Below are 72,089 nucleotides of genomic sequence, written 5' to 3' on the forward strand. Positions count from 1 at the left end.
TCAGCAGGCGAGGATCAATCTCTAACCCTGAGACCGTTATCGATAACTGTGTGCTGTGCTCCGACCAAGGAAGACGACATCAGCTGCTGATCCATTATGGATCAATCTCAAGTTGTATGATGGAACACAATTCTGAACTATTTCCTATATAACTATTGTAAAGTGTATGTGTAATATTCTGGTTTTGAATCATTCTTCAGAATTATTGTCATCAATAAAGTGTATTGTGCAAACTGTCTGTTTCTCTTCAGATTCTATCAGTATAATATTCTGGTTATGGATTGGTTTTTTTTTACTTTGTTCAGATTCTATCAGTATGAATGAAAGTGGTATAGAAATGTTGGGAATATGATTTATGCTAGAATATTGAAAGGGTAATAAAGAAATAGGTTGTAAATAAAGAAAGCTACTGATGGAATTAACATTAAATATGCAAGTCATGCTGAATCTGATAATGTGGATCAAGGTGTGTACCATCTGCACATTGTGTCTTTAAAGAAGATAAATTAACATCAGCAGCAATGGCCTGATGTATTTGTTGCAGCAACAGAGATTGCTGGTTTGACAAAGCAAGCCATCATGAACGAGCGGGATAAAGCATCGGCTGCTATATTGTCTCTGCCGGGTTTATATTCAATCACAAAATCAAAGCCAGAGAACTTGTGAAGCCACCTTTGTTGCTCACATGTTTGAATAGTTTTGTCCGTAAGTGACGTCAGACTCTTCTCATAAGTCCAGATGATGAATTTGTGGCCCAATAGGTAATGTCGGAATATTGACAAACCTACCTTACATAGGACAAAAAAATACAAGTTCTTGCATTTCAACTATGTGAGTGGTGACCGCTCCTCTATTCCTGCTAGGTCTTTGATGTTTGTTGAATACATATGTATTTAAGAGGATCACCAATATTAAAAGGATCGTCGGCTTCTGCGACATAGCCCCAATGTTGTCTCCAGCTTATAGGGCGTTAATATCCCCTGCGATCGCTGCTTCTGGCTGCCACTGCATTTGTAACCCTGTCGTTGCTGCATCCTCTTCCTCGTACGATGCCATCTCTCTATTTGTGCTAGTTACTTAAGTTGAAGACTTGGACCATACCTTTTGGAGACAGATTCTAATAATAATACTAAGAGAAGAGAATTGAATTGAATTGAATTGAATTGAATTGAGAATGAAAAAGAACATACCTCTTGGAGCAAAAAATGAGAGAAAGAAAGTTCCACCCACCTTATAGCACTCATGAGTCCCACATCGATAAAAACATAAACATTACTCACCAATTTACCTATAAAATAATATTCGTCTACATTACAATTCAACGTTATTGTTTGGACCCGATGACTTTGTGTTGTCCACTTGGTATATTTCTCTTTTTAACACTCTTTCTATAATTCATTTTTTATTGGGTGAAATCAATGTAGGTTCTACCACTTTATGTGGATACCATTGATTTCATTCAATAAGAAAATGAGTGTTAAGAAGAGTGTTGAAAGGGGATTGTTGTTAGCGCAGACCATTGTTGTTAGCGCTCCTCTTATTGATGTTTGTTATAAGAGGAGCGCTAACAACATAATCCATTAAAAATTTCAATATTCTAAAACAGAATTAGTTCCTCGTTCACCATATTTTTAATGGATCATGATATAATTTAAAAGGAGTCGGGTTGCTCCGATGAAAAGTGAAGAGCTTCATCAACTGCTCCGATGAAAAATTAGTGTTATTTTATGACTATGATGAAGCTCTCATGTTCTTTCTCAAGCAATTGTTAAGCAAGTTGAGCCTAATGTTAGTAATTCATCATGAAAAGTGAAAGTTCGTGCTGAGCAGGATGGTTTGCTACTGTGACTTAAACCTCGTGAGAAAGCCTCCAAACTTTCCTACACAGAAGTAATAAAGCATAACCCCATACAGAACCTGAAGAATATTGCAGATTTAGACTTGACAACCAACATCAATCAAAGATAATAAATATATTGGAGTAATAGCCATTCATTACTAGCATTACACATTGTTGATCAAGGTTTAATCAACAAACTTGAGTTGTAAAATTCGAATAGTTGCATAATCATCAATTTTATGTCTGCATTGATGGTGAAAGAGTTGGAGTTGATCGAGCAGTTCCGAGATCTAAGTTTGGTAAGTGAGTTGACGCCTATAGTGGTGTGAAGTTGGGAATGCTGAAGTTGACGTGTAATACTTTGGAGGAAATCAAAGAAGGGCTTAAATTGGATTTGGAACTAGTAGATCGTTTGGTGTTGATTATTCAAGGTAAACAGAAGAACTTTAGAGTGGATGAGAATGGGGTTATCAGGTTTCGTGATCGAGTTTGCGTACCGGATATATTACCATACGTGACTCGGGACTTCTTGAGCATTTCTCCACCACTGAGAAATTGCCGAGAAAAAATGAAAAGACTGTTGAATAATAAGAATTTAAACAAAAGGTAATGTAGCTCCAAGTAGCATCCCAAAACAGAAAGGAACCAGAATATGAACCTTCAAGAAATAGACATCATGGTGAAATTGATTGATGAACATCGTCTTTCTACCGTAGGAGAATGTATAGTGACTACGTCAAAAATTGACATTCATGTTAACTTCCAAGAATTGATTAAGCATCTTGCAGCTCATAATATCACAGACATCATCTTAAAGTTAAGAGGTACTGATGCTTGCATCACAATCATTTCAATGTAGAGGTACTTTCTAATATAGAGTAAGATAAGTAATAGGTAACAATACAATTCCTTTTTGAACATTCTGATATAGATTAAGGCAAAAATTATTTTGAGAAAGAACTTGCCAAAAAAAACTTGATATCTTACATGATATGGATCATCAGGAGGAAGAGGAAGATGTTTTCCTTAACTATGAGAAATATTGCTTTCAAAACCAACATATAGAGTAGAATCTGACGTTACATCTTATACTTAATCACTAAAGATTCAATATTCACTAATAAATAAATTGTCTCCAAAGATAAAATAATTCTTCATTCACTTTTGAATTTTAAGAAGCTAGATCTGCTACTAAACAAATAGTTAACAAGTTTCTTCAGCTTCTTCAACTCACATGTAACATTTATGCTGGGCTACTTTGAAAACAAAATAATGATGATTTAAGCTCTTTTCTCCCTGTACTCGGTGAACATGCATGGCCGAAGGCACCGATTATGGTGTTTGGAAAAGCATAAAATATTCGCCAGATTCTCTAATGGACAAGGGCCATGGCACTTGAGATTATAGTGGAACAAAGCAGCGACTTAGGAAGAAATTGTATCCATCAGAAAGTTAAGTTGAAAATTTTATATGATTTGCATCATTAGGAGATAGAGGTAGCAATCGATGCCACATTGACACAGGTTTTAATACATTATCAACACCAGAAATAACAAAAAAGAAAAAGGATGACTAAATTTAGGTGATTATAGTATGAGAAAAATGCTCAATAACATTTGATATTGAAGCCTTATTTTCTACTGAAATTGGCATGTTCTACACATTTCATTTACATATTGGTATGTGTTAAACTATGGAAGTAGTCATATGATACTGTATAACCCATGTAATATTTTGAGTTAGAGGAAACAAATTTTGAGTTACATGATAACCTGAAATCGCATGATAGCTAGAACAAACAACTATAACCAGAAAGCAACCAAGACCCCTAATATGTATTTATAATAGTCATATTTGTAATCATAAAATGAAAAGAGAAGTCAGTGAGCTTAGATTGAAGGAGAAGTCAGTGAGCTTAAACAAGTGTGTCAGTAAAAATCAAAGAAAATGGAAAAGAAGCAAAACTAATAGTATTAACATTGTCAAAAGCCCCACATCGAAAGTTGGTACACAACATATAAGAAGATATACTTATAAAACAAAGGTGTACACCACTTAACAAGATATCTGACCAACCAAATATCTTTGGTGGGTATTTACCAAAATAATTTGGTGATATATATCCCTGGTCATTGTGAGGTTGTTATTGTTGGAGATCACAGTGGATGCATTCTTTTAATGCCCTTGATAATCTACTCACTTGTGATCCTTTGGAATAACAACAACATAATGATAGGATATCAAAATTTAGTTAAAATTATTGAATAAGAAACAAAAACGTTACATGTATGATGTTTTCAACCTCTAAGTGTCCTTCTGAAAATTAGTAGAGTTGTGGATTAATGATATGTAGAGTCGTTTAATGCTCAGGATAAGTACACTTTTTTTAGAGGAATTTTGCAACAGTTAGAAAATGGTTTACTCTACTTCTATAAAATATAATTCTTAAAAATGGATTTAATGTAATATAAATAAAACCAATATTTTTATATTTAATTAATAAATTAAAATATTAATAATTAATTTTAAAAAATATGAATACTTTTTTTTGAAGAAAAAAAAATATGAATACTTGTCACAACTCATAGGGTGATTTTATAATGCATATATTATAGAATTAAAACTTTTTATTTTTTGAAAATGCCAAAATGAAAATATATTACCAAATAAAATAAGTCCTTTCAGCACAAGGTATACCAGAAAACGTCTATTTTTTTTATTAAAAAAAAAGAATATTTAAAAATTTAACATAAAAAATATTTTCGATTAGCAGTCATTACGAGAGGTATTCAACAGCCAGGAACTTATAGAACCCGATGAACTTAGTTGCGACACAAACTTACTTAAATATTTTTGTCTAATTAAAAAAGTAAATATATTAATGATTAATTTTAAAAAATATGAATACTTGTCACAACTCACAAGGGTGATTTTATAATGTATATATTATAAAATTAAAACCTTATTTTTTTAAAAAAAGGCCAAAATGAAAATATATTATCAATTAGAATATGTCTTTCCAGGACAAGGTGTACCAGAAACGACTCTTTTCGATTAAAAGTAGGATATTTAGAAATTTAACATCAAGAAATATTTTCGATTACTAGTCATTATGAAAGGTGTTCAACGATCAGAAACTTAGAGAAGCCGATGAACTTAGATACGGCTATGTGCAAGTGTGAGGAGGCTTTTTGGCCTATTGTTATGATAGCATTAGCGAATAAGCCAAGTCATCAAAGTTGAGTCAACACTTTAGTTAGTGGAAAGGGACACATATCACTTGATCCAATAATTAAGGATAAATTTCTAACAGAAATAGATATAAAAAGAGAAAGGATGAATTATGTGAGGGGCAAGAAAAGAATGGATTGAAGTCTCTATTTCTCTCATGATTATTCTTCTGTTTCTTATCCCCTTCTTGGTACTTCTCTGCAACTTCATTGTTTTACTCCAAGTGGACATAGTTCCGTACGTAAGTTTCCTTTTGATAGTTGTATCAAGTTATCTTGTAATGCTTCATCGCAATCAATTAATGATACAAATTATCCAATTTTTATTCAATTAGCTGAGAAATCGTTACTGCTAAGGGTCAAACCCTTACACTTACCCCTTATGATCCACTGAGTTTAGAGAGGCGTTAGGTTTACTATATTGGATTCATGATTTGCAACTTGTAAAAGTGGATTTTGGGATATATGCAAATAAAGTTTTTTTTTTTTTTTTTATTTACCTGACGAGAATCGAAAGATGCAAATAAAGTTTTAGAAGAGTTATAGGGAAGCAACAACGATATTACCGAACATTTCCTCAAAAAAAAAAAAACGATATCACCGAACATTGTATTGAACTAGTGATATTTTAATTTGAGAGCTGGTAAATGGTGAGAAGCGGTCTCTAACGAAAATTTCACGAAGTGCAAATGACCACCATCCAAGTACGCAGCTTTCCTACTGCCTCTTTGATTTTACTTTCTCTTCCCGAATGAATTTCTTTTCTTCATCGAGGCAACCCATATCAAGCTCAATTTCACAGTCTGCATTGGAACAACGACCCAACCGCTAACATCTTCGACAAATGATTTGGGGCTAAATCACCGCCAACAACCCTCAAATTGATTTAAGGGTTAATGGATTTAATATTTTTTTTCTCCAGATAGCAACAATCTTATGGATTAAACTAAGCTAACCGATTTCAGGCGATTAACTTTTACAACCTAGATAAATAAGATTTAAATGTAACTAAGTGGTGGTTCCATTACTTTATATCCCTAAATTTTGATAAAAATTTGAATAAAAAAATTAGGTGAGAATCTATTCTCCAGGCTTCATCCATATCATTTAGTCATTGCATAAAAACAAATAGGTGAGAATCCATGGCTGGCTGTGGTGGTTGTTGGAGAAATCAAAGGGATGAAGGGTAAAAAGAATGAAGGAAACTGCAATGGGGCATTAGTCGTGAGAGATTGATCCCGTGAGTGTTGCTAGAGAGGAAGACAACATGAGCCTGCAGATGATGATACAGAATCTAAATAAATGTAAATATTCTAAGAAATACATTAAGTGTGATTCAAACTTTCAAAATTTGATAAAGATGGACTCAAATTGTAATCATAAATGAAAAGCCACATATCTAATAAATCAAAGCCTAGAATATGGAGAATATGCATACCATTCTGGAGTTCAGCAGTCCCACATCAACACTCTCTAACTAATAGACACAAAAAGTTAACTATAAAACAATACGAGTGTGACACCAACTTATCTTATAAAGCGTATTGGGGACCCAAGTTTTACATGGTGGTTGTTCACTATATACGTTGTTAGTATATCACTAGTTATTGTCTGGTGGTGATACCATTGGAGGTTTTAAGTAATTGCATTTTTTAATGCACTTAATTTCTTGTCACTTGAAACTTCTGTTGGCTTCACCGACTGCATAATGACGGGATAATATATATATATATATATATATATATATATATATATATATATATATATATATATATATACTCTTCTTGTTCTATTTATAAGATATATTTGGGTTAATAAGAGTTGATGTATTTGATTTTAAATATGGATTAGATACAACAATTATCGACTTAATTATAAATATAATATTTTTGGGAGCTTACATAGTCTATTAAAAAATGATTTTTCTATGATGTGTAAATTTGTACATGTTAAAAGTTTCAAAATAGTAATTTTGCAATAGAACTTGTACATTTTATATTAAGTACATAATACAAAGTTCGAAACACCCCTGCTAAAAATTACCTAGGATATATAGCATGTGTGTCAAACTTGGCGTCGGATACATTAAAATTACAATAAATAAAAACTCTCTGAACAAATCATAGAATTTCTCACTTGTTGACTCAGAAATAGTACCACTGACGTGTAGTTATATGGTCCAGCTACTTCTGCTTCTTCGTCAAGAACCATCCTGTCGTATAATAACTCGTATTCTGAAATAATAAAAGGGATTGGGGTGAGACAAGATGTCTCTGTGAGTTCCACCTATCATAGGTTGTAGGCAACCTCGGGGAACCTAGGATCGCCATCTGTTTCTAAACTTAACCCATTTTGGGTTTATACGATTTCATTATGCATAACTGAGCGATAAGGGAATAACTAGAATCGCTGTCTGAAATACTACTTTGATTATATAATAAATATAGTCATAGTCATAACTTTAATCATAAGCATAATCACCATAATCCTAATAATAATCATAAACATATATCCAAAATATCGTATTCTGATATAGCTTATACTTTGATATACTTATCTGAGTATGTCTCTGATTCTTTTATGATAGCAACTAGTTTCGGCTAACTAAGCCGTAGATCCATAACTAAAATTCCTAATTTCCAACGATTGGTAAAATGCCCATGAAATATTGCTTCGTAGCTAATTCATTCTAAACATAACTTTCATGTTAATATGCCTATGCTATGTTAGTATTCATGTTGGAGGGCCCTTAGAATTTTTCCTTGGTTCCATAATTAAAAAATATAAGTTTTTTTTTGAAATATTAACCTAATAATTCTTGACTTAAAATTCCATATCATTAATTATACATTTCAATACGTGCGTATATACCACATTATCTCTTCGTTGTGGCGAACGGTAATTATTTCATTTTGTTACTATGAGCTGTACCTCATAGGCTAAATTATCTCTTCGTTGTAGAAAACAGAGTTTTCACATTCGTTACTATGAGCCGTACCTCATAGGCTACATTATCTCTTCGTTGTAGCAAACGGAATTTTCACATTCGTTACTATGAGCCGTACCTCATAGGCTACATTATCTCTTCGTTGTAGCAAACAGAATTTTCACAATTTTATTATTATTTATTTTTTCTTTCTTTTTTTTCTCTGAGCATGTTACTCATTTCAATTTTTCTGCGATTTTCTATAATTCACTGTGAGCATGTTACTCAACGTACTTATATAATTCACTATAAGTATATATACATCAATTGCGTTGCTAATTTCCCTCCAACATTTATACTAACATCAACATACTTATTAACATAAAAGAGATTTTAGAATAAACAAGTAAGGGTGCCTAATCAAGAAATAATCAGTCTAACTATCTTATATTTATTCTACTTCAAATGTACCATTCATATGGCATAATAGACATGTTTGCACAAAAGGCAAGTAATCATAAAACGGTCTAATTATCCATGTTATCTTAATAATCTAGCATAATCATAATCGATCTCCAAAGGTGGGTTCTAAGCTAAAGGAACTCACCTTGGCATTAGTCCCGAAATTGCAAGCAGCTTATCCACTATTTGCAGCTTTTGCTAGCTCCAAAGCTCCATAATCCATATTCCAAATTAGCTTATGTCTTGGCTTATAGGTCTTGCTCTTTCCGAAACAACTTAACTCATTTGTGACGTACTCTTACTTTATCAACCAGCATACACGAAAATTTCCATTTCACTCCTTGCACCAGAAGTACGCCGTTTGGCTATTTAAGCACGTCCAACCAGCTTAATTAGCAGCTTATGGCTTCTATCAAATTAATTTCGACCCATCCTTTAACAAAGATGTTCCAACATATATACTCAGCCCCATGAACCACTTATACAGCAGGTTAATCCACAACTTAGTCATTTAAGGCAAAATTCCCAAAACAGCTTAACTGACAGCTTATGACCTCTAGACAATTAAATTTCAACTCAAATTTTCCAGAATCAAAGAAAATATGTATACACAGCTGCTACACCAGTCTTACAGAAATTCTAACATATTTAACTCAATAATCAAATATGGAAGCTTTTGGAACAACTTATGACTTTTAGCTTCTAGCTTTTTATTTCAAATAGTAACAACAACAATACTAATGCTACTAACAGCCCTTACCTCAATCTTAGACACTTCTCCTTGCTTCCCACTTGAGTTTCTACTTCAAAACTTGAAACTTGAACCACTACTATCACCATCCAAACATGTATAAATTCTTGAAGCTTGAACTTGGCTTAAAACCTCAATAATTATGAGATTGGTGGTGAGTCTAGATTAGGAAAAGAGATGGAAAAAGATTAAATTCAAGCTTGCATAACAAAATTGAGGGTATAAGGACCATGATTATTGAATGTCCTTTTTGCTCCTGGTTTTAATTTTACTTCTATTTTTCATGGAGGGGATATTACAAAGTTGCTACTTTTAATTCCTTTAACATGCATATGTTAGACAAACCTATTGAAAAATTGATTGAAGGGTTTTAATACATACTTATTTTTACGAAAAGTTCTAAATTGAGAATTAAAATATGTGTACATCTAGTAGATCAATTCGATTTCACTACAAAAATGTTTTTATACAAAATACAACTATTATTCACCTTATTCATCCGTATACTATGGAAAGTTAGCAATAATCTGATCAAATTTAATGTCTGGTCTAGTGTTGCACATATATCTGAGTGAGCCCATGATTTTCTTGTATAGTTTAGCCTTCACAGGTTCAACATTTGTGTCTTTGCTTAGTTTAACACAAAGGTTCATAGGAGTTATTGTAGGATTGCAATTGCTCATTCTGAATTTCCTTAGAAAGTCTTCTACATATTTCTTGTGATGCAAGAAAAGTCCAGCTAGTGTATTCACAAATTCCATTCCTAAGAAGTATGACAAGTTAAACTCTAGCGTTTATCTTGTGTTCATCTTCTAGTCTTCTCTTGCTGCAAAGCCTGCAACATTTTGCGACACTAACAACAGTACGATCTACTTTAAAATTATGTAAGATAAAGTGGACCACCTAGGAGAACCTTATCTCCCTTAAAACTTCAACTAATCTAAAATTTCAAGATAACCAAACCTTGCATGTCATTGTCAATATGATTGAAAATCTAACTTCGGTGCGCTATGACTTTGGCGTAACAATGAGAACCTTCTAGGAAAAACAAGATCTAAACATGAAATTGTTGTTAACTATGACTCCGAAATGAAATGTGCTTTGAAATTTGATGAACCTATGACAAGTAAATTGGAAGAGCGCATAGGTTCATCAATGAAATGTACTTCTTTTTAATGTCGGACAATGGAATTGAAAATATATTCTTAGCAACTTTATTGATAATGTCGGACAATGAAATGTGCTTTGTGATGCGCCGTACAGCCATGGCAAGCAAGTTGGAACTCTGAAGTTTAAGTAGAAGAGTCCAATATATTAGACTCTAAATCACGAACCGATAACGTTCTAATCTACGTCTTTATAGGAAAAATATTATAATAATATGATGTTGCTTAATTTGAATACACTTGATATGGTATAATGGAGTATTTGGTATAAGTGTATTCAAGTTAAGCAACATCGTTTTATTACAACATTTTTCCTATAAAGACGTAGATTAGAACATTATTAGTTCGTGATTTAGAGTCTAAAACATTGGACTCTTCTACTTAAACTTCAGAGTTCCAACTTGCTTGTCATGGCTGTACGGCGCTCAGTACCACCATTGATAGATCACAAATTAAAGCACACGAAAGTTAACAAGAAAGTTAACTAAGAATAGGTTTTCAATTTTAATGTCCGACGTTAACATGAAGCACATTTCATTGATGAACCTATGTGCTCTTCCAACTTGCTTGTCATAGGTTCATCAAATTTCAAAGCACGTTTCATTCGGAGTCAAAGTTAACATCAATTTAATGTTTAGATCTTGTTTCTCCTAGGAAGGTTCCCATTGTTACGCTACAGTCATAGCGCACCTATGTGCTCTTTTTTTGGTAAATGTTCTACGAGATGGTCCACAATATATCTTACATATAACTTTAAAGTAGATCGTACTATTGTTTGTATCACCAATCACAAGGGATGAAGGTATGTATTAAGTATATATAAATTAAGAGGAAATTGGAAAAGAGAGTGTGATTATTATTATATGGAAATTGAAAAAATAATTTTGCAGGCTCGCAGCAAGAGAAGACTAGAAGATGAACACAAGGTTAAAGCAATTCTGCATACTTCCTGGGAATGGAGTTTGTGAATACAATTGCTGGAGTTTTCTTACATCAAAAGTGGATGAAAAAGTATTTTAGCTTTCCCTCAAAAAAAAAAAAAAAGTATTTTAGCTTTCGAGACAATTGATTTACGAGTGAATTTAGAACGTTTAGTGATTATGTATAAGATGTAACGTCAGATTCTCATTTTTATGTTGGTTTTGAAAGCATTCTTTGTCGTTGTTAAGGAAAACATGTCGCATTTGCAGACCAATATGTATTCGAATTTTGCTTATGTCTAACTAATAGCCAATCCAAGTAATATTTAGTTGCTACAAGTTCAACATCTTCCCCTTCCTTCAGATGATCCAAATCGTGTAAGAGCTTCGACTTCGCCCTCCTTATCATGAAGGAATTGTATTGTTTCCTATTGCTTATCGTAGTCTATATCAAAATGTACCTCTACCATGTTTGTCTCTTCAATCAATTGATGTGTCCTCAAAAGAAACTTAATTTAATTTCAATACCAGTGCTCCAAATAATTTGATTCTCTAATGTTCATAGAAATCTTTAAGGATGTATAAGATATTTTATAAGACTTAGTTTACAGAATGTTTAAGAAATGTTAAATATAATAGTAAGAACATATACCTTATATCATCTCTTCAGGAAATGACTTGCATACCTTGCATTCAATAAAGATCAAAGACCAAGCAGGCCCTCATTTGATGACTTAGTTTTCTCTATTGGGATCCTTACACACAACCTCGGTGCAAATGACATTTTTTAACTGCTATCTGCAGTAGATTTTCAAAGCAAACTGTTCTGAACACATTTCTATGAACAAATGTTGCCTATCCACAATTTTTTCCCATTTTACCGCCACAAACATTTTTGTTTTCTTTTTCCTGAGTCCTGACTGCTGCATATTCCATGATTCACTGTTATTCAACCGACGTTTGACCGGTGAAGTCAGGTTCAACTTTGATGAAGAAGCAACTTTGATGATTACAATGACTACTATATTGTGGAAGAATTTATTAGAAGATCATTGAAGTAACTTTGTCATTTTACAATGAATGGATATGTCAAGTAACTTTCTTAAAACTATCATGATGTATATTGTATGTTAATGAATGTTGCATGTTCAAATTTTCAAATTTGTTTTCTGTCATAATGTAAGGGATATGGAGATATGGTTGATTGCAAAAGAGACGTTATTTACTGCAGCAATCAACTTCTATATCGACGAAGTCATTGTCTAGGCTTTGTAGTTTAGATTAAATACATGCATGAAATAAGTTTTCAAAGAAAAATTGTGTCTTGTCTTACTGAATGATTTCTAATGCCATTGTCCTAAACCATTATAAGATCAAGTTCCTAGTTTTGTTTGCAATTGAGGTTCTAACTTCTGAGACTTTGCCAAGGTGATGTGAAGGGAAGTGATAATAGCCTACAATCATTTCAAATATATCAATTGTTGTAACAGCAATCTCAATGCTTTGATACAAAGTTCTGAAAATAATAAAATTCTATTATCCATAATCTAACATTATACATGAGAGGAGGTGATGTGTAGTGCATCTTGGAAGTTGATATTTTCCCATCCTTTATTAGTTTATCTCCATCTCTCTTTTACTTCTCTTTTCTGTTTTTCTGTTGGTAAGAACAATTTCTCTGTAATTTTTCGTTTTCAATCAAATATATGAGGTATTCCAGTTACAAAGCCTTGTTCTGCAAGTCCCATACCGAAAGTTGTAAGAATTAGAGACACATTTTTCTTTATAAATTAGGAATGTATGCTGCATTCCTACCATATTCCAGAAGACCCATGGTTTAAACGGAGTGGTCTACTAAATTTAATTGATATATAACTAGTCCTTTTTCCAGTGGCTGAGTATGAGATCATAAGTGGAAGCAATTTTTTTAATGCCTTGATTTCCTATTCACATAGAATCTCAGACTCCATCATTGGAAAAATAACGTGTATATTTGTTTTAATCAGTATCTTTGCGGTACTAGTTAACGAAACATATATATATATATATATATATATATATATATATATATATATATATATATATATATATATATCTGAGTTCGACATAAACTACGAATCCAGGAAAGCACTAAAGGCGCAGGTGTTCACAGATTTTCTTGCCGAAATGACCTTCCCAACGGAAGACAACACAGAGCACTGGACCGTTTTCGTCGACGGATCCTCCAACGCCAAAGGAAGCGGAGCTGGAATAATCATAGAAGACAACAAAGGTATCGTTGTCGAGATTTCTCTTGCTTTATCTTTTCCCGTAACCAACAATACTGCAGAGTATGAAATCTTCTTGGCTGGCTTGCGGCCCGCCCAAGATATGGGAGCCAAAAAGGTAAAAAAAATTACCGACTCGCAACTTATGGCTTCCCAAGTCACCAGAGAGTTCCAGGTCAAAGAGGAACACCTCCAACAGTACGTCCAGTTAGTACTAGAGAAGATGAAAGAATTTGAAACTGTCGAGGTAACTCACGTTTCCCGCGAACAAAATACCCGAGCAGACATTCTTTCAAAACTCGCAAGTACACGGACTGCAAACGGGAACAAAACCGTGATACAGGAGGTTCTCAACGAACCAAACATCCAGGAAAAAGGAGCTCAACCTCAAGAAATCAACTAAATCATCGGGATGGAAGATTGGAGGGGACCTATTTCTCGATACATAGAAAATGGGGAGCTCCCTTCTGATCCGCACGAAAAAACAAGGCTGAAACGAAGGACCTGCTCATTCACTTTAGTGGAAGGAACCTTGTACAAAAGGGGCTTCATCACACCACTTATCAAGTGTTTGGGACCTAGCGAGACCCAAGAAGTCCTCGCCGACGTCCACGATGGCATCTGCGGACAGCACCTTGGCGCCAAAGCTCTCGCGAAAAAGGTTCTACGAGCAGGATACTATTGGCCTACCATGTCGAAGGACGCTCAAGATTACGTGAACCTTTGTGACAAATGCCAGCGACACGGGGATATGCACTTAGCACCCCCCGCTGAGCTGACCTCGCTGGTTTCCCCTTGGCCCTTCGCATGGTGGGGCATCGACCTTCTGGGACCATTCCCTAAAGCCACCGGACAACTCAAATATCTGGTAGTCGCCATCGACTACTCAACAAAGTGGATCGAGGCTGAACCATTAGCGAAGATCAGAGCCAAAAACGTACTACATATCTTCAAAAGAAACATCCTAGCAAGATTCGGAGTACCGGCTCTAGTGATATCCGACAATGGTACCCGGTTCACAGATCAAAAATTCCAAGACTACCTAAGGAATATTGGCATCAAACAAAGCTTCACCTCCGTCGAACACCTGATAAGTGTCATAAAAGTGTTAAATTCATGTTATATTTTAAGCACATTTTGTTGCTTGCTTTGCAAGTAATTGAAGGAAAAGCCGAGAAATAAGCGTTAAATGCCTTATTACGCTTTACTTATCATTACTCTATCCTTTTGTGCAATAATTAGCCTCAAGACACTGATCAAAGTCCAATTCATCATGAAAAAGTGCAAAATGGTAAAAGCTGTCCAGCAAGCTTGAAGAAATGGCGCTAATAGCGTGTTCTACGCTATTAGCGTGTTCAAAGAAGTGTCAAAGTCCAGAGAGATACGCTATTGGCGTATCTGGAGCTTAAAGAAATTTCGCTATTAGCGATTTTGGCGCTATTAGCGTAAGTTAGGCGGTTTGCTCAATTCAAGTGGCCCACTTGCTATTCTTGGAAGATATTATGTTAGATATTATTTAGATATTATGTTAGATATTATGTTAGATATTATTTAGATATTTTGGGCTTGATATATTATATATTATTAGAATTTCATTAGAGAGATATATAGTTCATATTAGTCTTAGTAACTTAGGAGTTTTTCATAGTTTTCTCTTAGTTTTCTCTAAGCTTTTCACTTGTAATATCTAAGAGAGAAATAAGGTAGTTAATATAGAGTGAGAGTGATTTTGGAAGTTGGATCCTTATTCCTTTGTTGAGACATCACAAGTGTAATGGTTCCTTCCTTTTCAATCCATCCTTGCAAGGCTTCCATGATGATGTGTAGCTAAATACTCTTTGTTGGGATGAGAGGTACTTGATCTTTGCTAAACATGTAATCCTTTTGATCTTGCAAAATATGATTCTAGCAATTTATATTCAATATTGTTGTTATTCTTGTGTTAATGCTTTCAATGAGATTCAAGATGATTTGGACACAAACTCTTGAATCTAGAGCTAGAGTAGCAATATATCTTAGGTTATATCATTCTTGACAAGTTTGTTAATCTTGTGATAATCACCATAATCAAGAGTTAAATGCTTTCGGATACTTAATCAGGCTGAACACGGTCGATTAGGTTATTCGATCGACTTTGTTATCGTTTAAGGGATTTGGACACGAATGTTTAAACGATACCTTAGAATTAATTATATCGCTTTGGACACGAAGGATAGTTTAGAATTGATTGTGATAATGTTGTTTATAAAGCTAGAATTCGTATGGATCATTAGTTTACGTGTGACGCTTGGTTAAGGAACGCTACTCCTAACAAGTTTCAATCCTTATTAATCTCATCTTTTACTTTTTGCATTTAGTTAACATAGTTGTAAATTCAAACAAACAATCACCCTTTTTACTTAGAATGATATTTGATGTTGAAATATCCGTGATGTCGCACTAATCCCTGTGGAGACGATACAAATACTTATCTTGTTTTTGATGCAAAACTACTTCATCAACACCCTCAAGCCAACGGCCTCGCTGAGGCAGCAAACAGGGTCATTCTGCGAGGAATACGAAGAAGACTAGATGCGGCCAAAACCCAGTGGGCTGAACAGTTACATACGGTCCTCTGGGCCTAAAGAACTACTCCCCACTCCACCACTGGCGAGTCACCTTTTCGGCTCACGAACGGGACGGAAGCGGTCACACCCATTGGGTTAACAGAACTCACATGGCGAACTGATGCCAACACCGACTTCCCGGCCAACACGGCAAATCTACGTGAAGAGCTCGAATTTGTCGATGAAATTAGAACTGACGCTGCCCTGCAAGAAACAGTGCTAAAACAAAAGATAGCCGCTCGTCACGGCAAAAAAGTCAGAAAAAGGGAATTCGAAGTAGGCGACCTCGTTCTCTGGAGAAACCAAAAGGATTCTGAAAAGGGGAAACTCGCCGCCAACAGGGACGTGCCCTATAGAATCCAGATGAAGACCGAAACAGGAGCGTACGGACTCGAAGACCTCCACGGAAACCACATTCCAAGAACCTGGAATGCAGAGAAACTCAAAAAGTATTACACTTAGACGGCAGACAAACGCCGAACTACTCTAAGGTACATACTAAGTTCAACACAAACGAACTTCTCGCTCATCCGACGGGCAAAAGTAAACGGAAGAGGAAAGTCGTGCCACTCCGAATCCAAAAAAATAAAGGATAAGAGAAATCTACATAACAGATCCTCTTACTCCTCAGTATGTACGCTTACTGTTGCGACATCACTGCTCGGCATGTTATGTAGAACCCCAGCTCGCGATGGGTGATTCACGCCTCAGTGCGTTGAACTTAGAATGGTTTCTTCGTTCATCCACTGTTCCACATCCGAAACACAACTTTGGACACACATCCAGATAAACAATCTCTTGGATATGAAATGCTTCTAACAAATGCTCCGCGTAACAATTAGGATTCTCACACCCGGATTCATTCCTTGCAAGACAACGCAAAAGGGAAAACGTTCCAACAGAGCAACAAATACTTGGAAAAAGAAAGGCAAAACCTTGATACAAAACAAACAACTAGTCAGGAGGGTATGCAAAACTCTCCAGTCATTAAATCACTTCGTCGAAATAATGACTGGGGGGGGGGTGGGGGGTAGTCCATCCCACCACAGCAAAACAGACTTCGCCTCAAAACCTTGCATTTCAAAAGCGAGCAACAAAACAAGTTGAACAATAAGAGCATACGAATTGTCGCAGTCTGTGAAACACACAAGATAGACAGTTCGCTCTCAATGAATACTTCAAACAGTATACAAAAAGCCTCACATAACGAGCAAAGTGATCCAAAACATTATACTTGAAAATAAACATTTACACGCGAGTATAATTGAGGATGAAACAAATATATTGCAAAAAGTGTTAAAACCACGAAGGGCGCACAATGTCATTACAAGCATGGTTGGTAAAAAAAGATAATAAATTACGAGGCCTCATCAGACCTGGGCTTCATCAACATGCCCAATATCTTCCTCGGGATCAGGGGGCGGAGTAATCACCCCATCTTTCATTTTACTGAGGAGATGAATTCCTTCGACGTTCAACTCGACATCTAGGTTCGCCACCTTCAGCTGAGTCACCGCCCGATCAAAGCCAAGCTTGACGGCGTCCACCAAGCTTCCTTCCAGCTCATCAATCCTGTCCACAAGACCAGCGCGCCTCAGGATGGTAGTGTCTTCCATCTCATCCTCTCCAGGGAGGTCCGCCTTCTTCAGAGCCTCTTCCAAAGACGCCTTCTCCTCAGCCAGCCACTCAGAAGAACCAACAGCTTGCTCGAGAGCAGTCCGGGCTTCCGCCAATTGGCCTTCCATAGCAGCAAATTGGCGGTCACGCTCCTCGGCAATGGACCTTTTGCTCGTTTGGTCCTCCTCAAGAGCAGCAACCTTAGCCGTCAGGGCATCCCTTTCCTGTGCCAATGCCTTAGCTCGGATTTCATTCTCCAGCGAAATATTGTTCAGGGTCGCGGCCACCACCAAAGCTTTCATTGTAGCAATAACACCCTCTGCTATTGCCTTGCTTCGGCCTGCTGGACCAAGGTCCTGATCCTCAGGTCAGAATCATCCAAGAAAAGAGTAGAGTGGGGACCACACTGATCCGGCTCGGACCAAACCCTTGGAAGCGAAAGGAAGTCTCCCCTCTCAGAATGAACAGGAACTGCTCTAATTGGCGTGACGGGCAGTTTGGTAGGCGTCCCCACCTTTTGCTTCTTTGCAGGTTCCTGCACCGGATCTTCGGGACGTTCCTCAACATCCAAGTCCACCACCGGACTCGAGGACGAGCCAACACCGGAACCAGCTATGAGATGCTCCAGAGATTGGACATTCTTCCACCGCTTCTTGGCAGATATCTTCTTGTTCGCCGCATTCACGAGGGCTCCCAAATCTTTCATCTTATCTGCAAAACAGAGAAAGAAAGAAATCATCAGATCTATGAAATAACCGACACAAAGCAAAATGGTTTAACAAAGCTAAGAAGGGATATGTATGACTTATATTTCAATTTAATTTCTAAGTTGATCATTGAAAGAAACAACAACCGCAACTTCCTACCACTGACAAATTTGATTCCATGCAAAAACTGGATTGTTAATTATCAACAAATGTTCAATGCAGCTAAAGCTGAAGGGAAAATGTTTCATTTGAGCTGTTATGAGATCTTCTTCAACCATCCAATTGATGCAAAGATACAAGCAGATAGAAAATATAAACTGAACTAGCTAGGAGAAGGAGGAGGTGTGTGTAGATTAGAAGTCCCACATCGTAAGTTTGGAAACAACACAAGAATATCTACTTATATAACTGTAGCGTAGACCATATGAATTTTGACAACCAACATTTTATAGAAGTAAATCATTAGCTATTGTTAGCTTTTGTTAAATTGGAAATTTTAAGTTGATTAAATTGATGCATTTTTTAATGCCTCTAATTTTATAATCATTTAAATTTTCCTGATTTTTTAAAAGTGTAATAATAACATGGATGATTGATATTCTTGTCATTTGACCAAATTTAATATAATTCTATTCTTTGTGGTAGGTCTCTATGTCGTAAATGGTGTTCGTCGTTTGTGTTTTTCATTTGTTACAACTATAACATGGATGATTGATATTCTTTATGTCTTAGGGCACTACACACACGAACCGTTGTCCATGCCTTAAAATTAACATTTATTCATGTATTCATCCAATCATTTATTCATCCATACATTCTTATCACAAAATTAACATTGAAAATTTGCCAAATTTCTAAGTCATTCATTTATTCCAAATTTAAGAATAATTGTTTAGGTAAACTTACATAACACCATGCTAAAATTGTCTTATAATTTCATAAATTGTAGTACAAAATGAGTCACTGCCTAACATTTTAAGTGTTTGGAATATCAAGTTAATTTATGAATAATATATATCGTGCTCAAATACGAAATTCCACCTTATGTCTTATGTGCTTAATGTTAAAGATCATGTGTACATCCTTTTCAATTTTGTCATCTACAGTTACATTGTACCATGATTCACAAAAGGCATGCAACAATTGAACCCATAGAATACAATCTATATTAAGAAGGTTAACCTTTTAATTTTGATGTAATAAATATTGATATTGCAAAAGAAATTCAATTTTAGGTTGGAAGTCATCGAAGAAAACAATAAGCAATGCGTTAAGAAGCATAAAAGAAAAAAAAAATGAAAAAGTATTTAGAAAATGGATCAATTTTAACATGTCAAGTAATGGAAATGTATTTAGAAAGTAGATCAATTTCAGCAACGTGTTCTAATAATTTTTAGGATTGTCTTAATTCTTGATATTGAATATTACTATGACCTTTCCACGATTGAATGTTTGGATTGATAAACTATGATGGAATAAAGTGGTATGTGATTGAATGTAATATGATTCTATTGTTTGGATTATTTAAAAATGGATCAAGCGAAAACTAATGGTATCTATATCCACTTTAACTTATGGATGAAGGACAACAAATCAAACTATATCCACTTTACATGAATCCAAAATAAAGGTTTTACTTTACACTAAAACATTAAATTTACAACTAAAAATTTAATTGAAAGGCATTGCAATAGGTGCTATTACTTGTTAAATTGTGCAACAATCAAGTGAGCAATTTCATCCAAATCACATGTTAAATTATCAAGGACGCACCTTTGTGATAATAATTCTAAGAAAAGAGAATTGATGATGAAAAAGTATAAACTTCTTGAAATAATAACACAAAAGCGAAGCCAATGAATGATCAATGATTTCATTCCAAAAAATTAGCAAAGAAACGAGAGTAGAGAATGTATAGTTGGGAAGGTCGTAATAGGTTGTAAGTTAGTTACATGGAGAAATGCAAAAACTGAGTAGTAGAAGGAAGAAGTAACTTATAGCAATCCAGAGTTAAAACAATCCCACATAGAAAGTGTTGCAACAATCTAGAGAAAGATTTACATATAACAAAGACCCTTGTATACTTACATTCAATAAAACAAACTGTTCGGATTTGCTAATTTTTGGTGATTGATTTTTACAATTGATAGGGATTTGGATTTTAAGTGTTAACATTTAATATCCATGTCCTTTAAACCATGCAAAAATCAAATCACTTAAACAACCCCAATTTATTGTTTTATTTTTTAAATCACTTATGTAGCCTCGGTATTTGTAAGAGAATACTTGTCAATTTCTTTATTTCCATGAGATAAAAAAAGAGAAAGATAAATTAAATATTTGAAAAAATATAAAATAATAGAAAATTAAGGGCATAATCGTATTACTAAATGACTTACAATTTGAAACAATTTTCGACTTGTACAAAACGAGTCATTGTCTAATATTGTTAATGTCTGGAATAACATGTTAGTTTACTACTCAAATATAAATTCCAACTTTTATGTCTTATGTGCTTAATATATGTTCTTGTACATATTTCTTAAAAAAAATGTTCTTCTACTTATATATATATATATATATATATATATATATATATATATATATATATATATATATATATATATATATATATAATGCACACCCATTCAAAAAATAGAAGGTGTGCATTAGCAATGTACACCTTTTGTATTTGGACCAAAAACACATACTTTTCTTTTTAAAAGCTACTAAAGTTATTGGGTTTTATGGTAAATTTAATTTTTTTTTTCTCTTTCCCAGCAATTAATGAATAATCTCGTTTCTCTCTCTGCAAATTTTTTTTTTTTTTGTTCACCATGGCTGCCTCAAAATACCATTTCTTTATCCATCAGCCTTCTTATTTACATCCAAAACATTACCAAATTGTTAACTTTGATTGTATGGCAATGGAAAATTTTAGAGACCAGAATAAATTTATTAGCCAAAATGCCTTTGTTGAATCGGGAACAAAAGCCAAGTAAAATAATGCTTTAAAAAAACATCTTTGTTCATCCTTTTCGTTTTATTCCAGTTGAAGGAAAAAAAGGGATTTACATCATAATCATTTGAAATTGATGTTATCTTACGGTAGTAATTAGACTGAAAGTTTGATTTTCCTTGCAATGGTAGGGAATTAGATCATAACCATTTAATTTTTTTTGTTTTACTACTCCTGTACCATTTGAGCATTGCCGATAAAAAGAAAATTGAGCAAAGACATTACTTGCAGCCATGAGAGAGCCCAGAAGGTTAGATGAAAGGAATGATTCATTAATTGTAAGGAGAGAGAAAAAAATAAAATTACCATGACACCCATTCCCTTTAGTGGCTTTTAAAAAGAAAAGAGTGGGTTTTTGGTCCAAATACAAAAGGTGTACATTGCTAATGCACACCTTCTATTTTTTGAATGGGTGTGCATTAGCATTCCCAATATATATATATATATATATATATATATATATATATATATATATATATATATACCCATTAGATTTTTTTTTTTGAAAGAAATTAGATCATATTCACAGCATTTTCAGTTTGGTAATTTACAATTACCTTGTACCATAATTCACGGCAAGTATGCAACAATTGAACCCATAGAATACAAAATATAATTACCTTTCACCTCCATCTATATTAGACAAATCAACTTTGTGTTTTTCTTTTATTTGGATAAGGTTGGGGGAAGATAAGCTTCAAAGATTAGTTTTCTTGTTAATTAGCTGGCAGCTTTCTACTAGTTTTCTATCCTAATAAGAAGGGTCAATTAGATGGTTAGACTACATGATAAAATACATCTAAGACAATTGTATTCAACAAGCTAAATTAAGGTTAAATATGTTTTTAGTCCTTCTAAATATATCAAATTTTACATAATTAAGAGTATGAATGACTTGAGAATCTCACATGTATTCAAAAGTTTATTCTTTATGGTAGGTCTCTATGTCTTGAATGGTGTTCGTCATTTGTGTTTTTCATTTGTTTCAACTATAACAATAAACGATATTCCTCTCTTTGAGACATAAAACAAAGAGATAGCTTTTATATACATTATATTATTCCTATAAATAGTTAGCACTTTTTTTTTGAAAGAAAATAGTTAGCATTTTGGAATGTCATGAAAATATAGGATACCGCAAAACTCCTGCAGTGTGATTTTCAGTGTTTTTGGATGGATTCGTGATTTTAATTTGGATCAAATTTAAGTGTTGAGTTATAAAAAGAATAATATTTTACATTTATTTTAAAAGTAAAGAAATATCGTTCTTTTGCTTGACACCGTACTAGTTTTAAAGTAAGAAGGAAGATGAATATAATTCGTGTTTAAGATGAATGTATTTTTGCCTTTTTTAAATAATTTAACTAGATCTTAATATCATATCATTATTTGATCCGGTGTTGCAGGAAATTACAAGCGACTAGAAATGCAAAGGCATTTAAAATGAAATAAGTTACAATCTCCTACAACAACAACCAAACAATGACCAGATATATCCACCAAAGATATTTGGGAGGTTAGATATTTGTGAAAAGGTATACACCTTTATTTTATAGGTATATCTTCCTATATGCTGTATACAAACATTCGATGTGGGGCATGATATTGGCCACCCTTTTTTCAGCAACATCCCCTCATGGAAACATAATTGACTTTCTGTAGGAATAAAACGTGTTGATCATCAATCAAATAATTTTGAGATAAAGGATTGACCGAAATGGATATTTTAGAGTTGTTCATGAACAATCTTCATTATAGTGTTAGATGTAAATTTGATTTTTAATCTAAGTGAGACAACTCATTCAGTGTATATTAACTCTTCTCCAGTTTCTAAAACATCAGCAAAACCATAAATCTATTCAAAGGAATCAGTGAGGCATTAGTAACTCTAATTTCTTCCGTAAGCGTAGTGATGTGAAGAATGCTTAGAAATCATTTGGTGTCTTGCGTGATCACATATGGTGGAGTAGATCCATAAATTTTGACTTGCGAGGACAAGATTTTATATGATAAATATTTATACAAATTTTTTAGCAATGCAAAAGTAATAATATAATAACATTATTATCATTGAGCAAAATACTGTTATATATTGGAAAAATTAAAGACTAATTAACATCTACAAATTAAAATTATTATTTTCATGCCTTTATATTTAAAAAGTATGGTAAAAATCATTTAAAATTTCATCTCAAATGCATTTACACATTTGATTTTATAAAATTCATGAAAAAAGAAAACTTTATAGTATAAATTTACATTTAATGGGGGCAATCTATTTTTTTAAAAGGGGGCAATAGCTAAAACACCAAAAATTTAACAAATAGAATAGAAAAACTAGTGGGGGCAATTGCCCCACTGTACTGTAGGTACTTACATCCGTGCCTGTAGGAGAAAATCTTCCTTGCACACAAACACAACACGTCACTCTTGGACACAACAAATAAAAATTTGACACATGTCAAAATCTTTTAAAACCGGTTCTCACAAAAACTGACTTAAAAAGTCCAAAATAAAATAAATGAGGAAACATTGGTATATTCAGAATCCAAAAGGGAAAATTGTTCGTGTTCCTTTCATCTTAAATCCAAATTACCAAGAAATTTATTTGGTAAAAGCACAGATTAAATGGTGCGATGAAACAGCCACCTATTATCTAAAAGAAAAGTTTGATTATCATCTCTTTTCAAGATATGTAATTAAAGCTGAAAAGCTCAGAAATAATCTTAAAAGATTAGCAAGATAATGGAAGGTCTTATAAATCCATTTGGAAAAATAATACCACAACCATTCATATTAAAACCTAATTATAATGAAATAATTAGAGTTAAAAATCAAATTAAATGGCTTAGAGAAACAGCATTCTGGTTTCTAATTATAGAAGATAATTATTTTCTATATTGGGAATATGAAAACTTAGCAAATCTTCTAAGTCTCGAAATACAGCAATTATCACATGGCTAATAGAAGTTTAGAACAAAACACTCTTACAAATAGAGTTGAAGCTCTACTTGAAGAAACTAAAAGATTAAATGAGAAGTTTGAAAAACAAATTTCTTATCTAGAAACTTTACCTCAAATCTTTAAACAAAATAATTTGTTTACAAAGGATTTTGAACAAGGGTTAGAAAGACCGCATGAAACTTGGATAAATATGGAAAAGGAATTCCCATGTTATGACAAAAATGAGAATCATAAATATCCTCATACATATCATACCTTTAATCCCCAGTTAAACAACATAACTGATATGATTAATTATGTAACACCCCTACTAGAAAATCACCTAGGATGTCTAGCATGAGTGTTAAACTCGGCATCGGGTACATTAAAATTACAATAAATAAATATTCTCTGAACAAATCATAGAAATTTTCACCTGTAAACTCAGAAATAGTACCACTGACATGTACTTTGTATAATCCAGCTACTTCTGCTTCCTCATTACGAGCCATCCTATTGTATAACAACTTGTATCTGAAATAAATAAAAGGGATTGGGGTGAGACAAGATGTCTCAGTGAGTTCCACCTATCCTAGGCTATAGGCAACCTCGGGGAACCTAGGATCGCCGTCTGTTTCTAAACTTAACCCATCTCGGGTTATTACAATTTCATTATACATAACCGAGCGATCAGGGGATAACTAAAATCGCTGTCAGAAATACTATTTGTATAAAATAATAAACATAATCATACTCATAACTTTAATCATAAGCATAATCACCACAATCATATCAATAATCACAATCATATCCAAGATATCGTATTCTGATACAACTTCTACTTTGACATACTTATCTGAGTATGTCTCTGATCCTTTTCCGATAATAACTAATTTCGGCTAACTAAGCCGAAGTTCCATAATTAAAATTTCTCATTTCCAAGGATTGGCAAAATATATTGTTTCGTAACTAATTCATTCTAAACATGCTTTTCATGTTAACATGCGTATGCTATGTTAGTATTCGTGTTGGAGGGTCCTTAGAATTTTTCCTTGGTTCCATAATTTTATATTTTTTCCTCTTTCAAATATTATTTAAATAATTCTTGATTTAAAATTTCATATCTTTAATTATACATTTCATTCGTTACTATGAGCCGTACGTCATAGGCTACATTATCTCTCGTTGTAGCAAACGGTTTACTATGACCCGTACGTCATAGGCTACATTATCTCTCGTTGTAGCAAACGGATTACTATGACCCGTACGTCATAGGCTACATTATCTCTCGTTGTAGCAAACGGTTTACTATGACCCGTACGTCATAGGCTACATTATCTCTCGTTGTAGCAAACGGATAAAATATCATTACTATGACCCGTACGTCATAGGCTACATTATCTCTCGTTGTAGCAAACGGATTACTATGACCCGTACGTCATAGGCTACATTATCTCTCGTTGTAGCAAACGGATAAAATATCATTACTATGACCCGTACGTCATAGGCTACATTATCTCTCGTTGTAGCAAACGGAGTTTTTTTTTTTTTAAATTTTCTTTTCTTTTTCTTTCTTTTTCTATGAGCATGTTACTCATTTCAATTTTTTTTTTCCTCATTTCCATTTTCAGTGATTTTCTATAATTCAATGTGAGCATATTACTCATAGGTTGCATTTCAAATTTTCTTTCAAATCATTTCTATAAGTATATATGCATCAATTGCGTTGTTAATTTCCCTCCAACATTTATACTAACATCAACATACTTATTAACATAAAAGATATTTTAAAATACACTAATAAGGATAACTAATTCCGAAATAGTCATTCTACTAACTCATATTTATTCTATTTCAAATGTACCATTCATATGGCAACATAATCATGCTATAACAATGTCAACTTATTCTAATAATTCATAATCACACATTAGCAATCTAATTGTATAATTTACTACCCAAAGGTGGGTTCTAAGCTAAAGGAACTCACCAATAAACATATGGCAACTCTTATTCCTTCTTGATGCTTCAACTTAATTCCCAATAGCCACTTGTGTCTTCATCTTTCCAAAACAGCTTATTTCTCACACACCATACTAAGACCCGTAAGCATTTTTTTTCTTCTTTTTTTCTTTTCTTTCTCCCAAGTTCGTCTTAATGTCCCAAGCCCCAAATCTTCTAAGTTGAATTTTGAAGCTTCTAACCTTTCCTCAAATCTTCAGTACCAGCCCCCAGCAACTTCCAATACCACACCAATCTAAGATTTGTCTTAGCCAAAATTCCTTCCTCTAGCTTCTAAACCACCACATATTCAGCAACATCAAACACATGTACATACTTCTGAAGCTTGAACTCCACATAATAAAATTTTAAGGAGGATAGTGTTATGGCTCGGTTAAGAGGAGAAAGAGAGAATTGAGACTTGTTTTTAGGGTCTACTTGTGACAAGGATCACGTGTGAGCATTACATGTTGAAGTTGATTGAATTTTTGGTGAGAAAAATGGAGATTGAGGTGGAGAGAGAGATGACCGAGAGAGAGAAGTGAGAGAGGAGAAGAAGAGAAAAATTTGGAATGATGTGGAAGAATGTAGAAAATTGTGGATTTTCCACTTAAAAAAAAATCTTGAGTGGCAAAATTACAATTCTGCCCTTTGCTTAAAAAAAAACTTATGGAGGGATATTACATTCTCCCCCCCTTAAGAAAATTTCGTCCTCGAAATTTTAGGGATTTACTTGCTGATAAACATAAATAATTCCTTTTGCTAATCATGCAACCTTAAATTCGCACTCTGAATTATTTCTTCATACTTTACATCATACTCCCTATACTGCGTCTTCTGTTAAGATTTCATTCATTTCTAAATTTCTTACTTTTCTTGTATCCACATACGAAGTAACGTTCAATACTATTAAAGTACTCCGTCTTACCCATAACAATTTCTATCCCTTCCTAAAAAAAATTTCCATCTTCATAAATTACCAGCCACCTTATGGCGTTGAATAATTCCTTAACAAAATTCATTGTAAACTTGACATCCTGACTTTTCTTCTTCATGTACTTCATTCCTCCCAGGTCTTATTCAGCTCTCAGACATTTGTTCTAATTGTCATATACTAGTCTGAGTTGATCAGGCTCAGCCAGACATGACATTTGGAATAAATATCTGGAACCCAATAGTCACACTACATTTTATTGAATTCTAATGACCCAAGGCACGATCTGAATCGACCTGCTCTGATACCAAATTGTAACACCCCTACTAGAAAATCACCTAGGATGTCTAGCATGAGTGTTAAACTCGGCATCGGGTACATTAAAATTACAATAAATAAATATTCTCTGAACAAATCATAGAAATTTTCACCTGTAAACTCAGAAATAGTACCACTGACATGTACTTTGTATAATCCAGCTACTTCTGCTTCCTCATTACGAGCCATCCTATTGTATAACAACTTGTATCTGAAATAAATAAAAGGGATTGGGGTGAGACAAGATGTCTCAGTGAGTTCCACCTATCCTAGGCTATAGGCAACCTCGGGGAACCTAGGATCGCCGTCTGTTTCTAAACTTAACCCATCTCGGGTTATTACAATTTCATTATACATAACCGAGCGATCAGGGGATAACTAAAATCGCTGTCAGAAATACTATTTGTATAAAATAATAAACATAATCATACTCATAACTTTAATCATAAGCATAATCACCACAATCATATCAATAATCACAATCATATCCAAGATATCGTATTCTGATACAACTTCTACTTTGACATACTTATCTGAGTATGTCTCTGATCCTTTTCCGATAATAACTAATTTCGGCTAACTAAGCCGAAGTTCCATAATTAAAATTTCTCATTTCCAAGGATTGGCAAAATATATTGTTTCGTAACTAATTCATTCTAAACATGCTTTTCATGTTAACATGCGTATGCTATGTTAGTATTCGTGTTGGAGGGTCCTTAGAATTTTTCCTTGGTTCCATAATTTTATATTTTTTCCTCTTTCAAATATTATTTAAATAATTCTTGATTTAAAATTTCATATCTTTAATTATACATTTCATTCGTTACTATGAGCCGTACGTCATAGGCTACATTATCTCTCGTTGTAGCAAACGGTTTACTATGACCCGTACGTCATAGGCTACATTATCTCTCGTTGTAGCAAACGGATTACTATGACCCGTACGTCATAGGCTACATTATCTCTCGTTGTAGCAAACGGTTTACTATGACCCGTACGTCATAGGCTACATTATCTCTCGTTGTAGCAAACGGATAAAATATCATTACTATGACCCGTACGTCATAGGCTACATTATCTCTCGTTGTAGCAAACGGATTACTATGACCCGTACGTCATAGGCTACATTATCTCTCGTTGTAGCAAACGGATAAAATATCATTACTATGACCCGTACGTCATAGGCTACATTATCTCTCGTTGTAGCAAACGGAGTTTTTTTTTTTTTAAATTTTCTTTTCTTTTTCTTTCTTTTTCTATGAGCATGTTACTCATTTCAATTTTTTTTTTCCTCATTTCCATTTTCAGTGATTTTCTATAATTCAATGTGAGCATATTACTCATAGGTTGCATTTCAAATTTTCTTTCAAATCATTTCTATAAGTATATATGCAACAATTGCGTTGTTAATTTCCCTCCAACATTTATACTAACATCAACATACTTATTAACATAAAAGATATTTTAAAATACACTAATAAGGATAACTAATTCCGAAATAGTCATTCTACTAACTCATATTTATTCTATTTCAAATGTACCATTCATATGGCAACATAATCATGCTATAACAATGTCAACTTATTCTAATAATTCATAATCACACATTAGCAATCTAATTGTATAATTTACTACCCAAAGGTGGGTTCTAAGCTAAAGGAACTCACCAATAAACATATGGCAACTCTTATTCCTTCTTGATGCTTCAACTTAATTCCCAATAGCCACTTGTGTCTTCATCTTTCCAAAACAGCTTATTTCTCACACACCATACTAAGACCCGTAAGCATTTTTTTTCTTCTTTTTTTCTTTTCTTTCTCCCAAGTTCGTCTTAATGTCCCAAGCCCCAAATCTTCTAAGTTGAATTTTGAAGCTTCTAACCTTTCCTCAAATCTTCAGTACCAGCCCCCAGCAACTTCCAATACCACACCAATCTAAGATTTGTCTTAGCCAAAATTCCTTCCTCTAGCTTCTAAACCACCACATATTCAGCAACATCAAACACATGTACATACTTCTGAAGCTTGAACTCCACATAATAAAATTTTAAGGAGGATAGTGTTATGGCTCGGTTAAGAGGAGAAAGAGAGAATTGAGACTTGTTTTTAGGGTCTACTTGTGACAAGGATCACGTGTGAGCATTACATGTTGAAGTTGATTGAATTTTTGGTGAGAAAAATGGAGATTGAGGTGGAGAGAGAGATGACCGAGAGAGAGAAGTGAGAGAGGAGAAGAAGAGAAAAATTTGGAATGATGTGGAAGAATGTAGAAAATTGTGGATTTTCCACTTAAAAAAAAATCTTGAGTGGCAAAATTACAATTCTGCCCTTTGCTTAAAAAAAAACTTATGGAGGGATATTACAAATTATATCATAAAAAATTGTTGTTGTAAGCAAAATCATTCTCTTCATCTTAGAGAGGGGGAGAAGAATAAAGAAAAAATTGAAACATCTTTGTTTACTCACTATAAAAAATGAGTATAGAAGAAAGTATTGATTATCAACTCGAAAAACTAGGCCAACTTATGGCTACTTTAGACATAGGTGACAAAGATTCCATTAAGGAAGAACCTGAACTTAAAGAATTAGATAATTATGTCTATGACTTTAGTTCTGATGATGAATCTAAAGACGATGGAAACTTCGTTAAAATATAACAATTAGAAATGGGCGAAAGCTCAGGAACAAAAAGAGGACCCTCTTTCAACTGGAACTCAGATTTCCAAAGAGAATTTGCTCAAGCAAAATATCAAAAAAATTCTAGTAAGTTATATTCCTAAACATAGTGTAACTAATGAAAAAGGAATTTTAAATATTGATTGTGTTGACAATCTTGCTCAAGCTATAAGAAACTGGTATAATACAAATATTATTTCACTACAGTTAGATAGTGATTTAAAAAATCTAACTCCTAAACAGGTCTTCAATTATCTTCTATGTAGAACAGAAGGTAATGCATATAAATTTCTGGCTGAAAAGTCAGAAACAGAAATTACTGCAGAAAATAGTATGGGTACAATAAACCAAGTATTTGAATGGCTTTTAGAATAATTTAAAGGATGGCAAGATACTGTAGATTCTAATACCGCCTTTAATACTGAAAGAATATGGAGAATTATGAATTTATCCATATGTGATCCATGTTACATAGAAAATTATATTTGTGAATTTTCACAATTATTCTATGATATAAATAAAACAACTAGACAAGATCAACAAATTGTTGAATTATTTTATCAAAAATTGCCAATGGCAATGTCTCAAACAATTCAATCAATATTTAGAGCTGCAGTATCTGAAGGAAAAGTAAAAGACACCTTAGGAGCAAGAATTTATGTTCTTAAGAATTGGATGCAAGAAAAATGCTTAAGAAAACAGTCTAAACGAGAAGCACGAATTAGTTTGTGTTGCGATAAACTTTATGATAGAATCGGAGCATATGGCTGTGATAAAAGAACTAGGAGAAAGAGAAAGTACCCTAGAAGAAAGAAATTTAAAAAATTTACCTATGATAAAAAGAAACATAGGAAGAAAAAATTCTATAGAAAAAAAAGGGAGTATCCTAGAAAAAATAAAACCTGTCCTAAAGGTAAAAAATCTTGTACATGTTGGTTATGCCATGAAACAGGACATTATGCTAATGAATGTCCAAAGAAAGTTTCTAAAGAAAAGAAACAAGTTTTAAACATGATCTATAGAATAGGTTATGAACCAGTAGAATCAGATTCAGATTCTGATTGGGAACAACAAAGTTTTTATGAACTTTGTACACATTCAGAAGAAGACAAAGATCTTGAGTAGAGGTAACCCTAGTGCTACCTTTATCAAAATAAAACTTCGTAAGAAGGAAATTTTAGCATATTTAGATACAGGCGCAACATTATGTTTTGGAAAACGAAACATATCAAGAAATTGGGAAGAGCTAGAAAAACCCAAAGAAATAATTGTTGCAGATAAGTCAAAACATCAAATATGGTTTGTTTTGAAAAATATCTCAATAACTATAGAAGGTTATGAATTTTTCATACCAACAATTTATCTTCATGATTCAGGATTAGATTTAATCATTGGAAATAACTTTTTAAAGTTATATGCGCCATTTGTGCAGAATGTTAAAACCATTTCTTTGCTTTGGAAAAATTTAGCAAACCCCAAAGAAAAAACAAAAGTTATAACAACAAAAATCATAACTAGAAATGAGATTATTCAATTAATCTCTGAAAATCTTATAAATCTAAAAAGTATTTGGGAAGAAGGAAAATTCTTTTTAAATCTTGAAGAAATAGAACAAAAACTTGATACTGTATGTTCAGAAGATCCTTTGGATAATCTGAAAAATACGAATCATGAACTTGTTACTATTAAATTACTAGATCCCAATAAAGAGATCAATGTAAAATATAAAATGCCTTACTCAGTGAGAGATAAATTAGAATTTCAAAAGGATATAAAAGAACTTCAAGAAAAGAAGTTAATTACTCCTTCTGCAAGTCCACATTCAGCACCCGCTTTTTATGTGACAAACCACAATGAAATAAAAAGAGGAAAAACTAGAATGGTAATAAATTATAAGAAACTCAATGATGCTACAATTGGGGATTCTTATAAATTACCACGAAAGGATTATATCCTGCAGAAAATAAAAGGATGTGATTGGTTCTCATCATTTGATGCAAAATCAGGATATTATCAAATACGACTTTCTGAGGAAACCAAGCCTTTAACAGCTTTTTCATGTCCGCAAGGTCACTACCAATGGAATGTCCTTCCATTCGGATTAAAACAAGCACCATCTATATACCAAAGATTTATGGATAATGCTCTTAGAGGATTAGAACATATATGTTTGACATATATTGATGATATTTTAGTTTTTACAAAAGGAACTAAAGAACAACATCTTAAAGATGTAGAAACCGTTTTAAATAGAATTTCAGAAAAAGGAATTGTTATTTCAGAAAGGAAATCACAATTAGCTAAAAAAGAAATCGAGTATTTAGGCCTCATTTTAAAAGAAAATGGCACTCTCGATTTATCTCCACATGTTCAGGAAAAGATTCAAGCATTTCCTGATGAATTACAAGATCGAAAACAAATTCAAAGATTTTTAGGATGTTTGAATTATATTGCCAATGAAGGATTTTTCAAAAATTTGGCAAATGAAAGAAAGGTTTTACAGAAAAAGATATCTGAGAAGGTTCCATGGTTATGGACTGAACAAGATACTCTAACTGTAAAAGCTATCAAAAGAAAAATTGAAGTTTTACCCAGCTTATACAATCCAACAGAAAATGATTTTTTAATTGTTGAGATTGATGCTGATAAAACAACATGGGGAGGTTGTATGAGAGCTCTACCATAGTGGTAAAGCGACACTGAATCTAAATGATTCAGGAGACTATGTTGGTGATGTAACCCATCCACAAGGAATAAAAGATACTGGAGCAACCCAGTACGCTAAGTCTGATAGCTCGAAAGAGAAATTAGACAAACTATCTGATTTATCAGAGAAATTAGTATCAAAAGATACTAAGATTGATTATTCTTATGAAAATATTAAAAATAAGATAAAAGATAAAGATCTTTTACTTTGTAAATATGTTTCAAGATCATTTACAGACATTGAAACAAGATATCCAATTCATGAATTAGAAACATTAAGTTGTGTTAAAGTTTTAACAAAATGGCAAATGGAATTAATTCCAACCAGATTTTTACTAAGAACAGACTCCAAATATGTAACCGGATTTTGGAAATATGACCTTCGTGTCAATTATAAATATGGAAGACTTGTAAGATGGCAGATGAAACTTCAGCCGTTTCATCCATATATTGAATATATAAAATCTGAAAAGAATTGCTTTGCAGATGCATTAACAAGATAATGGAAGCAGCTATAAAAACATTACAAAATTCTCTTAGGCAGAAGCAGGAGCAAATTGCCTCGGCAAAAAATCGTCTAGAAACTCTTCTTTCTGAAGAGGGGGAGATGATATTAACAATTCAAAACCTTGAAAAACTTTGTAAAAAAGAAACATCAACAGTTTCAGAATCAAAAAATAGTGAAAACTGGGATCTGTTAGGACAAGATTCTGGAAAATTCAACTACTATGTAAAATACTCAGCTCCAAAAGAGTCAAAAACCCTAATTGAGTAAATAGAACCAAGTGGATGGAATTCAACATCTAAAGATCAGAAATCCTTAGAAAAAGCTCCATCAACTGTTCTGGCAGAATTACCAAAGACATCTTGGGCTGACAAAGTTGAAGAAGATGAAAGAAAAAATGGAAAAGAAAAAGAATCCATTGATCAACAGACAAGCCAAAAGATTGATAGTCAACTTGGCAAAAAACAAGCATATGTAATTTTTGATGGACCCATGAAAGACATCTACCATAACTGGGCAACAACAAAAATACATATTGAAGGCAAACCAGTGAGACACAAGGGATACAAAACCCTAGAAGAAGCTAAAACAGCTTACACTACAAGAAATAATACCTTTTGCCAGGGATTTTGACAAGGGTTTGAAACCCCTGGCAAATTTGCCAGGGAAAATGCCAAGGAGAACTGCTGGCATAAAACCCAGGGATTTGGCTGTCGGATATTGTAAAAATCCGTCGTATATTGTTGGCGCCAGAATGATATTCGAAAAGCTGAAGGAATCAATGTTGTGTCAGTAAAAAACCGACGGAATATGCCAAGGAAAGGCCGTCGGACGGGCAAAAAGTCAAGGAATCTCTGCTGTATTCGAGCAGACTTGACAAGGGCCTGCAAAAGCTCACCGGTGCAGGCATGCCAGGGGCATAACCCCTCGGATATTGCTGGAATCCGTGGCTTTTTGCTGCCCATTCTGATGCTATTCTGCGCCTAGTCTGAACGTAGCTGTGTGCATGCCATGCCAGGGCTTGCCCCTCGTTTTTTCCCTGGGTTTTTTCCCAGTCTATATAATCCTCAACCGTGTTCTATCCTCCCACTTCAACACTTAGAAATTTTTTAACATTTCAATTCTCATACACTCTACTCTTCAACATCACTAAACTTCTCAAATTTTGGTAAAACTCTCTTAACTTATTATTTATTTGTGTTTTGATTTTTTTACTACTTACTAACATAAATATTTCTTGCATCAGTGTTCAAGTATTGTCTCCTCCTGTGGATCCTTGCTTAACTTGCTCTCTGCTGGATTTGTTCTTCTCTCATTTCAAGCTTCAACAAGTTAGTAAATGTGTTCTTCTTTGGATTTGCAATTAGATCTATTTTTAATTTGTTAAAATAAATTTCGAAAATTACTTTAATGTATTATTAAAGAAACAAAATAATACTGTTAATTTTCAAAAAAAATAATACAGTATTATTTCGTAAAAAAATAATACTCTTAAAATAAATTTCGAATTTTTTTCCTTTTTTTATTCGAAATTTAAATATATAAATGTTATATGAAATGATATATGTTGATGATATATGTTGGATGCTATGTAGATGATATTTCAAATTATTTATGGAATATATATGCATGTTGTTTTTTCTTTTAAGGAATATATGCATGTTGTTGAATATTTAAATTATTATGAAATATATGCAAGTTTTTTTTTGTGATAAAATGAAATATATGCATGTTGTTTTTTTGTGATTAAATGAAATATATGCATGTTATAGTATATTCTGTTTTTTTCTTAATAATAAACTGTAATTTTTTTAAAGAAAAATAGGAGCTGTTTCTTAAGAAAAATAGGACCAGTTTATTTTTTCTAAGAACATTTCGGTACTGTTTTTCAAAAAAGAAAAAATTAATTTGTGTATTCAAAAATCTGATATTTTTTAAAAGTAAAACCATTTGTTAAACTAAATCTGTTATTAAAAATAAACTTTTTTCAAAAATTTTAAAAACTGGTTTTTATAAATATATTTTTGTTAAGTTAAAACCATATTAAATTTATATTTTTATCCTCTCAAAAAAAATAATTAAATTTATATTTTTAATAAATTAAATCTATTTTTATATTTAAAAATATGTTTTTATATTTAAATTAAAGCTATGTTATAATTATTAAGTACAATTTATTTTTCATGCCTATTAATTAATGACTTAATATTATTATGTGTGATATTGTTTTATTTATATGCATTTAATTGTGTTATAAATTTAATTTTAAATTTTGTTTAAAATATATTTTATTAATTGAAATGATTTTTGAAACATTTAATTGTATTTCAAAAATAAATTTAAGCAAAAAATTTGATTTTTTTAATTAATTAAAATACAGTTTATTAATTAAAAATATTTGTATAATATTTAATTAATTAAATAAATATTTGGTTTAATAAATAAAACATTTTTTTTAAAAAATAATATGCACTTTGCCAGGGGTTAAACCCCTCACTAGTCCCTGGTTTTTTGCGAAACAGATTTGACATTCCATCAGGTGCGTCAGAGGTCAGTGCCGTCAGTTAGTCATTCAAAGTGTCAGTCGATTGCAGAAAAAAGTGAGGGATTTTGCCAGGGGTTATAACAGGGAAAAAAACCAGGCCATATACCAGGGGTTGAGCCCCTCGTTTTTGTCCCAGGGGTATAACCCCTGGCAAAATGTTTGCGACGAGCGCTTTTGCCATTGCTTTCGCCCCTGGGAAATTCCCTCACAAACGTCCCTTTTCCCAGGGATTCTGGCCTTTTGACAAGGGTTTTGCCCCTGGCAAAATGTAATGTTTCTTGTAGTGTTACAACGCTGTTTACAAAGAAGTTGCAACAGCAAGTAACATTGCTCAACCCACAAAAATGGAGGTAAAAAAGAAAATTTATGTGGATAGAATTATCTATGGAGAAAGACAGTTCGTCAAAGAAGTCACCATTGGCGACTATTACAAAAACTGGAGATGGTTAACCAACTACTCAGAGGAATTAAAGACGGAATGCTTTTATCCCAGCAACAACAAGATAGAGGTAAAAGCAGTAACAGCTCCTGGCATCAGCAAGGAACTAGTTAGATCATTCTACGATTGCGGAATGATTAAAACTATGTATCTTCAAGAAGATGCAGGAAAGAGGATCTGTGAATTAGAACTTCTTCCAAAAGACATAGGAGAAATTGCTTATAAATTCAATAATAACTTCGCAAAAGGTAAAGAATTCTTTTTATCTTTTACTTCAACTTATCCATGGTTTGAAGAAAATGAAGTTATTAAAGCCAGACACTTAATTAAGATTGGCATTTCAAATCAATCATATCCAACAAATGATGAAAGGGATGTAAATCCTAAACCAGAATGTTTTCTACATTAAATGGAAAAATTCTATGATACTCTCATCAGATTTGGGGTAAAAGTACCAAATTTTAGGGTAATTACTGTAAAAGAAATTTTTCTAGTCTATTCTGATTCAAGAAAACCAGCAAAAGAAGAACATCTTCAACAGATCCTAAAGTTCGAAGAAAACTTTAGTGGGCTTGAAGCAGATCTGGGCCGTTTACCCGACCCAATCCAACAAGAGTGTTGTGAGCGCTTTCAAAAATACAAAGGACACGTATGCAAATGGTGTGCAAAAGAAATGAATAACGTGGCCGACAAAGAATCGTTGTATGCTAGTGACATATCACCAAACAACGAAGAAAATGTAGAAAGTGGGCATGGGACCCATTTAGAGATAAGCCTTATCTCTAAGGCAATTATGTAACATAATTTTCTTTGTCGCTTTTTCTTTATGTCTTGTCATTTCTTTTCCATGTGCTGTAAAAGGAAAGAGACGTTGTGCCAATTATGAAGGACAACTTGTGAGTCTCTCGTCCTATAAATAAGAGCCTCGAAGCTCATTTGTATTCACCATGTTTTGAGATATTCAAGTAATATAAGTTTTTCATAAACTTTGCCTCTTAGTTTTTCTTTAAAACTAGTGGTCCTATAGTGGTAAAACACTATAGTTGAGAATTCTTGAGGTAATACTCTGGAGGAATTCGCCCTGAGTTGGGATAAACTCAACACAAGCAGAAAAAACTGCTGAAGAAGATCAGATTGCTGAAGCAAACCAACCCATATTTCTAAAGAAAAAATCAGGTATGAATTTATTACGAATTATTATAAAACATGTCCGAAGTTTCATATTTTGAAGGAACATCTAGTTATTATGCTGATAGCATAATAGATAATAAAATTGAAGAAGCAGATTTATCATTAACTGCTGAAGAACATTTTAAAAGAAAGTTTAGTAAACTTAAAGAATTTCTGTCAAGAAAAAATATTCTAAAATTTGGAATAATGGTAGGAGAGGAAGCGATTCGAATTGAAACAACTAATGGAAAAATAGTTATATCAACTATAGATAAACAACAAATCGACAAAAGACTTGAAAAATTTTCTGAAAACGAAAGAAGAAAGATTGGTTATATTCATATATCAACCATTCAAATTCTAATCAAAAGTACCTTCATGAAAGGTATTGATTCACCTTTAGAAATAGCTCTAGAAGATTCTAGAATTAGAAATAAAAAACAAGCAGTAATTGCAAAAGGAAAATGTAATCTAAAATATGGAAAGATAAAATTTGATATAAATTTACAAATGGGATTATCCCTGAAAGATATAGATCTGAATAAGTCTATAGTTTTTCATTATAAACTAGAAGACTCAACATTTATGAAAGAAGGTAATCATCCTTTTACAATTTACTACAGAATTAATTATGCTTTGAGTAATTCACATCATAGCATAGAATTCATAGGAAAAGACACAATTCACATTGATGAGTTGTTCACACCATTAATTACTTTGGAAACACCAATATTTAAAAATATCACAAGAAATAGTTTTTCTTTAATAGAAGCAGAAAAAAATCTGTTTGAAGAAACAGAAAAACCATTGTTTAGAAGCCAAAGTCTTCGATTGACATCACCAAACAGAGAACAAAAAGATTTTAGCAAATCATTAAGCTCTCGAACTATATTTGAAGATGATGCTTCATCATCAAATAAAATCTCATTCGAACCGCCTAGAAGGGATTTCGAAATTAAAGAAGAAAGTGAGCTTAAAAAGCTACAAGATTCTATAAAAACCTTATCAATACAGGTTAATAATATAAACCAAAAGCTATAAAGAAATATGCCTGGTTTAGGTCTCATAACAGAATTAAAACACTTTAAAAAAAGATTAGAGAAAATAGTTTCTGATATAGAATTCTATCATCGAAGAATTGTCTTAAGACAGACTCTTTTTCATTCTAAAGAATTTGTAATATATCATATAGAATATATTGAAGATCTATTAAGAGAAATAGAAGATTTAGAAAATCTTACTCATATACAAAAAGAAAGAGCTAAAACACTCTTAAAACCTTTTCAAGGGTTAATTAAAATCGAACAAATGTTAAACCAAGTTCGAGAAAAATCCGTTGAAAATTCCGCAGAAAACCCCATACAAAATCTGGTATCAGAGCCAGTAATACAATCCTAAGGGATGAAAATAAAAATGAAAATAAAAATACTATATTTTCAAAAAAGACAGAGACTTTTTAAAATCATCGTTTTACTCAACCGACTTAAAAGAATTTTATATGACATCAGTTAATCCTTTAACCGATTTAAAAACTCAAAAACATGAGCTGTCAAAATTCTATTGGCTGTGCCCAAAGGACAGGTGTTAGGCTTGTGCCTATGCAAGTGTTTCTCGTGCCTGTAGACGTGATCATGCGTTCAACAATGATATGTCATCCAACTTACCGATCTATCAACTTGAACTTTTATTTTAGCTCACCGCATCAACGCTAGTGATGCAAGATAAGATCATACAACTTAGGTGAAGTTGTCCTAAACTCTGACGGATCATTTAGTGACAGGAGAAGTAGGATTTCAATTTTTGGAAGTGTGCTTAGGGGTGATAAGGGAGAGTTTATTTTTTGTTATACGACTAATATTGGTGTCTCCAATGTGTTGGATTCTGATATCCAAATTGTTATGATTAGGGGATTTAGGCAAATCAACTTTGCTTATTAAAAGGATTTGTTTTCTAGCTAATTAGGTGGCAGATTCTTCTACATGTTTTAGTGATTGTTGGTGGGAAGTTACACTTCAAGAAATCGTTTTCATAGACTGTCCACGTTATCTTTGAATATAGAGGCAGATGTGGCAGATTTGAAGTGGGGCACATGTGGGAATTGTGGGTGGGATTTCAGGTGGCGTAGAGATATAATTGTGGTGGGAAGGTTTTATCGGAATTAGAGTCGATAACTTCAAGGGAGGGTCATATGGATGTTACTGTTTGGTTAGAAGACTCGTCAAACTATTACTCTGAAATCAGCTGATAGGGTTTTAACAAAAGAAAGCAACCATGCAGTTCAATCGTTCAATACCAAGGTGTGGCATAAATTTGTTCAGTTGAAAGTTGTGGATTTTCCTTGGTGGGCTATACAAAATCGGATTCCTTCAAAGGTTAACTTGTTTAGAAGAGGAATTATAGGCAGTAAGGAGCTGAATTGTGTTGGAGGTTGTGTTGAGCAAGAGAAAACATTGCCTTAATTTTTTTAGTGTTGTTACTTTTCTAAGGTGTGGTTGGATTTGATTGCCGGATGGGGCTTAAGGCAGTATACCATAACAATTGTAGTTCTCATCTTAATTCTGGAATAGTCCAAGGTAGGAAAGAGACAGATGATATAGAGAGTTGGAAAAAATGTACATATTCCGGAAATGCATATAGTATTCACTCAATAGAGTTGGAAAAAATGTATATATTCCGGAAATTCATACTTCCAAATACAACGAGGGAATCAGTGGCAGTAGCTTCACTCAAACCTTATTCTATCCCTCTGTTGGCAGATAGTAATCCTGCCAAGGTTAAACCGTACTGTTATCCTCGAAGCCAAAAAGCACAAATAGAGTTGATGGTGGCTGAAATGTTGACTACAAGCCCTTTTTGCTCTCCCATGTTTGTCAAAAAGAAGGATGATATCACTGTGAAAGATAATTTTATGATTCTCACTGTGGATGATTTCGTTGATGAATTCCACGGTGCAAGTCATTTTTTGAAGTGGTTACCACAGATCCTTGTGACACCGGAGGTCAGACACAACCGCTTTCCGTACTCATCATGTGTTGGTACGAATGGCTAATCATGCCTTTTGGCCTCACCAATGCCCCAACTACGTTTCGAAGTCTCATGAATCAGGTATTCAAGCACCTTCTGCACAAATCTGTCCATCTTAGTCCATCTTGTTGTTCATTTACTAGAGGTTTGCTGCACATCCAACGTTTATATGCCAAAACGTCGAAGTGTTCTTTTGGCATCACCAAGGTTAATTACTTTGGACATACTGTCTCTGGTCAAGGGGTTTAAAAGGATGAATCCAAGGTTAAGGCAGTGTCTGGATGGCCTTTACCTATCAATATCAAGTAGCTCCATGGGTTTTTGGGATTGACCGATTATTATAGTCGGTTTGAGAAGCATTATGCATCATTTGCCTTTCCCCTCACAATCTTACTAAAGAAGGATATTTGCGTGGAGTTCAGAAGCTACTACAGCATTTCATGTTTATAGCAGGCCATTACTCGAGCATCGATTCCAGCTTTGCCGTATTTTTCTCAAGTCTTGCGTTGGAGATGTATGTTCCTGGCTCTGGTATAGGGACTATCTTGAGTTAGAATCGACACCCTATAGCTTTCTTTTTGTAGAAACTGACCACTAGTATGCAACATAAGTTGGCCTATGTTAGGGAGCTTTTTGCCATCACCGAAGCTTTGGCAAAATTCGGACATTACCTCTTGGGCCACAAATGTCACGACCCAAAACACTAATCGTGACCGGCGCACGAACTAGAACATTCTAGTCCGGCAAGCCTATTAATTCAACTTGACAAACTATAAAATAAAAACAATTCCAATTCGGTTTTCACTTCAATAAAAATATTTACTGAAATTTCGACAGAGTTTCCCCTGTAAATTCAACATTTCCAAGATAAGAATCCTGTTTTAAAAACCTGTTTCATCATCCAGTATCTCAAATAACATTTTTTCTCATACTTATACAACTCAGAATAACACATCCTAGACTACCAAATAGCTGCAGATACATCAATGGACACTGGAATATAAATATATAAAGAGAAGCCAACCAAGAGGGCCTACCAAAAGTGACACTGCGAAAGCTTTGAATCTGCTAACAACTTTCTACTTAGCTTCTTAGGAATCTGAAAAAAAAAATAGAAAATAAAAGAGTAAGTCACAAGGACTTAGTGAGAGACAACAACCATCACCAACTAGAAGGGAAACACACATGGGCACGATTACTTACTTTTATCAAATCAAATTTTAACTTACAAAGTTATTAACCGTATAAAAATGTAATAAACTCACAATCAAGTGTGCCATGAAGATTCGAATTCTTTGTAAATTTATCAAACCCAATAAGACCATATCACAATTTCAATGTTGTAAAGAAGTGAACCCAAATCCGCAACTTTAAAGAAAATATAGAAATCGTGTATAATGGAAAATGAATTGAAATAATCAAATCCAAATAGAATATAAAAACTGGATTTAATGAAATGGAATCAAAATAATCAACTTCAAAGAAAGTATAAAAATCCAATTTTAGTGGAAATATCAAAATGGGTGAATCGAGAACTAGCTCCATCTCGTTGATAGCCCTCTCCTCCTAATGGTGGTCTTTCCATAGGGGCGGCTCCATCTAACGGATAGCTCTTTTCTCTCGACTCAAAACAAAAATGTTTTTAAAGTATAGTAAACTCAATTTAGTGAAAATATTCAGAATGGGTGAATCGAAAGCTAGCTCCATCTCATTGATAGCCCTCTCCTCCTAATGGTGGCCTTTCCATAGGGGCGGCTCCATCTAACGGATAGCTCTTTTCTTTCGACTCAAAACAAAAATGTAAAACATTTTCAATTAGGGAGTTTACCTCTCATTGATAGCCCTCTCCTCCTAATGGTGGCCTTTCCATTGGGGCGGCTCCATCTAATGGGGTAACTCTAACTAATTGAAATTACATACTAGGTGCACCTAGATCGTCGTCATCAAAACCATAATTTTCAAAGAAATTCTCAAAATGTCACACAAACCATATTTTTCATCATATCAAATCAAAATATGTATCATCAAAACTCAATTGAAAATCTACCACTTGTAGTCATAAGTAAATCCAAATCAAATCCAAATCGAGTACATATTAATATCAAAATCTTTGGAAAAAAAAACACAATTCCAAAACCATGCTTTAGAACATATCAAAACTAGTCAAAACTAGTTTTTAGGAACATATCATGCAATCAAATCTCCATTTTAACTCCAAAACTTTATAAATCATGAGTAACGTCAAAGTGAGTATATATTAATATCGAAAATTCCCAAAAACATATATCTCAAAACCGTATTTCTCCATATCTCAAAACTCATGTCATAGTATATGCAATCAAACCTCTATTTTCAAATCATTTGCACAATAAGTCATGGATAAATCCAAATAGAGACCACAATAATATCAATGACTTTAAACATAAGTATCAATGAGAAGAAAAATGTTCAAAGGGTGTGTTCCCCATTTTATAACTTTAATATAGAAAATTATCAAAATATCAATAATATTAATAATGAAAATATATGATAATGATCGTTATCAACTCACAGTTATGACGAATCAACCAAATTTGCTCTCTAACTACTCCTGAAGAAGCATCTGAAGCGTCTGGCGTCATATCTGAGCATCAATAATATTTTCTTATGAATTAGAAATTCATTCTACTACTTCACCAATTATAGTTAACCATAAATTAAAATCCCTATAGTATATATATTCTAACCTCTAAATAATTTCTAAACAAACTAATCATGCCTAAATTAGCACTAATTGAATTGTAAGTTGATAAATATACCTCAAAGAGTCTAAAGAAGCAACTTCCAATAGATGGGTATTTTTCTCCTTCTCTTAAGAGCACTAACTGCAACTTCAAATATTTATCCAAAATCACTTGTACTATGAATGAGCTTGCCTAGAGGTATAATTTTTTCCTTGTGGGCGTGGGATTTGGTGATGGGACTTACGGGTTTGGCATATGAAGAAAAAGAATAAAGAAATGGAATGATAGAGACAGAGAGTATGAGAGTCACGGGAGAGAGAAGTAGCTTGAGGTAGTGTGTGTTTGTTAAGGTTGAAATATAATTGAAGTATAGTATGGAGGAGGACAGGTTGGAACAAGGAAATGAAGAAAAGGGAAAGTGATATGAAAAATTATAATAAGAAAGAAAAATAAAGAAGGTTCTCGGTCCTTCCTATTCTTTCTTTCTTTTTTTTTTTTTTTTTTTTTTTTACATATATATATGAAAACGGTGTGTTTCATTCTTCCCCCCTTAAGAAAATTCGTCCTCGAATTTTAACCACTATTGTCCTTGGTTTTAAATAAGCATGGTACGTCACACTTACCAACTTGTTTCTTCACCGATCTGTCCTTACCATAGAACCTTTACCGAAACAATATTCTTTGAGCATAAGCACCTAACTTTCTTATCTATTATAGTTGTCCAAGGATCGATGTATGATAAATTCTCGTCCAAATGCACGTCTTCATGATAACCTCATGATAAAGGTACCAAACGATAAGTTACAAGTCTGTCTTTCCAAAATTTTAAACTCTCCAATGAATGTCTAACTAGCTAGTCCCTTGTTGCCAAATCATAAAACACTCACATTACTGAAACACATAAAAATATCTGCTCTCCCACCGTCAACTCTAAGGGATGGCGCCTCTAGTTAGAATAAGATATTTCCTACCCTAAGTTGTTACTAAACAAAATAGATTAATTTGACCTTTTCAATGGAACTTTTAAACAACTCTAGACTCACTGGCTCAAACTCTCCAATTTCAACCCATCCTATTGACGACATATATCACCTATCGTACAATGCCTCAAAAGGTGCCACCTGACTACTGAATTGGTAGCTATTTCTATGCAAATTCCATCATTAGATAAACATAGGCCCCACTCTCACCAATAACAAAACCACAAACATAGAACATATTCTCTACGATTTGTATAACTTTCCTAGATTGACCATCTATCTTAGGATGAAAGTTGTAGTGAGGTTCAATCGGGTATCAAATTCATATTCGAAAGACTTTCAAAACGTAGCAGTGAATCGAACCTTACAATTACATGTAGTAGAGATCGGAACACCAAATACTTAGAGATAATTATTTTATTTTACATCCTCATTCATCCTTTCCCATCAATAAAATCTCCGCAAGCCTTTGTATATCTTATTAGAACCCAATATATAACAAGAATAATGATCCTCCTATAATATTTTTCTCCTTAATTTAGCGAACACACAATCAAGGCTTCAACCACAAAACACCATCGAAATTAACTAAGAAGCTTATAACTTTATCATTCCACACATTATATACCACCTATAGCAAGTCTAAATCAAATAAGAAGTTTGTAACTTTACTATTCCTCCCATTACCTATCAACTTTACCTAGTCTAAATCTTAACCGAGCCTCCCTGATACCGTAAACTAGGGTGGAACAAATTTACACATGACCAACAATTCCATAGAATGATCAAGCTCAAATTGAATCCCACTTCCAACAAGTTTTTGTAACCCTTTAATTATAGGTCCCATCATTTTGTCTAAATGAGTAAGACTACCCAGGTACTTCCTACTCAAAACATTTACAACAACATTTGACTTTCCAAGGTGATTCAAGTCTATGCAATCAAAGTTTTTAAGAGAACTCCATCCACCTTATTTGTCTTAAATTTTAAGTTATACTAAGACCTTTGTGGTTGTTATAAATCTAAGAAAGTCCTATCATATAGATAATGTCTCAAAATCTTAAGAGCAAAATTATTATTGCCATATTCACTCATGTGTAGGATAGTTTAGATCATGCCTTTCTTTACTCTTCGAATATATAAGAATGTCATCACTGAACAATATCACACTTCAGTCTAAGAAAGGTTGAAACAATTCAATTCATCAAATCCATAAAAGACGTTGGAGCATTAGTAAGTCTTAAGGTATAACCAGAATATTACAATGCTAGCAGCATGTGCGAAAAGTTGTCTTTGATATATGCTCAATCTTAATATCCAACTAGTGACACCCCCACTTCAATAAATCTTGGAAAACACTAATCTTCTTGAAGTTGGTCAAACAACTAATAAACGCATGGTAAATAATATGTATTCCTAACTATCACCTTATTCACTTGTCTATAAACTACACACACAATCACTCATATCTATCTTCCTTACTTATAATCAATACCATTAATCATCAAGGAAACGGACTTAGGTCAATAAATCTCTTCTTGAGAAGGTCTTGTGGTCAGTCCCTTAACAACGTAAGTTATTCTAGGTCATTCGATAAAGAGGTATGGAAGTGGGTTGAGTGGTAGGAACCAAGTCTATAGAGAATCTAATCTCGATATCAGGTGGCAACCCAGGAAGTTCTTCAGGACAATAACAAGAAACCCAAATGTTTTTCGGACTTTATAATTCTTCTTCACTCACTTGTATATCCCTAATCAAAACCAATTATCCTTGACAACCTCTTTTCAATAACTTGTTAGAACCTAAACTTGAGGTTAAATAATATGGTACCTAACCAGATTTTCCTCAAAAGGATAAAAGTGATTACCCAATATCTCAACTTTCACTACTTAGTTATAATAGGGTAAGGTGGCTTACTAGACAGACAACCAATTCATACTCAAAATCCTATAAATTTGTACTAACACGACTATGTTAATGCATGACTAAATAATAGTTGTGTCGTAGCTACCCATGATGAACACTCCTAATATAGCATACTTAACCACATTGAAATCATACCTTTTCATCCTTGAAACAAAATATTTCCAGAGTCGAATCAACCATTGTAGAATCAAAAGTTCTATAAGGAAAAGTAAATTACCTACATGCCCCATGATCTACTCAACACTTTGCGTTGTGCCCAAAAGTTTGTCAACTAGAACTATCTATTTATGTTATTTATATTTATTGTTCCTAATAACCAAATATAACTTCACCATCATGCTAAGAAAAATCTATGTATAATCACTCAACTCATTTCTTGCAAATATTTGTCTACTACATCCCCTAAGCTTTTGTTGCCTAATTTGAAGAGTTAAGCTTTAAAACCTCCGCAAAGTAGCACAATTAGATCTAACCACGAATCCACTTAAGTATCCTCTTAATCCTCTAATAAATTGCTTGACACGCAACTCTTCTAAGATAGGGTGAGGAACGTTCATTGAAAGCTAGATAAGACGGGTTTTGTACCCTAAAACTGGCATGAACTCAGCTTAATCCGATCTTTCACACTCTTGAGGAAATTCATCTCCAACACTTTTTGAAAGAAATGAGTCATAAACACTTAAGATGTCTCACTTCATCCCAACAGAGGTTATCCTACTTGTTTTCCATATATCAACTAGTCATATACCATACCTTCCAACTTATATTATGTCAACTCCCATATCCTTATATCCACCTTTAAATGAGAGCATCATAATTTCATTCATAACCTATCTTGACCGTCAATAAGTCATTATATCCACACACATAGTAGACATATAAAAGGTAAAGGTTTAAGTTTCATGAACTTTTCTATATCCACATTGATCTCTCTAGATGGTTTATCAACTGCTACTTACCATGACTAACTTCTTGTGGGTCGAAAACATTTCTCTGCGCTTGATTACCATGTTGTTATTATCCAACAATTTGTTACACAAGCCATTGTATTCCTTGTAAACCAATAATAATCTTTATCATCATTGGATTTCTTCGTATTTCTCTAGGAACCTCGACATTAACTACTCTTATAACCAAACTATGTTCGTCAACATGAACGCCATAAGAAACCACGACCTCTTTGACTAGGATCTTAAGGTTGGGTAGTAAACCCATAAGGAATTATCTTCCCTTCTAGTGGTGATCATAGAATTGGGTGACACCCTCACCGAATGAAAGAAAAAAAATTGATCAAAAATAGGACGAGACGACAAACAAAAGTGAGACAATTCAAAGACCAAAAGAAATAATAAGATCGGACAACAAATGACACTACCATAGAATGCAAATAGATTTTTGCAAGTAAATGGTGCCGCGGTTCACAATTTACTAGTAAGAATCCATTTTCATTCTATGTCTGCAGCTATTAGGACCAAAAACAGAGCTCTGATACCAACTTTGTCACGACCCAAAACACTAATCGTGACCGGCGCACGAACTAGAACATTCTAGTCCGGCAAGCCTATTAATTCAACTTGACAAACTATAAAATAAAAACAATTCCAATTCGGTTTTCACTTCAATAAAAATATTTACTGAAATTTCGACAGAGTTTCCCCTGTAAATTCAACATTTCCAAGATAAGAATCCTGTTTTAAAAACCTGTTTCATCATCCAGTATCTCAAATAACATTTTTTTCTCATACTTATACAACTCAGAATAACACATCCTAGACTACCAAATAGCTGCAGATACATCAATGGACACTGGAATATAAATATATAAAGAGAAGCCAACCAAGAGGGCCTACCAAAAGTGACACTGCGAAAGCTTTGAATCTGCTAACAACTTTCTACTTAGCTTCTTAGGAATCTGAAAAAAAAATAGAAAATAAAAGAGTAAGTCACAAGGACTTAGTGAGAGACAACAACCATCACCAACTAGAAGGGAAACACACATGGGCACGATTACTTACTTTTATCAAATCAAATTTTAACTTACAAAGTTATTAACCGTATAAAAATGTAATAAACTCACAATCAAGTGTGCCATGAAGATTCGAATTCTTTGTAAATTTATCAAACCCAATAAGACCATATCACAATTTCAATGTTGTAAAGAAGTGAACCCAAATCCGCAACTTTAAAGAAAATATAGAAATCGCGTATAATGGAAAATGAATTGAAATAATCAAATCCAAATAGAATATAAAAACTGGATTTAATGAAATGGAATCAAAATAATCAACTTCAAAGAAAGTATAAAAATCCAATTTTAGTGGAAATATCAAAATGGGTGAATCGAGAACTAGCTCCATCTCGTTGATAGCCCTCTCCTCCTAATGGTGGTCTTTCCATAGGGGCGGCTCCATCTAACGGATAGCTCTTTTCTCTCGACTCAAAACAAAAATGTTTTTAAAGTATAGTAAACTCAATTTAGTGAAAATATTCAGAATGGGTGAATCGAAAGCTAGCTCCATCTCATTGATAGCCCTCTCCTCCTAATGGTGGCCTTTCCATAGGGGCGGCTCCATCTAACGGATAGCTCTTTTCTTTCGACTCAAAACAAAAATGTAAAACATTTTCAATTAGGGAGTTTACCTCTCATTGATAGCCCTCTCCTCCTAATGGTGGCCTTTCCATTGGGGCGGCTCCATCTAATGGGGTAACTCTAACTAATTGAAATTACATACTAGGTGCACCTAGATCGTCGTCATCAAAACCATAATTTTCAAAGAAATTCTCAAAATGTCACACAAACCATATTTTTCATCATATCAAATCAAAATATGTATCATCAAAACTCAATTGAAAATCTACCACTTGTAGTCATAAGTAAATCCAAATCAAATCCAAATCGAGTACATATTAATATCAAAATCTTTGGAAAAAAAAACACAATTCCAAAACCATGCTTTAGAACATATCAAAACTAGTCAAAACTAGTTTTTAGGAACATATCATGCAATCAAATCTCCATTTTAACTCCAAAACTTTATAAATCATGAGTAACGTCAAAGTGAGTATATATTAATATCGAAAATTCCCAAAAACATATATCTCAAAACCGTATTTCTCCATATCTCAAAACTCATGTCATAGTATATGCAATCAAACCTCTATTTTCAAATCATTTGCACAATAAGTCATGGATAAATCCAAATAGAGACCACAATAATATCAATGACTTTAAACATAAGTATCAATGAGAAGAAAAATGTTCAAAGGGTGTGTTCCCCATTTTATAACTTTAATATAGAAAATTATCAAAATATCAATAATATTAATAATGAAAATATATGATAATGATCGTTATCAACTCACAGTTATGACGAATCAACCAAATTTGCTCTCTAACCACTCCTGAAGAAGCATCTGAAGCGTCTGGCGTCATATCTGAGCATCAATAATATTTTCTTATGAATTAGAAATTCATTCTACTACTTCACCAATTATAGTTAACCATAAATTAAAATCCCTATAGTATATATATTCTAACCTCTAAATAATTTCTAAACAAACTAATCATGCCTAAATTAGCACTAATTGAATTGTAAGTTGATAAATATACCTCAAAGAGTCTAAAGAAGCAACTTCCAATAGATGGGTATTTTTCTCCTTCTCTTAAGAGCACTAACTGCAACTTCAAATATTTATCCAAAATCACTTGTACTATGAATGAGCTTGCCTAGAGGTATAATTTTTTCCTTGTGGGCGTGGGATTTGGTGATGGGACTTACGGGTTTGGCATATGAAGAAAAAGAATAAAGAAATGGAATGATAGAGACAGAGAGTATGAGAGTCACGGGAGAGAGAAGTAGCTTGAGGTAGTGTGTGTTTGTTAAGGTTGAAATATAATTGAAGTATAGTATGGAGGAGGACAGGTTGGAACAAGGAAATGAAGAAAAGGGAAAGTGATATGAAAAATTATAATAAGAAAGAAAAATAAAGAAGGTTCTCGGTCCTTCCTATTCTTTCTTTCTTTTTTTTTTTTTTTTTTTTTTTACATATATATATGAAAACGGTGTGTTTCAACAAATTTATCATCCGGACTGATCAGAAGAGTCGATTGGTGAATGGTTGAATGGGTTCTCATGTCTAATGTAAATCAACTTTTGCTCATCACTAGTGAAAAGGAGACGAAACAGGAAGATGTAAAATAAAAATTACTCTCAAGCATCATGGACTATTATCTCAATAAAAAAAGCTACTAATGGAATTAACATCAAATGCAAGTCATGCTGAACCTGATAATGTGGATCAAGTTGTGTACCATCTGCACATTGTGTCCTTAAAGAAGATAAATTAACATCAGCAGCAATGGCCTGATGCATTTGTTGCAGCAACAGAGATTGCTAGTTTGACAAAGCCATCATGAACGAGCGGTATAAAGCATCGGATGCTATATTGTCTCTGCCGGGTTTATATTCAATCACAAAATCAAAGACACGGAACATGTGAAGCCACCTTTGTTGCTCAGGTGTTTGAATAGTTTTGTCCGTAACTGACTTCAGACTCTTCTCATTGGTCCTGACGATGAATTTGTTGCCCAAGAGGTAATGTCAGAATCATAGTCACAGAATTCGCTGTCCTTCAAGGGATCCGCGAATTGGTACGCGCGTTCCGGTTCGCGGTACTTTTGCGAACTGGTTCGTCCGAATTCGCATCTGAATTCGCAGAAAGCAACGTACCGGCAAGATGAAGAGAGAACCGTTCAAAATTCTCACCGTTTTTCATTTTTTTCAGTTTTGAATTGCATTTTAGGGTGAAGGAAAGGGGTAATTTCAAGTGTTTTCATCCTTTTGACCCGATAACAGAACCCTCAACAGACCCGGCTGTTGTAATGGACACTCACCCTGCAACCCCAATAATTGCAGAAGCAGAACATAAGATTGCAAAGGAACAGGAAGCGTGAAGCGGGACAATATTCAATTGCTGTAAATTAAGTGTTAAGAAATTGACATATGGAATAATTGGGTGCTGGAGAAAGAAGAACCGAAGAAGATGAAAAGTTTGTTTTTTTTGGTTCTGTAGATGAGAGAAAACGAAAGGTTAAAGAGAGAGAGAGGCCATTGATTTGGTAAAGTGAATTTAGGTTTTTTTTTAAAGCTTTTATTTTTCTTCTTTCTCGGTAACCAGGAATTTTTTTGGTGACTGTTATTATTATTGTATACGATGCATATGGGTATCTAAACTAATTTAATGGTTATTGCTAAACGATGCATAGGTAATTGCTCTTTTTTGTAATTGCTCTTTTTTATAATAATCTCTTTTATAAAAAATTAGAATTTTATAACATGTAAAAAACTTAATCATCCACAAAATAAAATTAACGAAAATTTGGACCTAAAAATAAAATTTTGAGCTAACTTATTGCGGCGGAACGTTTTATAATGTTTTAAAAAAGTATGTAAAAAATCATTAAAAAATTTAAAATTTTAAGCATAATTAAAACAATTTTAATTTAACAGGGACTAAAAACACTAACGGAAAATTTTGTATGGACTAAAAAGTCTGATTTGTTTTTATAGGGACTAAAAACAAAACTGCAGATATTTATAGAGACCAAAAACTTAATTAACCCTTAAATATTTTAAAAAAATATAACAAACTTTATTTTATTTAAATAAATAAGCTAAGGTTGAACAAAATTTGTTTTATTTAATGTTACCTCTACCTTTTATAGTGAAAATTAATTGATGGTAAAAACTGTGTATAATTAATCATGTTTGATGTTATAAGCACTTTTAGACATACCATCTTAATGTTAAACGGTATATATGCACTTTTTAATGAAGTTGGCGTTTAGAGTTTTTGTTTTAGGGTTAGGGTTAGGGTTTATTATATGAAGAGTATAGAGTTTAGGTTTATGGAGTATATGTTTAGGGAGTATAAACTAAACGTCGAATGAACCAATGTGATCATCCACAATGATTCAGTTGTTTAGGTTGAATTGTGAATCATTCAAATGTCTCTTAGGGTTTTGCATTTAGAGTTTATGTTTTAGGGTTAGGGTTAGGGTTTGGGATTTAGAGAGTATAAGGTTAGGGTTTATGGAGTATAAGGTTTAGGAAGTACTAACTAAAAGTCGAATGAACCAATATGATCATCCACAATGATTCAACTTAGTAGATTGAAATTTGATCAATTCGATCCGTTTTAATCATTTGCAATGATTCGACTTAGTAGATTGAAATGTGATCCATTCGATCCTTATTATAAAAACTTTTTACCAAAAAAAAATTCATAGTCCTCCAAAATAATCACCGTAAAATATAAATAGGTACTAAAAATGAGTAAAAAAAATTAAAGATTAAACTTGAAACTTAACATTAAAGAATAAAAAAAAAATACATATATTATTCATTCAATTATGTGACCTTTTAGTCACTAACACAACTACCCGTTAATCAATTAATTAAAAAGTAGCACTGCCAAAGTAAATGTCTTTACGGTCACGAGGCTACATCTCAAAAATAAATTTATAGCACTACATCGATATTTAACTACCTATTTCTTGTGATTTTGTCATTTTTCATTATCCTTCATTTCCACTATGGTATTTGGTAGTAGAAGAAAGCTTCCAGAAAGTGAACCGCTTTCATCAGATAACTTTGATAACCATGATGTAAGTGATGATGAAATCACTCAAATACCACCGTTTGATGAAAATTTAACTCATACACCTCCAACAATTCAAGAATCTTCAACTCGTACACGTACAACTCAAACAGCTAAACCACCGCCACCCTTAGCCCAAGAAGTAACATACAACGGAGTGACAGGGAAAAATCCAGGAGGGGCAAAAAATTGGACATGTAAGCATTGCAGAAATGACTACAACAGCTCATATACAAGAATTCATTATCATTTCTTTGGTGCTCCACCAGGAAAAAAAAGCGGCATTCAAAGATGTCCAACAATGATTACTGACAGAGAAGCTTATGCAAAACTTATAAAAAGAGTTCGAGAAGCAGAGAAATCTGGTGTGACTTCATCCTTAAAGTCTTCTACAATCACTAAAAGGGAAAAAGGAAGTTGCTCTAAGCCTCTTGAGGATGTGTTTCAGGTTATGGGAAGGGATGCTGTTGATATGAAGATAATGAGAGCATTGTGTGCAAATGGAATTCCATTTAATGTATTAAGAAATCCTCAATTTGTGGAAATGGTGACAGCCATCAACAGTGGACCTAAAGGCTACAAACCTCCTTCTTCAGAAAAGGCAAGAACAAATCTTTTAGATGAGTGCCAGAGATCTGTTGACAAAGATTTAGCTCCTATCAAAGACACTTGGTATCATCATGGTGTCTCTATTGTATCTGATGGATGGAGTAATGTAAAGCATAAGCCACTCATAAATGTTCTTGCTGTGAATAGCAGAGCTGCTATGTTCATGTATGCAGAAGACTTTTCCAGTATCGAAAAATCAGGGGTTGCTATTGCTGGATTTTTGATCAAAGCTATTGAAGAAATAGGACCATCCAATGTTCTGCAGGTTGTGACAGATAATGCTGCAAACTGTAAAGCTGCAGGGAATGAAGTACAAAAGGTATATAAACATATTTTTTGGTCTCCTTGTGTTGTTCATACGTTGAATTTGATTTTCAAAGACTTTGCTGGAAAATTTGAATGGCTGAGAAACACCTACAAACAAGGAAAGGCTATAGTTAAATACATATTGAATCATAGTCAGGTTTTAGCTATTTTTAGAGCAAACTCAAAATTGGAATTGCTGAAAGTTGCTAAAACTAGATTTGCTTCTCACTATATTCTACTTAGGCGTCTTCTTGAGTGTCGGGAAGCTCTAGCAACCACTGTAGTACTGAATAGTTGGAAAGAATGGGTTAGGAAAGGAGATGAAAACACTAGAAAGATGGGGGCTCTAGTTGCTGAGACAATTGCTAGTGAGAGTTTTTGGGAGGAAGTGAAGAATGTGGTTCGAATAACAAAACCAATTTATCTTTTAATTAAATTTGCTGATGGAGAAGGCCCTAAAATGGGAGAGTTTTATGAAAGAATGGATGTCATGCTTGGAGAAATAAATGAAATTATGAAAAACAACAAGTATGCAAGTTGTTCCTCTGAGATGGAATCGATAATTACTGCCAGATGGACAAAAATGAACTATACTATTCATTGTCTTGGATTTGCTCTAACCCCTAGATTTTACGATACAAATTACCTTGCAACACTTGCTCCAGGAGGTATAGCCAGAAAAGCTCCAAATCAAGATAAAGAAGTGGTCACCGCAGTGATGGAAGCCTTTGAAAAAATATCAGAAAATTCAGAGGAGCAAAAGTTGTTACGTGATCAGTTTGCTAGATTTCACACAAAGAAAGGAATATACGCAATGGCTGCAGCTCAGTTGGATGCGGTTACCATGGATGCTATTGATTGGTGGTCGACGTATGGATCAGAAACTCCCGAGCTAGCTGAGGTTGCAAAGAAGGTGCTCTCTCAGCCGATAAGTAGTTCATCTGCTGAAAGATCTTGGAGTACTTATTCCTACATTCACAGTGTAAAGAGGAATCGACTCAACTGTGAAAGAGCGGACAAGCTGGTGTGTATTCATTCAAATATTCGCTTAGAGTCAAGATTTTCTGAGAGCTACAAGAATGGCCAGTTCAAAAATTGGGATATGGATCATGATGACACATACATCGGAGAATCTTCTATGAGGCAGCAAGATACAATCTTGGAATTGGACAATGAAATGAATGGAGGAGTGGATGATAACAGGAATGCAACAAGAAGGGATGCAATCAAGAGAGGAAAAAGAATTAAAAAGTGATAGTTTTAATGGGTGATTTTATCGTATCTTTGTTGAGAGGATTTGGCAGATTTTTTGGATGCACATGCAGTTTCTTTGTTGAGAGAATTTAGCAGAATTTTTGGATGGAATAGATCAATGGGTGTGTGCTCCTATTGGTTGTTATATCAATTCTGTTTGCAATTGTGCTGTGATTGAACCACGTTGGGCTTTTAATATAATGAATGAATTTTTATTTGCTCTCTAAAAAAAATAGATTTCATTTTCTATTATATTTTTTGTTAATTAAATATTTTTTTATTAGTAACGTACCGATTATTATATTTGAACGTACCATGAACCAAAATAGCGTACCGACTCTGTATACCCCCCACGTACCTAGTTTTTTGAAAGTCGCGAACCACGTACCCGAATTCGTATCACGTACCGAAGCGAATGGCGAACCGTGTGACTATGGCTTCAAATAGCATCCCAAAACAGAAAGGAACCAAATTATGAACCTTCAAGAAATAGACATCATGGTGTCTTCTAGTTTCTGCTTTTCAATCATAAAGATTAGATGTAATTGATTGATGAACATCGTCTTTCTACCGTAGGAGAATGTATTGTGACTACGTCAATAATAGACATTCATGTTAACTTTCAAGAAGAAAAGCATGATTCCAACAAAAGCATTTGTTTAGATAACAGTGGTCATAAGAACAGATCTCAAACTGCAAAACGATACACAAATATTAATAAACAACACATTACAAAGTTAATCAAAATCAATTTTACCTAGTTACAACTCCATTGTAATCCATGTCATCACTACAGGGTCAGCACATAAAATGAAGTTTATGCATGTAAATCTACAAATATATCTATGATTCCCCTGATGTATTTGAATGAAAAGAATAAAGGAAAAAAATCCTTTCATGGAAAAAAGTCAGAAATCATATGATCTTACCTGCTCATAAAAGAAATGTGCCGGAATTGAAATTAACGACTAAGAACTTAATTTGTAATCTCATTGAATAACCTGCAAATAATAGCATAACAAATAAACTTATACAACAATAAATCTGGACCATCCAAGTACAAGATAATCAGAGAAAATCGAACTAAACTCTCCTGTCTAAAGTAATTCTGAAATTCATATAAAATGTAAAGGGTTTGAATGTTGTATACTTGTATCTACTTTAAGAAACTGAGTTGCAAAATAGTTCATTCAACAGTTGCATGATATCAAATAGACTAAATAAAAAGGGCAGCATGATGCACTAAAGCTACGCAAGGTCCGGGAACGGGTCTCACCATTTTGGTGTATTGTAAACAGTCGTATGCAGTCTTGCCTTTTTTTTTACACAAGAGGCTGCTTTCACGACTTGAACCTGTGACCTTTCAGTCACGTGACAACTTTACCGTTGCGTCAATGCTCACCCTCATATTAGTTTACTAATATATTTAACATTTCTTAAAGATTCTTTAAACTATGTCTTATAAAATTTCTTAAAGATTTATTTGAAAATAAGAGAATTGAATTATTTTGAGCACTGGTATTGAAATTAAATCAAGTTTCTTTTAAACACACATCAGTTGGTAGCAGAGACAATCATAGTAGAAGTACCTTCTGATATAAACTAAAATTATTTTGAGAAAGAATTTACCAAGAAAAAAACTGATACAAATCTTCAATATATTATCACCAATGAGGGGATGCTGCTGAGTAAAGTGGTGGTCAATATCATATGTCCTGCTTATAATTGCATATGGTGCAATGCAATTGAGATGAATGGAACAAATGCAATATTAATTATATCATTCGGTTTGTTTTAGAATTGATTAAGCATTTTGCAGCTCATAATATCACAGACAACATCTTAAAGATAGGAGGTACTAATTCTTGCATCAAAATCATTTCATTGTAGCTTAGTAGCTAAAATTGTAAGCATGGTACCAGGTATGGCTCAATTCTTTTCATCTGGAGAAAGGGGAAGATGTTGAACTTGTAGCAACTAACAGGTGTGCAAATGCGACCCTGTTTTCCTTAACAATGACACATAATGCTTTCAAAACCAACATATAAATTAGAATCTGATGTTACATCTTATACTTAATCACTAAACATTCTATATTCATTAGTATTTAGTAAATAAATTGACTCCAAAGCTAAAATACTTCTTCATCCGCTACTAAACAAAAAGTTAAACAGTTTCTTCAGCTTCTTCAACTCACTTATGACATTTATGATGGGCTACTTCAGGTAACAAAACTCTGAAAACTGAATAATGATGATTTAAGCTCTTTTCTCCCTGGCCGAAAGCACCAGTTTTAGTGTTTGGGAAAGCAAGGGCCATATCACCTGACATTATAGCGGAGGAAAGCAGCTACTTAGGAAGAAATTGTATCCATCAGAAAGTATGAGAAAAATGCTCAATAACATTTTAAATTGAAGCCTTATTTTCTTCTGAAATTCGCATGTTCTACACACTTCATTATCATATTGGTATGTGGTAATATTTTGAGTTAAAGGAAAGCAATTTTACCAACTTTAATCAATTAGACCACATACAATTACATGATAACTTAAAATCGCATAATAGCTAGAACAAACAAGTATAACAAGAAAGCAACCAAGACCGTAACATGTATTTAGAGTAGTCATATTTGTAATCATAAAATGAAAAGCCACATTAATCAAACGATCTAAGAAATCAAACCTTTGATCAGCTTAAAATTATAGATTGAAGGAGAAGCTGATAAACTTAGACAAGTGTGTCAGTAGAAATCAAAGGAAATGAATAAGAAGCAAAACTAATACTAAACATTGCAACATCATCAAATGTTGTCAAAAGTCCCACAGCGAAAGTTGGTACACAACATATTGGAAGATATACTTATAAAATAAAGGTGTATACCACTTTACAAGATATCTGACCAACCAAATATCTTTGGTGGATATCTACCAAAATAATTTTGCCGATATATATTGCTGGTCATTGTTGGGTTGTTATTGTTGGAGATTATAAGTGGATGCATTTTTTTAATGCCGTGATATTCTGTTCGCTTTTAATCTTCATCATTATCGGCCCCATAATGATAGGATAATAAAATCTAGTTAAAACCTCCCCCTAGTCTTCTGACTCGATGAAAACTCCCAAACAAACTAGTGGGTTAGTCCACCACTGTGATATTGAATATCTAAAGCAAAAAAAAAAAAAAAAACATTTTAACCTGTTCCAAAATAGTATCAATCGAAACTGTTAAATATCATGCTTAGGACTGCTGATGTGTGTTGGTTATTTTTATTTTAGTAACTGTTGTACAGTTTTTATTAATTAATTGTGTTGTATTGTGGTAGTTATTGGAAATTTTAGTATTGTTAAACTATGTAAAATTTGAAGACATGTTAGTGCTTCATAAAACTTAAAAGAACAAAAAAGATCAGTCAAGCTAGCTTAAAGGTTTGTCATGATATCAACCATTTTTCGACATTTTAAGCTATGTCCATATAGATAATGAATAGTTAAATATTTCTCATTCTCTTTAGTTTCATTGACATTTTGACTTCAATTTTTAAAGATAATGGATAGTTAAACAATTTCAATTAGACCTTTTTGTTTTAAGAATTTTGGCATATTATGAGTTGGAGTGTCAAAAGGATTAACCGGATTAACCTCATTGAAATTGAATTTTTACCTCTGTTTTTGTCTTTCTGAGCCCGTATTGAATTTTTGGCATCCGATTAAGAAGTTTGCCAAGTGTTTCAATGGTCCCTGTATTTTATCTGCATCTAAAACAGCATCATTGTTATTCTCACAGACATGAGAGGTTGCATTGGGGTTGAATTTCCTCACAGACAACTTGTTCTAAGGTCTAAAGAATAATACAAATTCTCAGCACAAAGACCAAATAAACAGCTAGAAACTTTGGATGTGGTTTGATATAAAATGCCATGAATCTTGCACTTCTAGGTTGTACTAACTACTAAGTTGTAATCCAAAGAGCTATTGTTATCCTAACGTGATGCTGACATGATATATTTTTAAGCAATTAGAAGCTTCACAAAACCTTCATTGATATTCATTCGTTTCCTTAACATATATTTTTATGCAATTTGATATTGATATCTGGATACATCATCCAATCAACACCTTCATTGTCATTCGTTTCTTTCCTTAGTATATTCAAAGATCCACATAACCTTCTATCTAGACTTGTAATTAAACTTCTACCTTCATGCTTTTATAATTGTGAATATATGAGATATGCCTCTTTACATCATTTTTAAAACAACCCCTGAAATTTCTGCATTTATATGTCGATGCCCAAACATTTTATTATGAATGGAAAAATAAATTAAAGAAACTCAATCAAAGTACAGGATGTACAAGGAAAGAGCAAAATGTTACAATCTGCAATAGCAGGATGAAACTAAACAGAATTACAAAACAAAGAGACCATTACATAGCCATATACCAGACCTTTTTTACTAATAAAAAACCAAGCAGGCCAAAAACTTAATAGGCACCAGTTTGCAGCATACAGAAGGAGAATAGCAAACAAGCACATCTGAACAAAAGAAACCAGAGGTTATAGTAGTAGGATCAAAACATCTTGGCTGTTCCTATATAAACAAAGCAGACATTTCCAGTAAAGTTAATAATATAACCCTTAAAAAGATTACATATGTATTGCTCTTGCTTTATTTCCCAAACCACCTGCCTTACCACCACCGTTAGTATCAATATTCACTTCGTGCATATAGGTTAAGCTACCAAAATTAGAAAATAAAGAGAAAAACTTATCACGGTTTACAAGTTTGGTTTCCATAAGGAACAACATTTCTGGACTATGGGAGATGAGGTGCCTTTTAAGGCACAAACTGTTTGTGGATTTCCCTAGGTCGGTCCCTATAATGAGACCTTCCTCACAGACACGAGGTTGCATTGGGGTTGAATTTCCTCACAGACAACTTGTTCTAAGGTCTAAAGAATAACATATACAAATTCTCAGCACAAAGACCAAAAAAACAGCTAGAAACTTTGGATCGGGTTTGATATAAAATGCCATGACTTAAACTAATGGGATAATGAAAAGGCTTATAGTTTCTATATTGAATGAATGAACCTATATTCATTCAAGGACCCACCATTGAGAATGAAAAAGAACATACCTCTTGGAGAAAAAAACGAGAGAAAGAAAGTTCCACTCACCTTATAGCACTCTTGAGTCCCACATTGATAAAAACTTACACATCACACGCCAAGTTTACCTATAAAATAATATTCGTCTATGTTACAATATTGCATAACTGCTTGGACCCAATTACTTTGTGTTGTCCGCTTGGTACATTGATATGAGTAATCATGGTAACACTCTCTATCGTTCATTTTTTTTTTGTTGGGTGAAATCAATGTAGGTCTCACCACTTTAGTCTCACCACTTTTTGTGGATCTCATTTCCAAAGTATAATGTCCCACATTGATTTCATCCAATAAAATAATGGATGTTAAACATATTTGTTGAAAATAGAATGTTGTTAACACTCCTTGCTGTAGTGTTGTTGCAAGATAATGATTTTAATTTAATTCAATTAATCAATTTTGTGACTTCAAAATACCAAAAATCAATACACCATACAATAATAAGAATCTACAAATCTTTTTTCTAGTGTCCAATGTTAACTAGGTTGTCAAGTTGTAAGCATCCTTGAAATCCAATTCACATAAATAATTTTTTTATCAAAGAAAAAATATCTTTCTGGTGGTTAAGATAACGAAGTCCTAAGAAAAAACATTTACCTAGATTAAAAAAATTAAACCTGAATTTATTGTTGCCAATATTTGTTTGCATTTAGATATTAACATCATTCTTATATTTAGATAACAAACTTGTGGAGTTGTTTGAAATGTTCAAATTCAATTCAGATTGTTGCAAACACATGCCTCAATTCAATGCCTCAAGAAGACAAACATTGAAGCAATAGTAGAGTTAGGGGCGTTGAGATAAGTGGTGATGGCTTGGATTTCAATTAGAGTAACAAAAATTTGCAATATTCTAAAACATAATTAGTTCCTCGTTCACCTTATTTTTAATGGATCATGATATATTTCTACGAGTTGATACATGTTCTCATTGAACAGAACCTATCTAAATTGTTTGCTTTGATACTTATTTATATAGATTATTAATCAATGTACTTGAGACCATGAAGATTAAGGTCTTATGCGCTTTTGTTAAACGTGTTGTTGATGAGCTTGCAATTAAGGTTGAGCAAAATGACAATTCCATTGTATCAAAGTTTTTCCATTCGCAATTAAGGTCAAGAGAGGATATATAAAGCTACAGCTAAGACAGCTGAAGTTCCAAACGAAGCTTGAGATGAAAGAATACTTAAAAATTAAAGGGGCTCAAAAAAATTAAACCTGAATTTATTGTTGCCAATATTTGTTTGCATTTAGATATTAACATCATTGATACATTTAGATAGCAAACTTCTGGAGTTCTTTGAAATGTTCAAATTCAATTCAGATTGTTGCAAATGCATGCCTCAATTCAATGCCTCAAGAAGACATACATGGTAGCAATAGTAGTTAGGGGCGTTGAGATAAGTGGTGTAGGCATGGAAGCAATAGTATTAAGATCATGAAAACTGGAGAGCTTTATTATCAACTGCTCCGAAGAAAAATTTGTATTCTGTTATGACTATGATGAACCTCTAATGTTCTTCTCTCTCAAGTCATTGTTAAGCAAGTTGAGCCTAATGAGAAGTGAAAGTTGGTGCTGAGCAGGAATAGTTTGGTAATAAGAAAACAGTGAAAGCAATCGACATTGCTTTCTGCTTAATCTTGTCATGACAGAATTTTCCTCATTTCCACTAAATCCCATGTATTGAGCCCTTTTGTGCATCTCAACTCTGATTATGTCCTCTTCCTTGTCTACCAGCCTTATCATCGAATCTTGGACGTTCACACCACCACTCGGGCTATCCGATCAGTAGGGAACAGCCGGCTTCATCCTGACCTGATCTGTTACAGTGTGCACAAACTGATTTGTTCTTGATCTCATGCCCTTTCATTCTTGCACCTGTTTGACGAGCCAAAGCCTTGACCTCACTCCTCTCTTCTTTACCTCGTATGACATTCCGCATCCTTTCATCTTGTACAAGGTATCCGGTCCAAGAACAGATTAATCCGAGGGGCCAATCCCACCATCCACTTGTGGGTCCCCATTTAAAGCCAGATCATATGTCCATATAGTACATCTTATTTAAAGATCGAAGAGGATCAGTTACTAGCAAGTTGGAACAAATAGTTCTATAAAGCACATCATCTAGTCCTATCAAGAATTGATGACATCGTTCTTCCTCTCTGTGTTTCTCAAGCTTCGCGGCAATACCCCATTTGCAGCCTTCACAAATACAGATTGGTACTTGTTCATAGTTCACCAAGTCATCCCACAAGGCCTTCATCTTTCCGTAATAAGCCACCATGATCAACCCACCGTGTTTGCATTGAGCAAAGTTGGATTTCAGTTGTTGAATCCACGGACCATTTGCAACTAAAAACCTTTCCTTGATGTCGTCCCAAAGCTCTTTTGCGGTTCCGATTTATAATTATTACAAAAAGGTTTTTCAGTTGTTGAATCTATGGACCATCCGATTTACAATTATTACAAAAAGGTTTTTCTTAAAGAAAACACAACATTTTCCTGTTTTATTTTTTTGGCGTTGTTGAAAAAAGTGGTGAAAATTTGGTTCTTGGGTTATGAGACTTATACTCCCTCCGTTTCAAAATACATGTCCAATTTTTGCAATGTGCACTATTCACTTGACTTACTTTGACCATACTTTTTTTACTAATGTATAAATACAAATATTAGCATGTATGATGTTGTTTGATTTGTCTCGACAAATATTTTCAAAATATTAAATTTTTATAATTTTTTACTTTAGATAATTAAAGATATTAACGGTCAAAATTGTGCATTGGCATATGTGAAGTTGTTGACTTGGACAAGTATTTTGAAACGGAGGGAGTATTATGTATGCATCAAATTTCATGGGCGATTATGAGCAGTGTAAAATTTTCATAACTTTTATACATGTAAAAAGTCTTAAAATTTGAAGTGAATATTTTATTTTGGATTGGCCAATTAGAAAGTGTAAAAAATTATGAAAATTTTGAAGTAAATACTTTGCACCGGAATTTTCAATATAGATGTGTAAAAAATATCAAAATCCATGTGGAGGGGAAAGGTCATAAACAAAGCAAGACCAGCCCAAACCAAAACCAAAAGAAAACGAATGGAATGGTGTCCTCGTTTATTTAGGTTTAGGGTTAGGTGGTATATATATATATATGTGAATTGTTAATTGTGATTCATTCATTCCTTCCGTGTGTGTTTCAAAATGTCGATGTCGATGATGGAATTGCGCGCAACCAAATACTGCCAAGAAAGTGTGAAATCGGAACCGGAACAGGAACAGAAACACGATGAAGATTCATATGAAGAGGATAAGCGGGACTTCACGAAGGAGGAGGATAAGCGGGACTTCACGAAGGAGGAGGATATCATCTGGGAGAAGAAGGAGGAGATATTAGAAGAAGAAGAAGAGGAGGAAGAAGAAGAGGAGGAGGATAACTGGGAGAAGGGGGAGAAATCGCAAGAAGACGATTCTGAGTATAGTGATTATGAGGAATACCGGACCAAGTATGAGAACGACAGTCAACCATTTATGGATAAGCGGCGTTCTGATGGTTCTGTGTTTAAGAACCAGGCTTGGTTGGATCGTGAGGCTAAAATTCATGAGTATGATGAGATCTCTCGCGATCTAAGTGTAGGCATCTATCAATTTCAATTTCAATTTCATTTCATGTTGTTTGTTTCACTTATAAACAATCTCTTAATTTTGATTGATTCTGGACAACACAAAGCAGACTTACGATGCTATCGCCCATCCACCTGGTACCAATTTAACTGGCGGTATTGTACCCCTCGATTTAGATGAAGATGAGCTCCCTACTCTCGAAAAACTCTGCAAGGTTGCTTTGAATAAGCAGGTTGGTTCAATACTTAATAATATTGTAGTATGTTTGTTTGTTCATTAACTAAACTAATTCTTCTTACTTATTTAATTAGGCTCCAACTTTTGTGTTTCATAAAGTTGTCAAGTGTACCCATCCTGCTGGTATTTCTTTAACTGCTGGTAGGGAGTATTACATTACTTTTCAAGCAACAGGGAAAGGAAAACCTGATCTAACAACTTTCCAGACTCATGTAGTTCAAGATGGTGATGATGTTGATGTCAAAGAGTTTGTCATTAAAACCTAATACACTCCGCCATGATGGTTATGGTTAGTAATCATAACAACATATCCATCTTTTCATTTTACCATACATATACTTTGCTGCTGCTGCATTATATGTAATCACACCGGTATGCCCCTAACCCTTGATTATGTATTCCTTTTGCAGGAATCTACCTGCCATGGATATGCTTGTTTTGGTTGCGTTGGAAAGACTTGTAGGTGTAGTTAATTAAATAAATAAATATAAATATGATCGGTGTTTATGACTTTATGTACCATGGTATTTATGTCACTCATGTTTGTTATCTATCTATCTATCTGTGTAATTGGGATGATATCTCTCACTGTTTCATATGAACATATCTATGTCTTGAATCCTTTAGAGTTTCGTTTCTTTTTTAATTTGATCCGCGAACCATTATGTCTGTATTTTCTCCCATTGAATGACTAGAAGTTGTTATGTCACAGTCATTTATTACTTCCATTGCTAAATTCATGTCTCATAATTCATGATTGTGGAATGCTGAAACGGTATTAGATCTTAACCTGATCTGAAATTAAGTTAATGTGATCTTCTTGCCTTTGTGGTTTGATATTTGGGCTCTCTCTCTCCTCTTTTCATGTTTTGGTTTTTGGTGTTATCAATCACATATGGAGGTTAACAAAAAAATCTGCCCTGGTGCCACTATCCTTCACAAATTGGCCACACGGCTGTAAAAAAAAAAAAAATCTGCCACTGCAATCGTCCATGGCAATAGTTGAAAATACTCCTAGCTGGTGGTAAATTAGGGAAATTGTGTTTTTGTTAGGGACCATGAGGAAATAGACCCCATTTTTGGAATGTTTATCATAGTAAAAGTTTCCAGGGACACTGTTAAGCTGGGAAATGAAGGAGAGTAGTGGCATTAGGTGCGAGGGTAACGTGTGACTCGTTCTGTTAAGTCGTTAGAGTAGTGGCATGTGTGGAATTTTTGTCCGTTGGCCTAAAGCGAGGGATTTAGTGACCTAGCCCTTGGGCCGACCTTGAGAAGCATTATTCAATAAGTAGAGTCCTTGCTGATAGAGAATATTGGGTAATACAAGAAATGCATTAAAAAGTTAGAAGAACAAAAGGGAGGGACTAAAGAATCTCTACACTATTCAGTTATATATTCTTACGCTCACTCCTCGATGTTCACCTTTGATCCTCACCACTTACGTGTCCACGTGTCTCGTTGTTATAACGAACTCGCTGCCCTTATTTGATGACTTGGTTTTCTCTATTCAGATCATTACACACAGTCTCAGTGCAAGTGACATTTTATACAAACTTTTTGTCTGCTATACATTTTCATAGAAATTTCTAGGAACTAATTTTCATACCATACACTTCTATTTTGTAAATTAATCTCCTTTTGTGTTGTTTACACATTTTCGATGTGGAACCTGAAAACAAACTAATTGGTGCTGCTAATATTGTATTTGGGACTATGCTTTTACTATTCTCCTATTATTATTGTAAAATGTGTATATAAATAACTCTAATCACCAATCAGGAATTCTTAGTCTTTGGATAAATTTGAAAGATATGAATATCAATTTTATTTGTTCCATTGCTTGAACTCTATTCTTTCAGATGAACTACTATACATGTTTGAAAGAAGTTCCAAATTCTGTTCTGGTTCTGGTTGTTATTACCATGTGACTTGGACGTCTTGAGCATTTCTCCACCAATATCTGCCCTTTTATTCTTTTGATGGAATCATGTTTTTCTTCTTGAAAGTTAACACCAATGCCAATTACATATTCGAGTATTTATCCGAACAAACATAACTTATAGTAAGGCTAGAAATTCACTGAGTTGGTAGTCTAGACTCTAGAGTTTTCTCTAAAGAATTTTTTTTTTCCCAAAAATAAGAGAAAGTGGAACGTGAGAGAATGAAAGAGGAATGATGGAGAGGAATGATAGAGATGAAATGTATGAGGGGCGATAAGTATTCAATTATGAAATTTTAGTTGAAGTGGAAAAAAAAAACTAGAAAAAATTGAAATTTCAAATGTGGAAAGATATTATTTGTTAGAAAAAATTGAATGTGTAATTGGCACTGTTCTTCACCGTATGTAACCCAATTATCCTGATCTTAGCTTAATGTAGCTTTCATATGTCGTAGAAGCATCTTATAGTGAAATGGAGATGAAACAGAAAGATGTAAAATAAACATTACTCACAAGCAACATGGAATCTTTTCTCAATAAAGAAAGCTACTGATGGTATTAACATCAAATACAAGTCATGCTGAGTCTGATATTGTGGATCAAGTTATGTACCAACTGCGCATTGTGTCTTCAAAGAAGATAAATTAACATCAGCAGCAATGGCCTGATGCATTTGATGTAGCAACAGAGATTGCTGGTTTGACAAAGTCATCATGAATGAGCGAGATAAAGCATTGGATGCTGTATTGTCTCTGCCGGATTTATATTCAATCACAAAACCAAAGCCAGAGAACTTGTGAAGCGACGCTTGTTGCTCAGATGTTTGAATAGTTTTGTCCGTAAGTGACTTCAGACTCTTCTCATCAGTCCGGACGATGAATTTTTGGCGCAAAAGGTAATGTCAGAATTTTGACAAACCTACCCTGCATAGGACAAAAAAAATACAAGTTCTTGCATTTCATATGTCAACCACATGCTCCAAGAAGCTCCTGTCAATGTCAACTATATGAGTGGTGACAGTTCCTCTATTCCTGCTAGGTCTTTGATGTTTGTTGAATTTTTGAATACATATCTACTTAAGAGTATCACCAATATTAAAAGGATGTTGGCTTCTACGACATAGCCCCAATGTTGTTTCCACCTTATACGACGTTAATATCCCCTGCGGTGGCTGCCACTGTATTTGTATCCCCGCCGTTGCTGCATCCTCTTCCTCGTACGACGCCATCTCTCTATTTGTGCTAGTTACTTAAGTTGAAGACGGTTTTGTTAAATGGGAAATACATGATGTATTTAAAATGGTTTTGGTAAATGTGATAGTGTTTCATGTGCATCTAAGAAAGCATCATCGTCATTCTAATAGATTCTCAGCAGAAAGACCAAAAAAAAAACAGCTAGAAACTTTGGATCTGGTTTGATATAAAATGCCATGACTTAAACTAATGAGATAATGAAAAGGCTTATAGTTTCTATACTGAATGAACCTATATAAGCATTGAGATAATAATAATAATACTAAGAAAAGAGAATTGAATTGAATTGAATTGAGAATGAAAAGGAACATACCTCTTGGAGAAAAAAAACGAGAGAAAGAAAGTTCCACTTACCTTATAGCACTCTTGAGTCCCACATCGATAAAAACTCAAACATCACACACCAAGTTTACCTATAAAATAATATTCGTCTGTGTTATAATTCATCGTAACTATTTGGACCCAATTACTTTGTGTTGTCCACTTGGTATACTGATATTTTCTATGGTGTGTTGCCAAAAAGAATGATTTTAATTTAACTAAATTAATCAATTTTTGACAATCCTCGCATAGAAGGAATCAATACACCATAATCTACAAATATTTTTCCAGTGGCCGATGTTAGCAAGTTGTAAGTATTCTTCAAATCCAATTCAAATAAATAATTTTTTATTAAAGAAAAAATATTTTTCAGGTGGTTAAAATAGCCAAGTCCTAAGAAAGAACATTTACCTACATCCGTCTATTTTTTTTTTTACCAATTAAAAAAATTTAAACCTGAATTTATTGTTCCAAATATTAGTTGCAATTAGATATTAACATCATTGTTACAATATTTAGATAACAAACTTGTGGAGTTGTTTGAAATGTTCAGATTCAATTCAGATTGTTGCAAAGAAATGCCTCAAGAAGACAAACATTGAAGCAAATAGTAGTTAGGGGCGTTGAGATAAGTGCTAGCTGATGGCTTGGATTTCAATTAGAGTAACAAAAATTTGCAATATTCTAAAACATAATTAGTTCCTCGTTCACCTTATTTTTAATGGATCATGATATATTTCTACGAGTTGATACATGTTCTAATCAATGTCTTTTTGAGACCCATGAAGATTAAGGTCGTATGCGCTTTTGTTAAACGTGTTGTTGAGCTCGCAATTAAGGTCAAGCAAAATGACAATTCCATTGTATCAAAGTTTTTCCATTCGCAATTAAGGTCAAGAGAGGATAGATAAAGCTACAACTAAGTCAGCTGAAGTTCCAAACGAAGCTTGAGATGAAAGACATCCAAGATGAAAAAATACTTATAAAAAAAGAGGCTCAAATGCTGTAATTAAAATTATGAAGTTGTGTGTACAGTAAGAAAGGGAAACTGAACTATGTTCGGATTATCCTGAAAGTTGCAGATCTTGGTCTATGCGTGTCAAGTTATTCTGTACCATTTCCTATATAACTATTGTAATGTGTATGTGGAAACTGTCTGTCTATCTTCAGATTCTATCAGTATTACGTTTGAATCTAGCAAGGGTTATGGATTGGTTTTTTGACTTTCTTCAGATTCTATCAATATGAATGAAAGCGGTATAGTAATGTTGGGAATACGATTTATGCTAGAACCTCTTTGAATGAAAGCTAATAAAACTACTGCAACTAAATACTTCCTTGAATTATATTTTTAGGCCTCATACATTCATCAATCTGGTGCATATTCAGCACCAAGGCTGTGCTTAGGATAGAAGGAACTTAAGGCTTTGAGGCCGATTCAGTAGAAACGCAAATAACGGAAGGAAAAGCAATTATTGAAAGGGTGAATCACCAAGTTTCATATATATCATTCCCATTGAATGAGGACTTGAGGGGGTGATCCATCAGATTCAGAGCTAACCTTCCAATATATGAAATCTCTGCAAAATGATAGTGACCGCAGAATGAATTGAGAAAATACTCATGATATTACAAACCCTATGGTAAGAGTACGAAACCTACTCGTTTTGAAATAATGATGGAAACTTGAATGAATCATCTTACTAGAGAGAACATGTGAGACACCTATCCCTATATATAGTAACTATTTGAACCAAAATTTTATGATTTATATATGAATATTTTGACAATTCATAGGTATTACTTTAAATTTGCATCGGGGACACATAGTTGATAGTAGAAATTACTATATATCTAATTTTTAGTGTGATGGCATTGTTAATCACTTTACCAAATGCCCACACAACTCACTCTATCACCTTCATGCAGCTTGTTGGATTTGGAATTGGATTAGTATTTCCTTTAGATATTGAAGCTTCTTCTCCTTCACATGAGACTTTGGTTTCTCTCTTCAAACATAACAAGTCCCACATCGAATATGTGTTAAAACAGGCATGAAGGTTTCCCAATAAAATAAAAGTGTATATCACACATTAACTCATAGTTGGGGACCCAATCTCATACAGTTGTTGTGGTTTTATATCATGTCATTGTTGTGTTTGTTGTTATGGATTACAAGTGATTGCATTTTTATGTATTGTAATGTGTAACGTCAGCCACATCAATTACTTTATATAATTAAATCAATTAAATTTTCTCAACAAAATATTAATAATTAAACCAATTAAAAATTTCAAAATTTCATCGTTAAGAAAAAATTACTCTAGCGGTTCTTATTTTTTTGGCTAAAGTAAATATTTGTTCCCTTAAATTATATATGAATTTTGTTTTGGACTTTTATTTAATAAAAATTCCGTTTGGGCCTCTTAGATATGTTTTCGTCAATCAATTTAGTCTTATTTTGTAACAAAATTGTAGGTGGTTTCATAAATTTATTTAATTTTAAATCTTTGATCGTTTTAAAGCATCATGTAAGACTATTAAATCTAACAATAAACCACCAATATATAATTTTTCTTCCATTTTCTTCATCTTCTAACTTCCATTTTTTCACTATCTTCATCAACCTTCAAGAAAAAAAAAATCAAAACAAAAAAACCCAAATACCGAAGCACTAAATCACTACACCAGCATCTCTGTCTTAATCTCTTATCTAACTACACTGCTATCTTCATCTTCTTCTATTCTCACACTCCAATTTGACATATTGTCGTGAATGAATTTGATTTGTCTCTTCCTACCGGTTTGTTTACTCATTTTCTTAAGAATTGTATTTGCGACGGAATTGAAAAGAGAAACAAGTGAAAGGGGAAAAAGGGTTGAAATAGAAAATAATACCCAAGATTCATCATCACCTTCTCTATCAAATCAAAAAAATAAACCAAAAAGGGTTTCTTATTCAGTTTTGAGAGCTTATATTGCCTAATAAAAAATACATTGAAGGGTTGTAGTATATTTATTTTTGCTATTATCTATTTTGAGCAAGTACATTTATTTTTTTTCGAAGTTCTAAATTGAGAATTAAAATATGTGTACATTTAAATTAATCAATTTAATTTACTAAAAAAAAATTGAAAAAAAAAATGTCAATTATTCAACCTGTTCATCAATGTAATATACTATATCGAAAAGTTAAAAGTGATTTTTTTTAGGAAGTTAAAAGTGATGTTTTCATATTCAATATATTTAACTCTTTTATTGATCATCACTGCTTCAAAACATTAACCCTCCTAGAAATATATGTACGAATGTTGTCCAGACGTCGAATACCAACGTCTGTCAGACATTAAGACACGTTTGGTGTTTGAGGTGTTTGTCCTTCAAAGGCACATAGTCATAAAATGAGAAAAACTGACATAGCGGAATGGTTCTTAACATGCTTAGACTCGATAGATTTTGACTCAACATATTTGAATTAGTCCATAGGTGTAGATTGTTTTTTCTCTAACGAAAATAAAGTGATTCTTTAGTTGATTTGAAAATGATCTGAGAAGTTAGAGATTGTAATATAATTGGTTTCTTCAATATCGTTTCAAGAGAGTGAGTGAGTGTTCACAATTTCCTTCCTTAATTTTTGGAGTGAGTGTAGTGTAGTGTTGGGCTTGAATTCCGAAGAAGCTTTCATTAGGTTTCTTAGAGACAACAATAACTAAATTCCTTATCATCTATGCAAAACCATCACAATAGTCATAATTGATACAAAATAAAAAATGGAATTTATTAAATGCAACAACCCCAACTTCGTTGATTCCATGCAAAAACTGGATTGTTATTTATGAACAAATAAATGTTCAGTGCAACTAAAGTTGAAAGGCAAAACCAATATCCACTTGATTCTAGCTGTAATTTGCTTGTATGAGATCTTCTGCTGCCATTCAATTGATGCAAAGATACCACCGGATAAAAAATATAAACTGAACACATCGTAAGTGTGAAAACAACACAAAATATGTTCACTTGAAGTTGGGAACCCCACATTCTAGTAGCAAATCATTAGCTATTGTTATGTTTATGAACTTGGAAATTTTAAGTTGATTTAAATTGATGCATTTTTTAATGCCTTTGATTTTATAGTCATTTAAAATTTCCCAAGTTTCATAGGGATAATATAATAACTTGGATGGTTGATTTTCTAGTTATTTAGCCAAATTTGGTATAATGTATTTTTTTTCTTTTTTTTTTCTTTCAATTATTTCATTTTGATAATTTAGCCAAAAAAAAGTAATATCCTAAAAAATCCCTCTTTGTTTTGATC

At 33.4% G+C, this 72,089-nt stretch overlaps 5 protein-coding genes, 2 long non-coding RNA genes and 1 pseudogene across 8 annotated transcripts; 4 read left to right on the top strand and 4 right to left on the bottom strand.

The window, feature by feature from the left end:
* The first annotated feature begins 13,461 nt into the window (after positions 1 to 13,461).
* LOC146918182 (uncharacterized) lies at positions 13,462 to 13,965 on the top strand. The gene has a single exon (XM_085722011.1). It carries the CDS (start codon positions 13,462 to 13,464, stop codon positions 13,963 to 13,965), a length of 504 nt encoding a protein of 167 aa, XP_085578137.1.
* A 3,496-nt stretch (positions 13,966 to 17,461) lies between these two features.
* On the bottom strand, positions 17,462 to 22,144 carry LOC146918183 (uncharacterized). Its single transcript, XM_085722013.1, has 3 exons — positions 22,132 to 22,144; positions 18,213 to 18,496; positions 17,462 to 18,021 (listed from the first exon to the last, which is right to left on the bottom strand). The coding sequence occupies exons 1-3, from the start codon at positions 22,142 to 22,144 to the stop codon at positions 17,539 to 17,541; spliced, it is 780 nt and encodes a 259-aa protein (XP_085578139.1). The 3' UTR covers positions 17,462 to 17,538.
* A 2,628-nt stretch (positions 22,145 to 24,772) lies between these two features.
* Positions 24,773 to 29,972, bottom strand: LOC146918184 (uncharacterized). Its single transcript, XR_015016048.1, has 3 exons — positions 29,375 to 29,972; positions 26,445 to 27,918; positions 24,773 to 24,988 (listed from the first exon to the last, which is right to left on the bottom strand). It is a non-coding gene; the product is annotated as an uncharacterized LOC146918184 (long non-coding RNA).
* A 7,811-nt stretch (positions 29,973 to 37,783) lies between these two features.
* Positions 37,784 to 38,788, top strand: LOC146918185 (uncharacterized). Its single transcript, XM_085717372.1, has 2 exons — positions 37,784 to 38,583; positions 38,680 to 38,788. Exons 1-2 carry the CDS (start codon positions 37,784 to 37,786, stop codon positions 38,786 to 38,788), a joined length of 909 nt encoding a protein of 302 aa, XP_085573498.1.
* A 2,761-nt stretch (positions 38,789 to 41,549) lies between these two features.
* Positions 41,550 to 50,339, bottom strand: LOC146918186 (uncharacterized). Its single transcript, XR_015016049.1, has 5 exons — positions 50,011 to 50,339; positions 49,764 to 49,835; positions 43,570 to 48,312; positions 43,323 to 43,394; positions 41,550 to 41,870 (listed from the first exon to the last, which is right to left on the bottom strand). It is a non-coding gene; the product is annotated as an uncharacterized LOC146918186 (long non-coding RNA).
* Positions 50,340 to 53,294: 2,955 nt separating this feature from the next.
* On the top strand, positions 53,295 to 55,444 carry LOC146918187 (uncharacterized). Its single transcript, XM_085719819.1, has 2 exons — positions 53,295 to 53,425; positions 53,509 to 55,444. The coding sequence occupies exon 2, from the start codon at positions 53,512 to 53,514 to the stop codon at positions 55,228 to 55,230; it is 1,719 nt and encodes a 572-aa protein (XP_085575945.1). The 5' UTR covers positions 53,295 to 53,425; positions 53,509 to 53,511; the 3' UTR covers positions 55,231 to 55,444.
* Positions 55,445 to 62,104: 6,660 nt separating this feature from the next.
* Positions 62,105 to 62,803, bottom strand: LOC146918188 (uncharacterized; annotated as a pseudogene).
* Positions 62,804 to 63,432: 629 nt separating this feature from the next.
* On the top strand, positions 63,433 to 64,972 carry LOC146918189 (uncharacterized). Of its 2 annotated transcripts, XR_015016033.1 has the most exons (5): positions 63,433 to 64,033; positions 64,134 to 64,256; positions 64,336 to 64,550; positions 64,672 to 64,723; positions 64,761 to 64,972. XR_015016033.1 is itself a non-coding variant. In XM_085719820.1 (4 exons), the coding sequence occupies exons 1-3, from the start codon at positions 63,605 to 63,607 to the stop codon at positions 64,525 to 64,527; spliced, it is 744 nt and encodes a 247-aa protein (XP_085575946.1). In that variant the 5' UTR covers positions 63,433 to 63,604; the 3' UTR covers positions 64,528 to 64,550; positions 64,672 to 64,972. The 2 variants fall into 2 exon arrangements, 1 of the variants encoding a protein (XP_085575946.1); XM_085719820.1 differs by having other exon boundaries at positions 64,672 to 64,972.
* The last annotated feature ends 7,117 nt before the right edge of the window (positions 64,973 to 72,089 follow it).

The sequence above is a fragment of the Medicago sativa genome, chromosome 6 (genome assembly GCF_051527215.1).
Source record: "Medicago sativa cultivar Bolivia chromosome 6, Bolivia_mono, whole genome shotgun sequence".
Lineage (NCBI taxonomy): Eukaryota > Viridiplantae > Streptophyta > Magnoliopsida > Fabales > Fabaceae > Medicago > Medicago sativa.

Excerpts from the sequence above, each read along its gene's own strand:
- LOC146918182 (XM_085722011.1), top strand. The coding sequence starts at position 13,462 with ATGACCTTCCCAACGGAAGACAACACAGAGCACTGGACCGTTTTCGTC.
- LOC146918183 (XM_085722013.1), bottom strand. Across the intron at positions 18,022-18,212 it reads ACTTCCTTTCGCTTCCAAGG|GCATTGGCACAGGAAAGGGA; the intron begins GTTTGGTCCGAG and ends ATCCGAGCTAAG.
- LOC146918185 (XM_085717372.1), top strand. The coding sequence starts at position 37,784 with ATGTCCGAAGTTTCATATTTTGAAGGAACATCTAGTTATTATGCTGAT. Across the intron at positions 38,584-38,679 it reads AGCCAAAGTCTTCGATTGAC|ACCGCCTAGAAGGGATTTCG; the intron begins ATCACCAAACAG and ends AATCTCATTCGA.
- LOC146918187 (XM_085719819.1), top strand. The coding sequence starts at position 53,512 with ATGGGAAGGGATGCTGTTGATATGAAGATAATGAGAGCATTGTGTGCA.
- LOC146918189 (XM_085719820.1), top strand. The coding sequence starts at position 63,605 with ATGTCGATGTCGATGATGGAATTGCGCGCAACCAAATACTGCCAAGAA. Across the intron at positions 64,034-64,133 it reads AGATCTCTCGCGATCTAAGT|ACTTACGATGCTATCGCCCA; the intron begins GTAGGCATCTAT and ends AACACAAAGCAG. Across the intron at positions 64,257-64,335 it reads AGGTTGCTTTGAATAAGCAG|GCTCCAACTTTTGTGTTTCA; the intron begins GTTGGTTCAATA and ends TTATTTAATTAG.